This window comes from Trachypithecus francoisi, unplaced genomic scaffold, assembly GCF_009764315.1.
Source record: "Trachypithecus francoisi isolate TF-2019V2 unplaced genomic scaffold, Tfra_2.0 Lachesis_group10, whole genome shotgun sequence".
In the NCBI taxonomy this organism is placed as follows: Eukaryota; Metazoa; Chordata; class Mammalia; order Primates; family Cercopithecidae; genus Trachypithecus; species Trachypithecus francoisi.
The window spans coordinates 122,851,049-122,923,137 of record NW_022681455.1 but is presented as its reverse complement, the minus strand read 5'-3'; the positions used below and the strand labels follow the sequence as shown (position 1 = coordinate 122,923,137).

At 40.6% G+C, this 72,089-nt stretch overlaps 1 protein-coding gene across 2 annotated transcripts; it reads left to right on the top strand.

Moving 5' to 3' along the window:
* Positions 1-49,892: 49,892 nt before the first annotated feature.
* Positions 49,893-70,920, top strand: MPHOSPH6 (M-phase phosphoprotein 6). Of its 2 annotated transcripts, XM_033219142.1 has the most exons (6): positions 49,927-50,030; positions 54,377-54,465; positions 54,918-55,030; positions 67,576-67,666; positions 69,668-69,762; positions 70,209-70,819. In XM_033219142.1, exons 3-6 carry the CDS (start codon positions 54,921-54,923, stop codon positions 70,339-70,341), a joined length of 429 nt encoding a protein of 142 aa, XP_033075033.1. In that variant the 5' UTR covers positions 49,927-50,030; positions 54,377-54,465; positions 54,918-54,920; the 3' UTR covers positions 70,342-70,819. The 2 variants fall into 2 exon arrangements, with proteins under 2 accessions (XP_033075032.1, XP_033075033.1); XM_033219141.1 differs by lacking the exon at positions 54,377-54,465 and having other exon boundaries at positions 49,893-50,030; positions 70,209-70,920.
* Positions 70,921-72,089: the final 1,169 nt, after the last annotated feature.

Below are 72,089 nucleotides of genomic sequence, written 5' to 3'. Positions count from 1 at the left end.
GAATTTGCATTTCTAACAAGTTCCCAGGTGATGCTGATGCTGTTAATCTGGGATCACCCTTTGAGAATCATTGGCACTGTCTCAATGCCTGATGATATTTTCCTCATCACTCTTTTCTGTAGTGTCATCCACACGCCACTGGAGTGTCTGTTCTATGAAAGTAGGGAGTTTGTATGTTTTGTTCACCCTGTATCTCTAGTGCATGATACATAGTAGGTGCTCTTTAATATTTGTTGAATGAAGAATAGAGTAATTAGTAGCTAATCCTTTTCATTATAGATTTTGGATCATCTGCATTTGGTTTAATCTAAATTTGCAAGAACTTTGCATTCCATCTTGTGCATATATGTAACAGCCGTGAGAGACTATTCATTAGACACAATTTTACTTACAAAAATGTAAGCCACACACAGAGTTGACATCTGTTACTGACAGTATATTTTAGGTTGTGAACTTCATTAGTTGGCCTTCTACTTGAGGATGGAGATTCCATCCAATACCATGTTTAGAAAATAGCCTCTTCTTTTTAACAACATGAACTCAGTGGCATTCTCTTTAAATTGGGGGCAACATCCTCTTACACACAACACTGAAAGAGGAAAAGTCTTTCTTTCATACTCTGCATATTCGATATATTCATACAGTCATTCTTTCATACCCTGCAGAGTAACACTTCTCATACATCAGAATTAAATACATCATCATAAGGTTTAACTGATCACTATGAATACATCTCAGTAACAACCAGGTTCCTGTATTGCTAGTAAGATTATACTTCACCTATCGATCCATTTGAGCTTACCTCTAAGGAGCCTTAACAAGTCACATGTTCCTGAAATTACTGAAGAAACCAGTTCACTGTGCAGTGTCTCAGTCAGCCCTCCATTTGCAGATTTTGGAATAGCCACATGTCTGAGTCCACAGATAACTGTGTTTATCTGCTTCTCCTGCTACCTAAACCCTGTCGTAACCATTGCTACCTCTACCTCCTCCCCTTCCTAGGTAGTTCCTCCTGGTGGGCCTCCTGCCCACACCTGGCTCTCTGACCCCACCAGACTCTGAATCTCCTCTTTCCTGGGAGACAGATTTGTTTTCATCTCTTTAATGCTGAGACAGAAACCGTCCCTGCAAAACAAGGGACCAGAATCAAAGTCCAGGCTTGCAACCTACAAATCTAGTACTAAATTCACTCTAAAGCTGGCCACTGAGAGAAGCACCTGGGGAGGAAGGATGGGGCATAGCCTTGCTAATTAAGCCAGATTCAAGGTGTCTGGAGTCTTGTGTAAGATGCTGTAGCTAAATGTCAAAGTCAAGGAGTCAGCTGGTAGAATGACAAACACTCCCTATCAGAATGCTGACAGGCAAGGCAGCAGTGGCTGGGGAGATGCCAGCTCTCTGTGGCTCACCTGTATCACATCCATCCTTCCTGAACACTCGTGACCAGTGACCACATTGAAGAAAGCAGATGGGCTTCCTCCGGCTACACTTGTAAGAGATCCTTAAAAATACTGACACAGATGACAGTGAGGGTCTCAAAGGAGCTCCCAACACAAACCAAGGGCTGAGACCTGAATCAAACACAATATCAATTCAATAAAGCCTATTTGAAGGCTTTGAAGATCCAGTTTTGCTGTGTACCTACATATCACAAAACATTGGCTCAATTCTGAACTGAAAGGCTTTACAATCAATGTTATTTTAAAACACACTGTTTCAGTTTTCAACATAGAAAAAAATGTTTTGGTGCAGGAACCTATAAATGGCCATTAATTCTGGCTTTTGGCCCATAATTCCTTTCCTGTGTGGGACTCATTTGCTCATCTAAGAGAAGCATTTGACTGTTTATCTTTGTCATTTTTTTACAATGATAGCAATCCTATGACGTAGAGCAGATTTCAATTATTTGTTCCCCCATTTTATGGTGAAAACCTCAGATTCAGAAAGATCAAGTGACTTGTACAGATTCCAGCTATAAAGTGGTACAGCCAGGACCCCATTTATCAAGCAGTCCAGCTATTGGCCATCCGCAACATCTCAGACTGGTCTCTCCCGTTGGTTTCTTCAATCAGGCAGTGCTCTCTGACATCTTTATTCCTGGCCAGTGAGCCTGGGGTTGCTGCTTTCACACACAACTCACTGTCAGTGGCTACGACTCTTTTTGTTTACTTTCAGCTGCCAGAAAAGATTCTTCTTCCAACCTCAATGGTGTTGGTAACTTCAGCTTCCACTGAAAATATTTTTTCTACTGAAAAAGCTGTGGTGGTTTCTGTAGGGGAAACAAAACCTTAGATCTTCATTGAATATCCTCTTTGCTGTATGTTCACTCATTTGTGATGAGATGAACTTTCTTTTTCTTCTCCCTAACCCCATCCACCTTATTCTCCTTCTAGGGTATGGCACATACAAAGCTTGGGACCAGAAAGAGAATTTAGTAATAAAACTCAGTGTGGAAGAAAAAGAGACTGAGACTCTATTAGCATCATAACAAACAGAAACTCTGCCACGGGATCAATGTCGGCAATATAAAAGGTCTAGTTGTCAGGATCTAAACCCACCACAACCACCACTCATCCTAGAGTGGAGCTAAATGAAACTGGATGGTTGAGAAGCTGCTGCAGAGGCCAAGAAGAATAAACAGGTCTGAAGCTAAAGACAAAAAAGGGCTACTCCAAAACCTTATTCTACCTATGGGCTCAGTTCAACTTGAGAATAAAGGATCATTTAGGGTATTCTCTTGAACTGCGTGTGCTTGATTCTCAAATGCTAATTGCTTAATAATGGACTGGATCACCATCATCTCCTATAAACAGGGTCGTACATTGGGTCATGCTACAAGTATTGGCTTATCATCAACCAAGAACCAGGCAGTGACATGAATGATAATATATGTTTCTTTCCTTAAGAAACTCACAGCCCCAGGGACTTTTTGAAGATAATGATTGTGATGGTTAAATTTATGTGTCAACATGACTGAGCTAATCCACACCCAGATAATTAGTAAAATATTATTCCCGGGTGTGTCTAGGAGAGATTAGCATTTGAATCAGTAGACGCAACAAAGAAGATCAATCCTCATCAATGTGGGAAGATACTATCCAATCCATTGAGGGCATGAATGAACAAAATGGTAGAGGAAGGGTGAATTCTCTTTCTCTTTTTTTGAACTGGAACATCCATCTTCTCCTGACATTTGACAGTGGAGCTCCTTGGGTCTTCAAACTCCAGGACTTACATCAGCACCAGCCACCCACTTCCCCGCCCTCCAGGTTCTCAGGCCTTTGGACTCGAACTCAATTACCCCACCAGCTACAAATGGCATATCAAGGGTCTTTTGCCTCACCAAGTGAGCCACTTCCCATAACAAATCACTTCTCATATCTCTCTTTACATAATTCTATTGGTTTTATTTCTCTGGAGAACTCTAACTAATACAATGACCATGGACATTTAAACTTTTAAATGAGTTTATTATCATTCTCTCATAAAATTTTCAATGAAGATATTAAGACTTCATCAAGACAATGGATACAGATGTCTGCTGCAGTCAAACTATAAATGAAAAGCAAAAATGAAACGTAGAGCAAAACCTTTGAGAACAATGACCTCTGTCCCCCGAGCACTGAATAACTAATATATACCATATCCAATTTTTCATATACCCAATTTCTCATTTTATAATAATATGAATACCTACAAGGTAAGCACTATTCTACTCTCTACTTCCATGAGATCTATTTTTGTTTTTAGCTCCCACATAGGCATGAGAACATGTGATATTTGTTTTTGTGTGCCTGGCTTATTTCACTTAACATAATGACCTCCAGTTCCATCCATGTTTCTGCAAATGACAAAGTTTCACTCTTTTTACTGCTAAATAATATTCCACTGGGTATACATACTACATATTCTTTATCCATTGATGCACACTTAGGTTGAGTCCATATCTTCACTATTGTGAGTAGTGCTCTAATAAACATGGGAGTGCAGTATATCTTCAATATACTGATTTCCTTTCTTTTGGGTGTATACCCAGCAGTGATATTTTTGGATCACATGGCAGTTCTATTTTTAGTTTTTTGAGGATTTCCATAATATTTTTTATACGGCTGTACGACTTTGCATTCCTCCTAACAGTATACAATAATTCCCCTTTCTCTGCATTCTTTCCAGGATTTGTTTTATTTTATTTTACGTATTGTATTGTATTGTATTGTATTGTATTGTATTGTATTGTATTTTTGAGATGGAGTCTCATTCTGTTGCCCAGGCTGGAGTGCAATGGCATTGTCTTGGCTCACTACAACCTCTGCCTCCCAGGTTCAAGCAATTCTCATGCCTCAGCCTCCTGAGTATCTGGGATTACAGGTGTGTGCCATCACACCCAGCTAATTTTTGTATTTTTAGTAGACATAGGGTTTCGCCATATTGGGCAGGCTGGTCTGGAACTCCTGACCTCAAGTGATCGGCCCGCCTTGGCCTCCCAGAGTGCTGGGATTACAGGCATGAGCCACTGTGCCTGCCCGGATTTGTTATTTTGTATCTTCTTGATAATAATCAATCTACCTGGAGTGAGGTAATATCTCATTGTGGTTTTGATTTGCATTTCCCTGAAGATTAGTGATGTTGAGTTTTTTGTTTGTTTGTTTGTTTTTTTAATATATAACTCTTGGTCATTTGTATGTTTTCTTTTGAGAACTGGCTCTTTAGGTCTTTTGCCCAATAAACAAAATTAGGAATGGGGTCTTTCTAGGAATGGGGTCAGCTGGGGTGTTGCCCAGGCCAGCCTCAAACTCCTGGGCTCAATCCTCTTGCCTCAGCCACCTGAGTAGCTGGGACTATAGGCATGTGCCTCTGTGCCTGGCTCTGTCTGTTTTAACATCAGATTATTTGTTGTTTGTTTTTTTGCTCTTGAGTTGTTTGAGTTCCTTATATATTCTGGTTGTTAATTCCTTGTTGGACACTGCTATAGTTAGGATATTTGACGATCCAAACCTTCTATTGAAATTTGATCCCCGATGATGGAGGTGGAGCCTAACGGGAGGTGTTTGGGTCATGGGGGCAGAGCACACCACACACACACATCACACACTACACACACCACACCACACACACCACACACACCACACAAACACACATCATACACACACACCACACCACACACAATCACATACCCACACACAAACACTACGAACCATAGCACACACCACAAATCACACACACACTACACCATACGCACAGCACACACACCACACCACACATCCCACACACCACATCACACATACCACACACACAAACCACACTCATACATCTCACACACCACACACTGCTTCTTTACAGTTGTCTCAGCCCCACACATCTGGCACAGGTTGTAGAAGTTGGCAACATTTTGACGATCCAAGACACTTCTTTCAAGAATACAAATGAAGGCCATAAACACATCAATTATTTTCAATTGTTTTAAAATTAAAATTTAAAAGATTCTCAGAATGAAACCATTTACCATCAAAAGTTTTATGAAAGATGAATACTTAAGTTGCTTTCTATATTTGGTAATCTGCTGTACTTCTTTCTGAGTTTTTCTTAACAAAGAAAATATACTTATTGTGTGGATGGATGGACGAATGGATGGTACACAGTTAGAATAGAAATTATAAATCATTAAACGCATAACCCCAGCTAGAATTTGCTTTCCATCCCCCCTCCTGTATACCACCACCCTCTGGCCCCTTGGGAATGTGGCTTAGACATAAGAATTTTATCGTTGGGGAACACGTTGGTGGTTGACAAAGAACACAGCATAAAATATTTTAAATTGAGACTCACATATGCACATCTGTACACATCTGAATGCGTGCATACACACACCAGTCCCAGGTACATGGAAACCATACCCATAACCCTCTCATCTACCAATATATAAAAGGAAATTCTGAGATTTGGATTATAGCTTCCACCCTCTCAGTGGAGCCTTATTATATTACTGGATGAGCTGTCAAACAGTCTGATGACGCTGTTTAAAATTCACAATTGGGCATATGTTTCCATTTAATCTGAGAAACAGCAAGGCCCACTCTGGCGGGTGATACGCTGTTTATCTGCTGCTTCCGCCACGGTTGTCAGTGTTTCTGAAATGCCAGTGCTATCGGCAAAGCACTCTGATTAGGACGTCAGTCTGCCTTTGAGCAAAGGGTGCCAACAGCCAGCCTGTGCGGCGAAACAGAAGGGCCCTTAGCTCTGGCGCAGGGTTGGGAAGCTGGTTAGAAAGTACCCCCTCAAAATGGAAGAAATTGCTGCAGAGATCCGTGCTTCCAAAAGGTAGCTTGACCTATCTGGAAATGTGAGCCAGTATCGAGAGATGCCTTTTGTCAGGAGACATATTCAGGCGACCTCACTCTCTCTAAATCCTCGTTTTTCATTGTAAATACGTATTGTTCTATATTCTTAACAGTAAAAGGGCAATAACAGAGAAAATTGTTATTCCTTTTCTTGTTTAAATTTGATTAGATAAATAGCATATAGATATATTCATGTTGTAAAAGGTTCAAACATCCAAAATCACACAATATAAAACATGACTAGGCCCTTTCCCTGTTCTTTGGTGGGTACCGTCCATTGCTGCATGGATTTATACATGGATCTTTACATATATGAACGCATTTTTTTAAAAAAACACAAGAGGAATCTGGCTCTCCTATCAGTTCTGTGACTTGCTTTCTCAACTTTACAGCTACACATCTCAGAGGTCATCCCACATCTGAACACACAGCTCTACCTCTTTCTTTATAATGACTATATAGCATTGCACAGAAAGGTATATGATAATGTATTCACTGCACGCTCAATTATTGATGTGCATGCTGCCTCCAGTTTTTTGCTTTTATAACTAATGCTAACATGAACTTCCTTGTACGCAGATTTTTATAAAACATGTGCTTGAGGGTTTTTGGTTTAAAAGTCTCCTAGAAATGGATTGTTAAGTCAAAAAGTATGTGAACCTTAAAATCTGATTTATATTAACCAAGTGCCTTCCCAACAGGCTTGAACAACTCATGCTTCCACCTACAACATATGAGAATGTGTATTTTACTGCACTGTTGTAAAGATCTGGTATTATCAAGCTTTTTGATTTTTGACATTCTGAGGAATGATTATCTTATTTTTTATGTTACTAATTACAACTTCAGATGAGCTTATCTCCTTTAATATTTTGGACATCGTTTTTCCTTCCTTTGCAAATTACCCAATATTTCTTTTTCTGCACATTTTTTTTAGGTGTTTGCCATTTATAGCAACTAATTCATAGAAGTTTCATATTGGGTATTAATATGTTTTCTGTTACGTATGTTGAAAATATTTATCCCAGTCTCTCCACTCAGAATGACCTTAATTTCAGCACAAACTTTGTTAATTGGTCTTCGATGTGCTTAATTTTTTTTTTTTTTTTTTTTTACTTTAGGTCATCAAAATAACTTTGTCTTTTGGTTATGTAACATGTTAACATTAGGAGAACCTGGGAGAAGGGTACACAAGAACTCTCTGCACTGTCTTTGCAACTTTAATGTAAATCAAAACTTATTCCAAAACAAAAATGATATACACATGTAAATATATGTGTATGTTTATGTCTGCATTTGCTAAGCTGTCATTCCACAATTGCATTTTATGCCACTACTAGCTTTTCATCACTTTGTACGGAATACATATTTGTATGACAGTAACAGTGATTAAATAACTAAGTGGACCTTGTAGTAAATGAATTATTTCTTTGCTGCCATTATGTCTAATTCTCCATAGGTTATTCCATCTGAAGGCTTTTTAGAATCATAAGTAGCTAAGATCATTTTTCACCTCATCATCCCATTTTCCACAATGAGAAATTACTTCTAAATGTGAAGATTACTCTTTCCAAAGATCCCTAGCAAGCGCTCCTATAGGCATTAGTGAAATTTATTAACTATACGTTTTTGAAGCTGCAGCAGCAGTAGAAAGAAAATACTAAAGGACACCCACACAGTCCTACTGGTGACTCCCCAGTATTAGGCTCCTTCCAGACTATACATGAGCCTGTCAAGATGATCTTACTGAACTGACCAACCTGCTACTCTTTATTCCCAAGATATTAATGGGCTTTGGATTCACACCCAAGGTTTTTGGGAAGAGAGAAAATCTTGATCTAGTGTGAAATTTCCCAGGGAATGTCAGTGGATCTAACCAGACTCAGTCCTATTGCATAGCTCTAATAACTTTTCCACGTGCTTTCTAGTTTACGAAGGCTTCCACACTCATTACCCCCATTTAATTCACTACAACCTGAACCACAATCGTCTGCATTCTTCAGATGGGGGAAATGAGGTCCAGTGACAATCACTGTGATTTACCCAAAGTCACCAATACAGTGAACTTCAGAGCCAGAACCCATACCCAATTTTTCTAAACTCAGATGCCAGCAGGAGAGTTCAAGGAACAGCTTAGCAGAACAGACTCCAATCTCTGCTTGACCACTGACAATTTTGCAACTTTGTAAAGTCACCATTCAAAATGTGTTGGACCAGATAATCACTGAGACTCCACAGTACGTTAATACTCCAAATATAATTCCTAATCTATGTCTGTCAACCCTGGTCCTTGTCCTGGCTCTTTGACAGTGTTTCCAAAGTTTGGTAGTTTTTATAGGTCTCTGCCTGATTTTCTCCTAGTGTCCAACAGGACCAAAAAGTTTCATTCAGGTCAAAAAGTTCCAGTCTCACCTAAGAGTTCCTGAATCTTCACAGGAGGAAGTAGAGAAGCAGAGCATTTTCTCTGCTTGGGAATCCCAGAGCTCGGTGGTTAAAAGGTAAAACCACATTCATCCTCCCTCACTGTATAAGTTGCATTTGAAATAGATTAGAAGTTGTTTCAATAATAATCTTTATATTACTGATTTTTTTTTTTTTTTAAGACGGAGTCTCACTCTGTCGCCCAGGCTGGAGTGCAGTGGCCGGATCTCAGCTCACTGCAAGCTCCGCCTCCCGGGTTCCCGCCATTCTCCTGCCTCAGCCTCCCGAGCAGCTGGGACTACAGGCGCCGCCACCTCGCCCGGCTAGTTTTTTGTCGTTTTTAGTAGAGACGGGGTTTCACCGTGTGAGCCAGGATGGTCTCGATCTCCTGACCTCGTGATCCGCCCGTCTCGGCCTCCCAAAGTGCTGGGATTACAGACTTGAGCCACCGCGCCCGGCCTATATTACTGATTTCATAAACTCCAAGTTTCCAAGAAAATATTTGCAGGGTGGGAAGTTCTTGACCTCTTTTCGAAAATAAGCTCAAGAATGTCACACTCTTAGGTCAGATGATGCAGGAAGGGAACCTAAGTACATCCACTTGTGTTGAAAAATAAAAGCTCAAGCAAGTCAAGAGAGATGTCTATCCTTGGCCTATTTGAACATGACAAATTTATTTTTTATAGAGTTAAAAATGTATTTTTCTTGCATTGTTTCCACTGTCTCTAACCAATAATTTATGGAATTTCTTCCATAAAGATTTCTTCCATGGAGATACTATGTCACCTTAGATACAAACTCATGAAAAATTTAGGTAGTAGACAAAAACCAGTTGCAATGTTCTCTCTCTCTCTCCTCTCTCTCTCCCTCTCTCTCTCTGTCTCTCAGAGCTGAAGAGAACTTTTAGTAGCAAGTTTTGAATGCAATATAAAAAAGAAACAAATTGCTTTGTAGTACTTATTTTCTATATCCGTTTGTTTTGTCGCTCTTTTTCTGTTGAACTGAAGAGGCAAGCAGAAATCCAAATGTGCTCAGGATTTTTTTTTTTTTTTTTTTTTGAGACGGAGTCCCGCTCTGCCGCCCAGGCTGGAGTGCAGTGGCCGGGTCTCAGCTCACTGCAAGCTCCGCCTCCCGGGTTCCCGCCATTCTCCTGCCTCAGCCTCCCAAGCAGCTGGGACTACAGGCGCCCGCCACGTCGCCCGGCTAGTTTTTTGTATTTTTTAGTAGAGACGGGGTTTCATCATGTTAGCCAGGATGGTCTCGATCTCCTGACCTCGTGATCCGCCCGTCTCGGCCTCCCAAAGTGCTGGGATTACAGGCTTGAGCCACCGCGCCCGGCCTGTGCTCAGGATTCTGAGTTGATTTTGGATACCACTCCAGGCACTACAATTAGCAATGGATAATTCTTTAATTGTATCCATAAGAAGAAAGGTAATCCAGAACTTGAGGGGAAAATATTTTGAATAATCATTTGGTATGGTACGGTACAATATGGCATGGCATGGTATGGTATGGTATGGTATGGTATGGTATTATGGTATGGTATGGTATCATCACTCCAAGCAAAACTGAATTCAGAGAGATTCGTCTCTTCCTAAAAGAGGTGACAGTGTCCTGTGTCCATAGGGATGAAACATTGATATTATTGTGGCTTAATAATGCTAGGTCTGGAAAGTCAATAGGCTTATAAATGGATATAAAGCTTGCATTTATAAGACACAGATTCCAGGCCTGGGTACAACTTTACTTTCTATATTGTCTTAGGAAAGTAATTCAGGCTGGGCGTGGTAGCTCACACCTGTAATCCTAGCACTTTGGGAGGCCGAGGGGGGCAGATCACTTGAGGCCAGGAGTTCGAGGCCAGCCTGGCCAACAAAATGACACCCCATCTCCATTAAAAATACAACAACAACAAAAAAAACTAGCGGACGTGGTGGTGCATGCCTGTAACCCCAGATACTCAGAAGGCTGACGGAGGAGAATCACTTGAACCTGAGAGGCAGAGGGTGCAGGGAGCCAAGATCAAGATCACGCAACTGCACTCCAGCCTGGGCAACAAAGTGAGATTCTGTCTCCAAAAAAAAAAAAGGAAATAAAGAAAGAAAGGAATTTTAAGAAAGGAATTCAACATCTCTGAGCCTCATTTTCTTCATCCATCAAAGAAAGCAGATGAACACATCCTAATGAATTAATAGGCATTGAACATCAATAGCTGATAACATCACACACAAAGAAATATCTACATCATGAATTATCAAAAAATGAACCTGATTCTGATAAAGTCTCAAGATCTAACTACCAATTTACAGGAAACACAGGGGACAGAGAACCATATTAAACCATACTACAGGGACACAGTCAGTAAAATTCAGACTGTGGTAAACTTTAAGACAGAAAATTCTGGTATCTCCAACAACAATACAGAAAAAAGAGGGTAGGGGACAAAAAGAGAGAAAAAGAGGGAGAAACTATCGATCAAAAGAGACTTAAGGGACATATCAACTGTTAGGTTGTATAAATCTAATTTGGATCTTATCTCAGACAAACAATGGTGGAAAAAACAATTGCACAGCCTCTAGTTTCCACTTAGGGATATAAATACTTGAACAGAGCCTTGCCCTCTCCCTTAGAACAGCAACAAAACAACAAGACAATTGCAAATTCATTACATTTTTCAAACCCATTGGCGAACTGAGGTCTCAAGGCAATCAGTTGGTCCATAATAAAAGGACAGACAGATACCTTCAGGGAGAGAGGAGATGAAACTGCTAGCTTACCTGGGGTAGATGGAACTGGATGGACACTGGGGAAAAGCAGTCAGCTAGAATAGTCAACATAATACTAGCAAATCAAATCCAGTGCTATATAAAAAGAATCATATATCACTGTATTAGTCCCTTCTCACGCTGCTAATGAAGACATACTCAAGCCTGGGTAATTTATAAAGGAAAGAAGTTTAATTGACTCACAGCTCTGCATGGATGGGGAGGCCTCAAGAAACTTACAATCATAGCGGAAGAGGAAGCAATCATATCCTTCTTCACATGGTGGCAGCAAGGAGAAGTGCAGAGTGAAAGAAGGGGGAAAGCCCCTCAAAAAACCATCAGATCTCATGAGAATTCATTCACTATCACAAGAACAGTGGCTTGGGGGTAACAACCCCCATGATTTAATTACCTCCCACCAGGTCCCTCCAAATGACGCATGGGGATTATGGGAAATACAATTCAAGATGAGATTTGGTTAGAGACACAGCCAAACCATACAAACCATATCAATCACAATCAAGTGGGATTTATCCCAGGGATGCTGATTCAGCATTTGAAAGTTAATCAATATAATTCACAACATGAACATAAAAAAAAGAAGAAATATCATATGTAATGGTGAAAGACTGAATGCTATCCTATTAAGCTCAAGCCAAGGATGTCCTCTCTTATCAGTCCTGCTCAACATCATACTGGATGTACCATACTGGATGCATCCCAGTCAATGTAATAAACTGAAAAAAGGAAATAAGAGCCTCACAGATTATTATTATATTATATGTATTAATAAAGAACTCCCCTATTTCCACCTATGTGAAGGGTACCCATGAACTCTTTGTACTATTTTTACAACTTTTCTAAAACTCTAAATTTATTCCAAAATAAAACGTTTTGTTTTTAATTAACAAAATAGAGGTAATGATAACATCTTGAGTCCCTGGCCTCCCCTATTACCACCTAGCTTCTGTCTATCCCAGAAGCTAACCTACTCCATGAGTCTATCATTTGTTAGACCATCTTGGCCACTGTTTAGTTTCCTGTTGCTGCTGTACTGTGTTACCACAAACTTAGTGGCTTAAAACTACGTACGTGTATTGTCTTGTGATTCTGAAGGTAAGAAGTCCAAAATGGGTCTTACTGGGCTAAAATCCAGGTGTCAGCAGAGCCGAGCCTCCCTTTCTGGGGGCACAAGGGGAGAACCTGCTTCCTTGCCTTTTCCACCTTCTAGGGGCTGCCTGCATTCTTTGGCTCATGGCCCTTTCCCCCATCTTCCAAGCCAGCAGTGTAGCATCTTCAAATCTTTCTCTGACTCTGACTTTCTCTTCTGCCTCCCTCTTCTACTTTAAAAAGCACTTATGATTAAACTGGCCCCACAAGGAAAATCCCCATCTAAGGTCAGCTGACAGGCAACCTTAATTCCATCTGCAACCTAACTCTTCTTTGTCATATAGCCTAACACACTCACAGCTTCCCAGGATTAGGATGTGGACAACTTTGGGAACCATTATTCTGCCTATCACAGCTACCCTTTGCCAGGAATGCCTGGAATGTGTGCGTCTACCCAAGCTCTCTGTCAAATCAGGTCCCTAAGTCATAAATTCCAGAAACTTGTTCCTAGGTGGTTGGAAATGTTATGGTAATTGCCTCAGATGTGACTTTCTCAACTCACCCATTCCCAATAAGCTTATTGACTTTATTTATTTCTGTTTTTGTTTGTTTGCTTATTTACTGTATAACCTTTCCGTCTTTGACTGCTATTACCATTGTCTGTCTAAGCCTATAAATTCGAAGGCTGATACAGACAAGTAAAATAAATGTTGCTGATAAGAAAACTCCTCTTAATGTTTATCTTAAAAAAATCTTTGTTGAAACGTAACCATATTTCTTCTTGTCTTCCTTTTGGCAGTAACAGAAAATAACTAGTCAATATTCACCGTATAGAAACCTTTTAAATGTATTCTATCTTTCTAATGCCAAAAATGCCCATCAATATTTCAGCCAACCAGCCAATCCAGGATAAACACAAATCCAGGATAAAACAGCAACTTCAAGATGGCTTTTTTTGTTTGTTTTTGTTTTGTTTTCTTTTTGTTTTGAGACAGAGTCTGACGTGATCTCAGCTCACTGCAACCTCCGCCTCCCAGGTTCAAGTGATTCCCCTGCCTCAGCCTCCAGGTAGCTGAGATTACAGATGCCCACCACCATGCCCAGCTAATTTTTGTACTGTTAGTAGAGACGGGGTTTCGCCACGTTGGCCAGGCTGGTCTTGAACTCCTGACCTCAGGTGATCCACCCACCTTAGCCTCCCAAAGTGCTGGGATTACAGGCATGAGCCACCGTGCCCGGTCTCAAGATGACTTTTGAAATGATGGAGTGACATAGTCAAGCCCTAAGATAAACAGCCATCCACAAAGGTGACCTATGTGATAACTCCAACTTTTCCCCCTTAGCCAACATTCATCCTGGCCTGTTTCCTAAAGTTCTCATAGATCTGACTCAAATCCTTCATGAGTCTCCTACATAAGTTCAACTTGGATCTGCAGCTTTTTCTTCTCCAACTGACAAAATTTCAGTCATCTTTCAAGACTTCCCACACTATGCTTTTCTCTCCCCCAGGAACAATTAGTCAGCCTCTTCTCTGTGCTCCTGTGGGATGCTCTGGGAGTTCATACCTCTAACACAACCTTAACTTATGGTGTTATAATTGTCTATATTACTGTTTTTTTATTTCAAGTCTGGTTATTAGTCTATAAATTCCAAGAAGGCAGCTATTGTGTCTGTTAAATGAGTCCTCCTGGATTTCTTCCTACCTCTCTGGCTACCTGAAAATTCAAGTAATGGAGAATTCAATTTCAATTCAATATTGGAATTCCTCAACACTTTTTCTTTGGTTCTTTCATCTTCTCAGTGTATATTCCTCTCCCTAGTTGATTTCCTTCATTCCATCAGTTTCAACTACTACCTTTATGCAAATCACACCCAAAGTGTATTGCGAGCCCAGAACTCACCAGTGAGATTAAACCCAAGTGTCCATCATCTTTTGAATATCTTAAAGGTACCTCAAATACATCATGTTCAAAACACAACTAAGGAACTTTCTTGCTAGTAATGAGAACTTGGGGTTACCTTCCAATAGGGTTTAGATCTGTGTCCCTGCCTAAATCCCATGTCGAGTTGTAAATCCCCAATGTGGCAGGTGGGGCCAGGTGGGAGGTGATTGGATCATGGGGACAGATTTCTGTACTGGTGCTGTTTTCTTGATAGTAAATGAGTTATCACAAGACCTGGTTGTTTAAAAGTGGGTGGAACCTCCCCTCACCTCTTGCTCCCGCTCTGGCTGTGTAAGACGTCCCTACTTCCCCTTCACCTTGCACCATGATTGTAAGTTTCCTGAGGCCTCCCCAGAAGCAGAAAGTGTTTGCTTCCTGTACAACCTGCAGAACCATGGGTCAATTAAACCTATTTTCTTTAGAAATTACCCAGTCTTAGGAATTTCTTCATAGCCATGTGAGAAAAGACTAATACACCTTCCCAGCATCAATTTCCCTGTTTGTTACAGCAGCAGTATCCTAATTTCCTTTAAGGACTTTATTCCTCCAACTCTTGGCCAAGCCGGTCTCTATGAGGTTCCTCTACTCTCATCTACTACTCTGGCCAGGGTGACTCTTGGACTGTAAGTATATAATCCAATCAAACAAAGCAAGTCACAGTGATGCCTTAGCTGGGGCTCCTAGAAAGAGAGGAGCTTGCCCTTTCTCTGTACTTGGTAGACTGAGTAGAGTATATGATCATCTTGTTTCCATAAGTGGCCAAAAGTACCCAAGGGAAGCAGAGCCAAGAGACTGATTCTTGTCATATTGTTTGACCCCACGCCATAACTAATGCCAATATAACCTTTTTTCCAGTTTAGTCAACTAATTCCCTTTCTGTGCAAGCTAATTCATGTTAGGTTTTCTATCACTTGGATCATAAAGAACTTTAACTGATACCCTCTGCTCTATACCTGATCTTCCAGAGGCTCCAATCCAGTAAACTATGTCATCATCCATCCTTCTAAGGATATCAGGCACTTAGGAGTCATTTCAAATTCCTCCTTCTCCCTTGCCTTCCATATCCAATCAGTCACCAGGTCCTGTCAATTAGATGCCCTAAATATGCTCAGATCTGTCTATTTCTTTCCACCTTTATTGTCCCCACTCCATCCCAACTATCTTAATATTTGCCTAGACTAGTAAAGCCCAGTAATTACTCTACCCTCACCTACTCTTGTTTTCCTTCAATTAATTCTCCACACTACAACCAAAATGATCTCTTCGAAGCACTAAAGTATTAACTTCAGGCCAGGCATTGTGGCTCATGCCTGTAATCCCAGCACTTTGGGAAGCCAAAGTGAGCAGATCACCTAAGGTCAAAAGTTCGAGACCAGCCTGGCCAACACAGTGAAACCCCGTCTCTACTAAAAATACCAAAAAAAAAAAAAAAACTAGCTGGGTGTGGAGGCACACACCTGTAGTCTCAGCTACTCTGGAGGCTGAGGCATGAGAATGGCTTGAACCAAGGTGGTAGAGGTTGCAGGGAGCAGAGATCATGCCACTGCACTCCAGCGTGAGTGACAGAGTGAGACTCTGTCAATTAAGAAAGAAAGAAGGAGAGAGAGAGGAAGGAAGGAAGGAAGGAAGGAAGGAAGGAAGGAAGGGACTTCACCTGTGGAAATATGCAATCATTTTCCATTGCTTTTAAGACAAAAACAACACTCTTTAACATTGTATCTCTGTCTGGCTTCCCCCAAAACAGCAGGTCACAAAAGTGTGCCTGCATAGTTTAATTTGGGACACGACTCTAAGGAGCAGGAGTTCATGGATCAGGGAAAGTCGGTAAAACAGAGAAGGAGGGAATGAATGAATGAGTAAGTTGATCACCACTGTGAGCAACTATGACCAATTCTGTGAGGAATTTCTGTGGGGCCATGGGGAATGTGTCTCCAAAATGTTCACCAGAGACAAAGGGTAAAAGCATTCACCCATTGCCTTTCATCCACCAATGGCTGAGACTTGCTCCATGGACACCAACTCCCTGGTATGTGTGGGTTGCTCACATATGGCTGCCAGGTCTGCAAAGGCCTAGGCCTGGAACCAGAGAAGCTCCAGGCACACCTACGACGAGGTCAGCATAGAGCTGATGGGAGCTGGTGAGGCACTGTTCACTGTAGCCTTGGCTGGAATTAGAGTGGGAGTGATGTGGTATAGCACAGATGCCTGAGGTCATGCATGGTCTGGCCTCTGCCCACCTCTCCAGCTTCCTGTCACCCTCTAACTTCATTCAAACCATGCTAGTCTTATAGCTCCTGGACTCCACACGTTCTCACCCACCACCAGGGCTTTGAAGGTGTTTCCTCTGCCTGGAACACTTTTTCTTTCCCTCTTCTTCTGGTTCCCCCTGCTCATTCATCAGAACTCAGCTTGAGCAACATTTCCTCTGGGAAGCTTTCCCTGATTGTGTCAAATCCACCCATCGGGGTACTCGCAGCTCTGTGTGCTTCTCCTGTGAGATGCATATGAAGGCTGCAATTGCCCACTTGTGTGATCAGGTGAGGGCATCCAAATTCTACTGGACTGTGCGCAACATGAGGAAAACCACAGCATCCCCAGCATTAACATGGTATATCAAAGTTTAAAGAATAAACAGATTTATCTTTTTACTCCTGTTACTGTCTGGAACATCTAGGTGTGCAAATATTTTTAACACAATTAATCAATTAATAAGTGAAGCTAATACTTTAAGAAGCAGATATGTTACTTTCTAAAGAAATGTATTTGATGTTCACTGAATTTCATTCCATTTCTTAAAATTGTTACAATGAAGCCCTTCTCTTGGAAGCCCTAGGACAGACACTATATCAATTTCCCCTTTTTAAAATGTATAATAACTGTAAACAGCAACTGTATTCCACAAGAAAGAATAGTTGAGATAAAGAAAAAAAGAGAAATCATCAATGCAGCTAAGAAAGTTTCATTGTGAATTAAGACAGGGGTGCTATCTAAAGCAAATTAATATAGGTTATTGACCACAGAATAATAAAATGTATTGGTATGGGAAAACAAACTCCTCAGAACCACTCTGAACTCTCCCTGTTAGCCAACACCATCAATTATTATTATTAAGTGCCTGCTCAGCTGCTGTGCAGTGGAAGAGGCAGGGAGGTTTGGTACCTAGGCAACGGGCTAGAAACTCAAAGGGTAGGAGCTGTGATTCTGGCTCCTCCATAAAAGTGATAAGTAGCCTTGAGTAAACTCCCCCTGCCTTGTTTTCTTCATCTGAAAAATAGCATCACCAGTCTGGCTTTCTGCACTGAGGGAAGAAAAACAGAGAATTGTACCCAGCAATTACAGAAAAGTGAGCTTGTGGGGGCTGGGAAATGAAGAACACGTAAGGGAATCAACTTTTCACTCAAATCACCACTTTGTTACTAAAGGTTTGAGCTTGAGTCTTCTGTGCCTCAGTTTATCCACCTGGAATGATTCACAGATAATGGTCATGTCCTGGCTTAAAATACAAGGTAAAGGTATGACTTCATTTCTGCAGGATCTAGGAGAAAACTTGGGTAGAAAAACTTCTCCCCCAAAGTGCCCTTGGAATTTCTCAAATACCCCTTGCCCACCTGCTTTGTCCAAGCTCCAACAATACCTTGTTTGTATCCCTATTAAAAGTCTGTATTGTCTTGTGGCTTATTTGTTTAGACGTGTGACTCACTTGTGAGCTCCAGAAGAGCCAGGCCATGCGTCCATGTCTGAAGCTTTAGCACCAGTTTCTTATCTAGAGTGAGTGCTCAATAAATCTTCTTCGCTGGAAGAATAAATAAAACAATGAATGAATGAATGAACAGGAAAGAATGAACCAACTGACCTCCTAGCACATCAACAGCCCTTTCTCACTTCCTCATGCTGTTCCCACCTTCCTTGAATGATGACACTGTGCTGACTTTGAAGAAAAGAAATAATGAGAACAAGGGCGTCTGGAAAGCCAGGAATGGGGGTGGGGTTTCCAGGTATGGGTGATGGGAAGAGTAGTGAGAAGACAGGAAGCAAAAGCAGAGGTGTGGTGTTTCTTGCAGAGACCACAGAAATCCCACTGAGAGAACAGAAGGACTGGCATGGAGAATAGAAGTGCAGCAGGCAACAAGAGAGAACTGTGAGAGCCTGAGTGGAGTACGGCAGGACCCTGGAGCCTGTAGATGCACTTGGGTCAGGGTGATGGGGGTGGCGGTACTCAACTGAGGACAGAAGAATTCAATTCATCTTTTGTTTCCTCTCCTATTGGTTTTTTACACATAAAGTGAAAAAACCTACTTTGGGGAAAAAATAAGCTAGTGGACGCAAATGTTTACAACAGCACTATTCACAACAGCCAAAAGGCAGAAACAGTACAAATGTCCATCAATGAATGAACGGATAAACAAAATATGGTCTATCTATACAATGGGATATTGTGCAGCCATAAAGAAGGATAAAATACCGATACATGCTATAACATAGATGAACCACAAAAACATCATGCTGCATGAAAGAATCAAGTCACTAAGGGTTATATATTGCATAATTCCATTTACATGAAACCTCCAGAATATGTAAGTTCATGGACACAGAAAGCAGGCCAATGGGTTTCCAGGGGTTTGAAGGACAGGGAGTAGGAGTATGATGGAGCTTAATGGGTATGAGGTTTCCTTTCTGAGTGATGAAAATGTCTCGGAACTAGATACAGATGGTAGTTATACAATATCATGAATGCACTTAATGCCACTGAATTGTACACTTTAAAGTGGTTAACGGTTAATTTTATGTTACGTGAATTTTACCTCAATTAAGAAAAATAAGCTGGGCCAGGTGCGGTGGCTCACACCTGCAATCCCAGCACTTTGGGAGGCCAAGGTGATCGAATTACTTGAGGCCAGGAGTTCAAGAACAGCCTGGCCAACATGGTGAAACCTTATCTCTCCAAAAATAAACAAAAATGAGCCAGGTGTAGTGGAGCATGCCTGTAATCCTGGCTACTCGGGAGGCTGAGGCAGGAGAATCGCTTGAACCTTGGAAAGTGTAAGTCGCAGTGAGCCAAGATTATGCCACTGCACTGCAGCCTGGGCGATGGAACAAGACTCTGTATCAAAAAAAGAAAAGAAAGCTGGTAGAAAATACCTCCACGTTGGATTAACCCACTGTTAGAGGCTTCCTCCACTTTATGGAGAGAGACACTACAGTTAAAGCAGAACCAGGGCCTCTCCCAGCTTATAGCCAAAATGCCACTGACAGTCCCTGCCTGGCTCTGTCGTAGGAAAGCTATCCCTTGTGGCTCCTAGATCTTCCTTAGCTTTCTCCCTCCCTCCCAAAGAATGTAAACTCGGGGGGGTCAGGGACTGGGTCTACCCTGCTCAACTGCCATTTCCCAGCACCTAGCATGGTGTCTGATGTGATGTATGACTACTCTGCCCTCTGATCCATTCTCCACACTGTAATAGGCGATCTGTTCAAAGTGAGAATTTTCATGGCTCCCCTTCCTTCCATTTTCAACCCTAATGGCTTCACTTGCTCTAGAATGAAGACCAATGTTTTGCCCTGAACCATAAGCTAAGCATAATCTGGCTCCTGCCCAGCTCACCTTGAATCTGCCCACCTGTATGACCCAGGCCTGTGAGCTACTTTCAGTGAAGGTCACCACTTTCTCCTGTGATGCGGCCTTTCCATGTGCTACCCTCTGTCTCTCTTCACTTCAGCCTGATTAACTCTTACTCATCCTTCATTTCTGTGCCAAAGACTGTCCCCTCCGCCTGCCAGCATCCATTCTCAAATTCCTTTTAAATAGAACTCCTATGCAACTAGCTAGCACCACTAACAACATCTTCGGGCCTACTTTATAGCTAGGTGTGGTCATGTGACTAAATTCTGGCCAAGCAACAATGATGTGTATAGCTGCCAAGTCACCTCTTGAAAGCCATTTCTTTCTCCCCTCCTTCTGGCTCAAAATGGTATCCACAGAGATAGGACTGGAAGTCAGAAGCTGAAGATGGCAGAGCTGCCCACCAACCTTGAACTGCTCACCTCTGTCATACAAAAGAGAAAGAAACTTACATCTTCGTGAAGCCATGACAAGGTAGCATCTTCGTGAGAGCAGTTTAGCTTGTATCATAACTAATCTATATCTTACCTCAACTGAATCATATTAAAGCCTTTCCCTGCCCAGTGTAATCAGTCTGGTTAGTCTGACTCTTCCTATTATGTGTTCTCAAGTCACCATAGACCTCTTATTTCTATCACTGTGTGTGTGGGCAGCAGGCAGTGGGGGGTGGCAGGGAGAAAGAGAGACAGAGACAGAGAAATTTTTTAACTCCTGCCCCTCTCCTCTAGATTATAAATCCCCCAAAGACAGAGGTCACATCTACCTATTTGACCACGCAAATCCCAGCACACAAGTCCCAGGCCCTGTGTCTGGAACACAGTAGGTGTTCCATTATGCTTAATTCATTAATTATTTAAATAAGACCATCTCTGTAAATAAGAACAAGATGATATACATTCTTAAGTAAAGCATAACTAGTGCTGAAAGGAAAAAATTCCACTGAATAACTTTGGAGAAAGTGGCCTTCCTTCATCTGTGCTCTCGGGTGAAGATAAGTCCTTACTAGGTCATAAATACCCATGAAATGAGATTGCACTTTGACTGATTCCCGTTTATTATTTTTACCATTATTTAGAACCATCCCAAATAATACAGTTAGAGCCCAGCAGCGTTCTTCCCTTCAAATATAACTGTCATTCCTGTAGAGTAAGTTTCAGAAATGTTTATATATTATCAAAATTAAGTTTCAAAATGAGCTACCGTATCTGGGAAAGGGGGATAATGATATTTCACAGAAACTAATTGGAAACTTGTTTTGAAATAAAGTCGTTATTATTTCCATCATGGAGAGATGAAAGCAGAGAGATTTCCTTTTATCTCACCCAGGCTAGTATCTTACATTATTTATTCAAACTAAAATTAAAACCTGAACAAATCCTACTGCGGCATTGCATATCAGTTAGAGATTATTCTTCTGGAAATGAACTTTTTTTTTTCACAAATTTCATTATGCAGTTACAAATGACTATTATTAAAATGTAACATATAAAACTAAATTGTCTTTGCTTTTTCTGGCCATGTGCAAGATTCACTTTCCTATGCAGTCTGATTCTTTTCTTCTGAACTTGGGAGCATGTGGTCTACTGGCCATGGCCCAAGCATCCAGAGAATCACACAAAGCCTGCTCCACTGTCCTGCTGAACTCCCTGCCAACAGGCTTGCTGGGTTCTCCACCAAAGTCCTGTGGACTCCCTCAGTGCCTTTGTATTGCTCCACCCCTTGCATCCCAAGGAACAAATATCAAGAAATGTTCTCCACCTGGTGACTTTGTCAAGACTCAAACTTTTTTCTATAGACTCAGACTCATGCAAAGTCACTACCTGTAAAAAGTGCCTGGAGTGTGGTGTTAACCTACTTTCAGATTTCTGAATCCTTAACTCTGAAGCTCTTTCTCGCCTATCCCCCAGGCCTTCCCATATCCTACTCACTTGGCCTGGAATGTTCTTCCTTGTTCCTTGATTGCCTAACTCCAACTTGTCCTTCAGGTCTCAACTTAGACATAACTTCCTCCAGAAAGACTCCCCTAACCTCACTCCCAGCTACTGGGTCAGGTATGGCCTAGGTGTCGCTATGACACCCTGTACCACTTAGCACTTGCAACTTTTTATTTATTTATTATTATTATTATTAATCTTAGAGATGGTCTCTCACTCTGTTGCCCAGACTAGAATTCAGTGATGTAATCATAGCTCACTGCAGCCTCAAATCCCTGGGCTTAAGCAATCTTCTGGCTTCAGCCTCCCAGGTGGCTGGGACTACAGGCCCTTGCTACCATACCCAGTTAAGTTTTTATCTTTTGTATTTATTTTTTGTGCAGACAATGTCTTGCTATGTTGCCTAGGCTGGTCTCAAATTCCTGGCCTCAGGTGATCTTCCTGCCTCGGCCTCCTAAGGCACTGAGATTACAAGTGTGAGCCACTGCACCTGGCCTCCAACTTTTTAATTTGCTCTTCCTCCTTCTGAATTGTAAGCCCCAGGAGGGTGGGAGTTAGGTTGTCTTGTCCCCCTGCCCCCATTCTATCTTCAATACCCAGTACAGTGATGGGCACATAGCAATTAACCAATACATGTTTCATTCATTTTTAATTTAGATTCAACTCTGATATCTGGCCCCTGGAAAAACCAATCCCTAATCTGCATCCCAAAGAATACTGTCTTCAGGCTTTCCTGGCATTAACTTGGTGGCTCACCAACAGAGCTCTCTCTGGTGCTACATCTTGACGACTAATGTCTTCTCTGCTCATTTCCTTCTACCCTTGGAAGGTCCTGCCTAGTGTATCCAGGGTCTTCTCTTCTGGTCAATTTGTTTGAATTATGTTCATTAACTAGTTATTAAATCTAGGCCTATATTTTGGGTTCTTTGCATCGCCATCCCATCTCCTGTACATCCAGGCCACCTTTTATCTTTCCACCATCCAGTCTACTCTAGTTCTGTCTGGCTCAACAAGGATTTAAGCTTGGTTTGTACTCATTAACAGGAGACAAAAGATGTCTGTAGCTACTGGATAGTTGTTGAACAGACAAAACTTTAATAAATTTCCTATCTTCCTTTCTTTGCATCTATATGACCTCTGCTCTTGATCCTGCTCAAACTTTCTCTTTTCCCCAAGAGAATGAGATTCCTCTATCTTCCAACTAAAAAAAAAGCCTCACACTCTATCCCCAGAAAGAAAGTCACTTTCCAATCAGCTCTGTTTATTTTTGGCCTCTGCCTACATGTTGCCAACAACTCCTTTTTCATCACAACTTCCTAGATTTATGTTTTGTTTGTTTGTCTGTTTGCTTAACCATGATGAAAGGTGGAAAAAAGGGCAAGTTTTCCCAGAGGGAAGTCAATCAGATCATTTTCTCACAGGTTGCCTAAAGACTGTCAGATCAATTAAACAATTCATCTCTCAGATGTATTCAGCTGAAGAATTTGTCCCTGGGTATTTGTGCTAGAACATATTAAAACCAAGTCAAGTCAAAACATCGTATTATTTAACAGGAAATTCTTCTGACATATACGGTAAAAAGGAATTGAAAGCATTGTTTCCAAATCAACCCCCAAGACATAAATTTGGCCAAAAGTTAGTCCAGCATATTGCAATGAACTCCTCTCATGATTTCACACTTTGCTTTACATTCTTTCCAATAGGAACTCTACGTGTTTTGGGTAAACACATCAAGAGCCAACGTGAAACAGAAGTTGGGATCATTATGATTAACCTGAGCATGTTGGAAACCAAGGATCGGCTGAATATTATTATACACAACCCATAAATTGGAGTGAATGGTAGAACTAGAACAAGCATGAACTATACATTGCAAAATAGGCAGCAAAGTCTGGACAAAGAACAGACACCAACAATTTCCAAATAACCAGTAGCTGACTGATGGTTAGTATCTATGACACTAAAAGTCCATATTTTCCACTCCAGAGCATGGCCTCAGTGATACTCGATTTTGATTGACTTATAGGGATAAATTGTTCAACTGATCCAGACTGTCTTGGTTCACATCTTGGTTACATGTAAAGAAAGGAGCTAATGACTATTGCTTACCTTCACTCTTCTTTTTTGCATCATTTGAGGTATGAGGAGATCAATAAATAATAGCTCTCTCTTCCCTTCTCAAGTTAAGAACCTATCGAGAAATAAGACACAAAAGACAGACACAGAGAGATCAAAATGTCAGCTTTATTATTATAACTGATAAGACCAAGAGAATTTCTCTGGAGAACTGAGAACAAATGGACTTGCTAACACTCCTTAATTAGTCAGATTTACCCACAAGTCCAAGGCATCGCTGCAATACTGTAGGACTCTCCCTACACAGGCTGTGGCTGCTTCTGTAAGTTTCTAACATATATCAGTGTCTTGGAAATAGGAGAGCTCCGAGAAAGAGAGAAATTTCTGAGTTAAGTAAATTTACTTCCTTCTTCAATCAAAGAAGGCCAGGAGGGCCGGGCACGGTGACTCACGCCTGTAATCCCAAGACTTTGGGAAGCCAAGGTGGGCAGATCACCTGAGGTCAGGAGTTCAAGACAAGCCTGGCCAACATGGCGAAACCCTGTTTCTACTAAAAATACAAAATTAGCCAGGCATGGTGGCCCGTGACTGTAGTCCCAGCTGGTGTGTGCCTGTACTCCCAGCTACTGGAGAAGGTGAGTCAGGAGAACGGCTTGAACCCAGGAGGCAGAGGTTGCATTGAGCTGAGATTGCGCCACTGCACTCCAGCCTGGGTGACAGAGCAAAATTCCGTCTCAAACAAACAAACAAACAACACCAAAAAAAAAAAAAAAAGAAGGCCAGGAATGTGACGATGGCTGTTACAACAAAGGCAATTCATTATGAAAACATAAGTACACAGGCACTCCATATAGCAACCAATTAAATTCTATCAAATGTCCCACCAACAGCTTTCATATGGTCCAAAGGTCGATACGCTGAGAATTCCCCTAGTGATTCCAAGTTTACCTTTTAATACAGATATGAAACAATATTTTAGGATTCCCATGAGGTTTTATAGATTTGTTTGGTCTTGTGTGGGATAAAGATGAGTTTTTCCTTCAGCATTTGAACTAAGCCAGAACGCTTGAAAGTGGGTACATTGCTTATTTGGGTTCTTTGATTAAGAAGACAATTCTTTCATCTATGCCTTCCAGAGCCCCTTCAGACAAGCTCAGAACTGTCTATGGCTTCTACTAGTTAGAGCAAGAATATTACAAAGTCTCTGTTCCATTTCAAACCAGACTTGGCTGAGAGCCTTTGTAAAAGGCATCCATTCACTTTGCTCCTGCCATGAGTACATTAAACGTAATTTCATATTTCTTTGATGATTTATGCTCTTTGAGAGCCTCACATCATCATCATTTATTTCAATGCTCACTGTTTGGGCCTAAATACGCAGAGATAGAATATACAAAGAATTGGATTAAGTGTATCCTAACCGTAAGACAAACTGTGGCTGGCCAGGAAGATCTCTGAAACACATATATGAAAGATGATGGAAATACATTTAAAAATGATGATGGTGGTGGTGATTAGCACTTACTATGTGCCAGACACTCTTCTAAGCCCTTTATGTACATTCAATCATTTACTCTTAAATCTTTTTTTTTTTTTTTTTTTTTTTGGGAGTCAGAGTCTCCTTCTGTCACCCAGGCTGGAGTGCAGTGGCACGATCACAGCTCACTACAACCTCTGCCTCCCAGGTTCAAGCGATTCTCATGTCTCAGCCTCCCGAGTAGCTGGGACTACAGGCATGCACCACTAAACCTGGCTAATTTTTGTATTTTTACTAGACACTGCATTTCGCCATGTTGGCCAGGCTGGCCTCCAACTACTGACCTCAGGTGATCCACCCGCCTCAGCCTCCCAGAGTGCTGGGATTATAGGTGTGAGCAATTGCGCCTGGCCTCAAGTCCTTAAGATCTTATTACCTCTATTTTATAGATAATGCCAACTCAGGTTCATAGAAGTGAACTAAGTTGCCCGTGGTCTCCCTGCTATAGGAAGTGAAACCACCAGGATTTGACCCTGAGTGGTATGATTCTAGAGCCTTCACGTAAAACCACACACTGAAGCAAGGGAAAATATGCATAGGAGTACTGAACTGAATGAACAAGATGAAAGAATCCATCCCTCAATAAGTTGAAGTGAAATATGCTTAAGCCTTCATCCACAAACATACGCATGCACACACACACCTCCCTCTTATCAGCTACAATCAAAGTAAAAAGATAAACCTAAAAAACAGACTCACTGCTTGCGGCAGATGATATAACATTAACAAATAACAAAGAGAAAGTCATATATCTCCACTCCTGTTGTAGTTCCATCTCCTTTATCAGGGATAATGATCTTTAAACTCAGGACAGTTGAATAAATGTAGTTTAGAAGGAACTGAAGTATGAGATAGGTAAGGTGATAGCAGGAGACCATCTTGTTGTTTTAAATGAGTTTATGTCTCCAGGCCTAAACAAATTACATCCTGGAGTATGAAGAGATTTTGCAGATGAAATCTAAGAGTCACTGTCAGTAATCTTTACAGGGTCATAGAGAATTGAAAAGGTGCTGGGACAAGGTACTAGAGACATGGACTAGAGACATGTAGAGCTAGGAAATTAGTATTCTAATTTTTCAAAATGAGGTAGAGGAAAGTGTATTCTGTGTCCTACAGATCTGCAAGCTTGATTTTGAAACAGGGTATGACTAGATGGTGTGTCAGCCCTTAAAAAGGAAGTGGTGATCACTAGAAACCAGGATGGATTCACCAAAGAGAAATAACAGATTCTACATGCCTTCTGGTGTGTGTAGCTTTAAGGACTGGTGAGAGTGAGGATGTCATGTGTACAATAAGGGGTGGGAGAGCAACCTTGATGGGGCTCCTATCACCCCATAGGCCACAAGGGTTGATTCATTTGATCTGGCTGGGTGATGGGTCCCCTTCTTTGCTTTATGTTCCATAAAGTTGCACACTTGCTCAAGCAGAAATACCAGAGACAGAAGGGCCTTCATATGGGCAAGGGAATACAAATCCTGTGCCTCCCCAGAATCCCCAGACAAGCTCAGATCCATGTGTGGTTTAGACTAGTTAGGGTAAAGATATTTACAAAGTCTCTTATTATTCTTGGAGATCTGATGGATAAGACAGTGCTTTTAAGAGAACAAATGCCTGGTTGACCATTCATACCAAAAAAGCTTACATTTATGAATCAATGTCCTTCTTATTAGAACACTTTTCCTTCAGAGAGTTGTACAGCTCATGGCCTCCCTCCATTAGGAGTCTACCCGAGTTTCACCTCTGTAAAGAGGTCTTTAACCATATGATATAAGATAGCATTTGCCCTCTAAATACACTGAATACCTTGTTTTCTTTTTATGTATAGTTCATGTCATTATCTGATATCATATTATATATTCTAGCTCTTGTCACTATTTGACATTGTATTATATACAATATTATATACATTATGTATGTATGTACATATACACAAAATTTCTCTCTCTCCTCCTCTTGCAGAGCCAAAAAATTCTACGTGAATTATGTCCCTATGTTATGCAGTAGCTCTGGCCTTTTGAATGTCAACTCCATGAGGCCAGGGGCTTTGCTGTCTTTTTTACCACTGAGTTCCTAGTCACTAGAAGAGTACTAAAACATAGATGTGTTCAATACATATTTATTGCTCAATAACATTTGTCAATTAGTGAATGTCAATTTGGAGAATGGTCTCTAGTGGCTATAATGTTCAGTCCTTGGCCTTATCCAAAATATTAACTCTGACAGAAAAGAAGAAAGATAACAAGAAAATTGATTCTGATTCCCAGTCAAGAAAACATTTATCTTTATTATTGTTATTACTATCATCACCATTACCTACTATGTGATAGGCACTGTATTCTGCTCTTACACTATTAGAGATGCTCACAACACAACTAAGAGGTAGAAATTACCATCTTCACTTTGAGATGAGCAAAACTGGGCTCAGGGAGTTTAAATAACTGGCTAACATCAGACAGCAGTTACATGATGAAGCTGGGATTAAAATCCGAGATCTGTCTCGCTAAAAAGTGTGTCCTTTTTACAAGATGATGATAACACTTATAAAAACATGGGAAACCTACTTTAATTTGTAGCTGACTGGAAAAACTAGTATGTTAGATGAAAAAAATCAAGATTTAATGAGAGTTTGAGATTTGAATGGCAGGTCAGAATTCAAATATATATATATATATATATATATATATATATATATATATGGTATGAAGATGAAGTTCCATATACCAATTCTAAGCATCACATGCACAGATTGGGGGGAAGGGGGGAAAAGAGGGTGAGGATAATCATTTACTTGAAATAGACCAAGAGGCATCAACTGACCACAAGCTTTGTCTAAACCAATAGAAATATGTGGCTGTAAAATAAACTAAAACAATCTTAAACTGTATTATCTGGAATTTTTTTAAGGGAAAGGGGTTCCAGTTTTATTCTGCAAAAGCTAGACCAGGAAAATGAAAGTTAAAGTAGAGTGTTAAGACCCCTGCAATGGTGAAAATCTCATTATGAATGAAATGATTAAAGGGCTTGGTAAACCTTGGCCTGGGAGAGAGAAGACTCAGAGATATGAAGATATCTATCTTCCTATCTGAAAAACTGTCAAAAAAAAAAAAAAAAGAAAACATTCTCTGTTGTTCCTGATGAGTGAGACTATAGGAAAGAGGTTTGATTAAAAATACAAAGCTTACTAACAATTAGATGCCTTTCCCGCTGTGAGCGAGTTTCCAATCTATTAGGGGAGATATTCAAGCAGAGGCTGTGTCACAACCTGGCCTGGAAACTCTAATATCTACCCAAAGGGGTAGAAGATTAGGTTGATTTTAGGGTGTTATTTTTTCAGTTCTATCTCCATCTACATGTGGTGACCTTATTTTATGAACCCCAATCCAAGACCTATGATCCCATAAAAGACTTTTGTGTTGCTTCCAGATTTGAAAGACAGTCTAGCAGGTACAACCACCAAAATATCGTCATTTCTAGGAGATATCAGTGATGAAATAATGAGGAAAATATATGAAATTGGAACTTTTCTGGAAAAAGGAAGAAGTTAAATTACTCTACAGCAGGCATCTACTTCTCTTTGAATAGTCATGTTTCAACCAAGAAGGCAGAAACTTTGGATAAAAGTTCTTTTTTTTTTTTTTTTTTCTTGCACAGCAAGTTTTCTGGAACTAAGACCTCTTCCTCCAAAGACTGAGTGCCAAAATATAATTACAAATATAATTATAATCTAGTTCATTTGCATTAAGAAAGTCAAGAAGTCATTGGAAAAGCTTCTTGGAGCATCATCAAGATTTCCAGGCCCTACCACAAGAGCCATGCCAGACCTTCCTTCATGACATTGCTTCCACCTTTGTGCACACGGCAGATGTTCTAGTCTGCAGCTCATCAAGATGCCAAACTATCCTTGTTCCTCCACCCTGGACCAGAGTGACTCCCCATCAACTCCTCATTTTGGTTCTTGTACTAAGAGGTGAGGGGCCAAAGATTCCCCATTGGCCAAATCTGGACTCTACCAGTAAGGAACTATTCAGACTGATGAAGATATTGTAATTTTGGATATCATGCATTGGGCCGGTATCAGCTGTTCCCTACTAGACACAGTGTTCTTTTCAATAAACTACTTTGTTTCACACTGACAGTCATTTTTCACCCTGCAGAATTTCAAAGCCAAGAATCCTGTATTACAATGTAAACAAACAAAATTAGACTCAAAATGGCCTTTTCTGATTTTGATATATTAATCAACTCTTCAGGAAAGCTTCTAAACATTTTCAATTACATCAAAACAGGCTGGCAACATTTTCCAACTTCAAAAAAAAATCAGGCTTAGTTAAAGGTTTGTTTTCTATTCCATTGGTACTCTATATTACATATTCGCAACTGTTTCTGTTTTCGTACAGATTGATTAATAGCATCAGTTCTAAAATCCCAGCATGTTCACACACACGCAAAAAAGTATTTCCATCTATAATCTTCATTAACCAAGGGAAATCTATCCATTTTGGTGTGTTTGCTGCTTCTTTCAGCTGCAGTCTTGAGTCTTTGCAAATGTCTGAGGTTATGAGCCTCACAGTTGCCATTAAATGCTAATTGTAGGGCAGGTGTGCACTCTAGAAATGGAGGCCAAAAAGAATGAATCAAATGAGCCAAAGAGAAAGAGAAGTCTTGACACCCAAAAGACGCAGTCCCCTCTATGTTTTACACCTTACTTGACTGGGCAGGAAAACTGGCATTTGAACTAACAATGAAAATATGCTGAACAACAAAACAAGAAGCAGGTATGATCCATAAGGGATGTGAAAAAAGAAAGTGTATACCGGACAATTATGTGCTTAATAGATTAGATGACGACAGCAGCTAAAGTGCTTCAATTACATCTATTGTCACCTTCTTTAAGAAGTGGAAATCGTAGGAATAATGCTACCAAGACAACTGAAATGTTTTCACATCCTTCCCTAAATGTATTCCTTAAGAAAAAAAGCTTACGACTGCTCCTGCTGCTACTTGCTAAAGTTTTTCGTAACCTTTAAAGAACTGTCTTATCTACTAGTTAAAACCGGTTAGTTATCAGGATTTACTGAATCGCTGCAGTTTGCAGCATGTGTTAAGTGCAAGAATACAAAAAGGATTAGAATACAAATCTGTTTCCTCAAAAGGGGTTACAATCTGTAGTACAAGCTGGATTTGGAAAAATGCTTGCAAAACATGTAAAAATACTCAAGTGTGAAAAATAATGTGATCTATTATATAATTACATGGGGTGGTATGTGCCACTACATTGGGAATTTCACCTCCTTTATTAAAATGAAATGCGGAATTTTCAGCACTTGAAGGAGTTTCTCCAAGAGGATACAGGGGCTGGTTATTTTAGCACAGCTCCATTCTGTGGAATTTCTCTCTCTCTTTCTCTTTCACTCTTAGACACACACACGCACACACACACACACCCCACTTTTCTTGGTACTCCTTAACATAAATGAGATAGACTAAAATTTTCATAATTATTTTATTATTTCACTTTGTGCCAGATGCGTAAAAGCAGTCAAGCTTATAGAGTCCAGCACAATAGCTACATAAACCCCCTGACTCCTAAGATTCTTATACAATAAGAATCTTCCCATTCTTATTCCCCCAAAGGAGTTAGTGATTTAAGACTAATCTGAGACTGCTGGCACTAGGGCCTGTTCTACGATATTCCAGAATTAGGAATATACCTCTCATCTTCAACAGAAACTGTACTTTAATTCTTAATATCATGATGGGGAAGAAATTTCAGGTTGTCAGAAGATAGAGACTCATAAAAGGACCTCACATGTTTCTTATTTCCTGTCAAATGCAATGCAAAACAAACTCTCAGTATTATTCTACTGCTTCCAGTATTTTTGCCTAAAGATGGGAATTTCTAATCATGTAAACCCGGTATTGCTCAGTTAGGGAGTGAAGCGAAGATTGGAAAAAGTTTCATCCCTACTGTTAGTTTCTATGAGGACTGAGTTAGAAGGGGTTTCCCAGTATGTAAACCAAGAGTCCCGAGAAAGTTTTACATTTCTATCGGCAGAAATTGAAAACCCACAGTGACACTGACCCCCAGTCACACCTTTGTTCTGCCTTATATTGGACAAGAAGGAATGAGTTTCTCACCAATCTCTCTCCAGACATACCTACTAAAAAGTGCTAGCAGGCAGAGGTATTCTAAATAAACAGGGCTTCAAGCATAAGCAGATACATCTTAAGCTTTATTAGATATTTCCTATTTTCTTCATCAGTGTAGATATACAGCAGGCTGTCTATCAGAAAAAGGCTTAGGAGTTTGGTTCTTTGATTAAGAAAAATAATCATGGTCTATTAGTCTATTTATTACCAAGAGAAGAAGAATTTGCTATGTAGCAAAGTCAAGGATTGAGGCCCCACCTGGAGACCTTCCTAAGGGTTTCTCTTAACAAGCCCCATCTGTTCAGTTCACTTCCAATTTGCTTGGCCTAAAGTGCTGATAGGAGGACTGACAGAAATACCTGACTTCACAGTGCCACCTTTAAATGAAACCCCATTCCCTACATTCATGGTTTGGTCCTTAGTGGGTTGGAAGATAAATCTCTTGATGAAATCACATTTAAAGAAGAGTTACTCACATAGTAAAAGGAGATACTATTCTGTCAGTAACTGTATTAGTCCTTTCTCATATTGCTGTTATGAAATACCTGAAACTAAATAATTTACAAAGAAAAGAAGTTTCATTGACTCACAGTTAAACAGGCTATACAAGAAGCATGGCTGGGGAGGCCTCAGTAAACTTACAATCATGGCAAAGATAAAGGGGAAGCAAATACATCTTACATGGCTGGAGCAGAAGCAAGAGAGAGAGGAGCGAGGTGCTACACACTTTTAAATGATCAAATCTCGTGATAACTCACTCACTATCACGAGAACAACACCAAAGGGGAAATCTGCCCCACGATCCAATCACCTCCCACCAGGCCCCACTTCCAACACTGGGAATTACAATTTGACATAAGATTTGGGCAGGGACACAGACCCAAACAATATCAGTAACTATACATAGAACAGACATGTAAAAGAATGGTAGCCAAAATGCAGTGACTTATTCAGGAATGAAAGGGAGGATGATTTTCTAAAGGTGGTAAGACCTCCCTACAGACTTGATCATTATCAAATTGCCCTTATTTTTAAAAGGCTCCCATAAACTGTAACTCTGGTGATTTACATGAATCAATTAACATCTATGTGTAGTAATCATCCAGCAGAAAAATATGTTACGTATATGTCAATTTTTTTTGTGTGTTTCATTTAACACAACACCAATCTCAATTCACATATGTTAACTCTTCTTTATTTCTTTTTTTTTTTTTTTTTGAGATGGAGTCCCCTCTGTCGCCCAGGATGGAGTGCAGTGGTGCAATCTCCACTCACTGCAAGCTCCGCCTCCCAGGTTCACGCCATTCTCCTGCCTCAGCCTCCTGAGTAGCTGGGACTACAGGCGCCCGCCACCACGCCTGGCTAATTTTTTTGTATTTTTAGTAGAGACGGGGTTTCACCATGTTAGCCAGGATGGTCTCAATCTCCTGACCTCGTGATCCGCCTGCCTTGGCCTCCCAAAGTGCTGTGATTACAGGCTTGAGCCGCCGCACCCAGCCCTGTTCACTCTTCTTAATCCACAGCTGCTATTGCATGATTCTGTGCTCATCAACTTAAAAAAAAGAAACAATTTAATTTTAAGAAATCTAAATTAAGCATTTATGTTAGAAAAACAGTATGTCAGCTCAAAGGAGATGGTTGTGCTAATGTAACAAAAGGTTTACCTCATTCCTTCTGCTCACTGAGGTAACCCCCATTCAAGTTGATATCCTTAAGTGAGCTGTGCTAAAAAATGATTGTATCCAAGGAGCTTAGTAGGGGCAAAGGAAACTGCAACACAAAGGGAATCTTATGAGATTAATTTTATTATTTAATATTTATAAGATTGTACCTAAAATGCTAACTCAAGAATAAAGAAATGTCACCAGTTAACATAAGTTTAAATACTTACAAATATTGAAATAGTGGGAATTGTCAAGTGCAAACACAAAAGACAAGGGCGATGCTAAGCCTGATCCTATGAGCAATTTTCAGACATTAGCTCATTCCGACAACTATGATCAAAGAACACAAAGAAACCAGAATTATAACGAAGTGATTTTACATGGTTTTGGTTAGTGTGTTTTCTGTTGGAAATAAAAGAAGGCAAACCAGAATTGGCTTAAATAATGACTTTTATCATATCACAAAGCAGGAAGTCCAGAGCTAGAGTGGCTCCATGGTGAGTTCACTTGGTAACTCACTGATGTCAAAAGGAAAGTTCTTTACAACTTTCTACTCTTCTAACCTAAGCATGTTGGCTTGCCCTCTGAGCCTGGTTCTCTTCAAGATCCTTAAGGTGGCTTCTGCAATTCCAAGTATTATATAAGGGTGGCAATCATCAGAGGCAGAAACGTTTGCTTCTAAGTGTAAATTTTACACAGAAGCACCCTACACCTAAGCCAAAGACTCTCCCTCAATACTTATTGGACAAATTTATATCACAAACCAAAGTCTAAATCAATCACTAGAAGGATAATCATTAGAATTAGAATGTCTGATTTAGACTATTCAAGATTCACCTCCTCTCAAGGCTGATGGAAATCCCCTAAAACACACGACTGCCCAATATTTGAGAAAATTTAGAGTTCTACCAGTAACAAATAAGGCTGGTGAGAATGACAAGGGGGTAGGCAGCCTGAAGTATCAACCATATACATCAAACAGAAATGGAATAGAGCTTAACTTACTATGCTATGGCTCAATTCAGAGTTGACACAGTTTAACAGGTGGACAGTATCATATATCTAAGATTAGCCATTGTTGTTATAGCAATATATCTTCACAGAGAGCTGGAAAGACATGAATCTCTCTTTAAAAGGCAGTAAGTGATTATAATTGAAGCACAAATCATTGCTAAATCCATATCATCTACATGGACCCACAATAGATATTTCCTCTTTTATTGAAAAATCAAGGGTTCCTTTTACTGGAAATTTGAGTTCCAGTGAGTTTCCAGTAACAGTTTCACATTACAGACGTGCATTTGTAATAAGTTTAAATTGGTTAATTGGGCTCAGTTTATCTAATGAGCTACTAAAGTGGTCAATTGTTATGCAAATTAGGGAACATGGCTGTATTAAAAAGTAATGTATTGTATAACATATTACCTGAATATATTCAGATATACATTGTTTCATTTTTCATTTCATTCTAAATTTTCATTTATCACATCACCATCTCCCACATAGAAAAAATGGCTACAATGATACTAACTGAGCGCACTGTTCTAAAATATTTACTCAATTCTCATGAGAAATAATACTATTGAAATATTTTACTCTGTTTAAGGGATGTCGGGAAACACAATGTGGTGTAACAATAAAGCAATCAACTGAGAGGCAGGAAACAGAATTCTAATTCTGATAGCATTTATTGAGCACTCACTGTGTACCAGGCACTGTGCTAAGTGTCTAACCCGGACTTGTTTCTTTAATTCTCCCGATAACTCTGTAAACCAGGTACTATGATTATCCCATTTTCAGACTGAAGCACAAAACTGGTGCACAGAGTCACTTGCGCAGGCTTACACAGTTAGTAAGTGGTAGGGGCAATCTTCAAACCCAACCACATGACTTCAGAGCCAAAGCAATTAATCGTGGTGCAATACCACCTCTCTAGTTCTGGAATTGGCACTAGCTGCTTAAATTGGTGGGGGGTGAGGGGCCGGTTACAGTTTTCTAATGAATTAAGAATTTGAGATATTGAAGAACATTTCCAGCCCTAATACTAAAAATGTCATGAAAGCCATGACCTTATAGACATTCTCTTCAGCCATATGGTTTATACTAAGATTACATTTATCACACAACTGAACACCCATCTCTGGACTTTCTAAGTAACAACAACTGCAAGGTAATTCGGAAGAAGGAAGAACTAAAAAGCCAACCATGGCATATAAGTCACAGAAAAATTACATCCCCTTGGAGGAATAATGTTACAGTTTATGAGACCTAAATTCATAAGGTATCCCAGACACTCGCGTGAGACCTGCCTAGAAGGTAGGCTACAGAACTGAATTTCCTACACTATGGCTCCTGAATTAACCAAATATTTTTCAAAGTACACTACAATGCTTCATGACAATAAACAATGGAAAATTCTTGCCTCTCAGAGCAAAAATGCTTTCACCTCTCTGAGTCTCCTAAAGAGTTAGAATTAAGGTATTTTTAAAAATCTCACCAAACATAATTATGAGTATTCATAGGATTTCTCAAAATATCCTCTTTGGATATACCCAAACAGAGGCATAGAGATCAATACATTTGCAGAAGAATATTAATTTTTTTTCTCCCAACACTGTGAACTAACTACTCACTAGAAGGGACTACCATTCAGCTATCTGCTATCTGAAGAGTTAAATTTGTAATCTAAATGACTAAAGTCTCTAATCTTACGTTAAGGATACAAGCAGGATTGCGCAGCATCTTCCTGCAGTCTATGAAGAAGTTCATCCTTGATGTACTTTCTCACTATGTGTAAAGAGGGTCATTGAGTGGTCTAAGTTCTGGAAATTGTCCTGGTCAGAGGTGTTTTCTCAACCCAGTCCCTGTGGCCCCTGGTGGAATGGCCATGGCACAGAAGTGCAAAGGATAGAAACATTTTCTTCTGAAACAATTACTGGAATATAAATCAGCAAACTTTTTGTTAAGGATCAACTTTCTTTTGGGTGTACAGTAATATCTCAATTATCTCCAATAGATAAGGGAAATAATAGTGTGAATGTACAAATAACTCATGTCTCATAGTATGTGTTTGTGTGTACGTGGGCATACCATTTTATGGATTTTGTCTGGCAATCCCATTCTTCCTTTATTACATAATAAAGTTAATTTGTTATTCCTGAACAAAAGATGACCAAAAGGTTCCAAAGCATTGTGGATGCTAAGGTCAAGTTGTGCTACAGTATGCAAGGGCTAATCCATAACAACTTGCTTAAAAAGATAGTAGCAGCTTGTTTACATCTGTAATGTGAAATGTATTCCAAATAAAAGTGCTGTGCACTTCTATTCCCACATCCTTGCTATATCTTTGTCCTAGGTTTATGGAATACATAAATTAAAAAGAACTTTATGACATTTTCCACCAAGGAAAAACTTGAGGCAGCTGAAGAACAATACAAAAAGCCATTGATGACAAGAACCATCTGCTTGTCATGTAAATGTTTCCTAAATCAGAAAAGGCATGAAGTTCCTTTTGTGTTGTTTCTCCCTTTTACCTTTGAGGCCAATCAGATTCCATGGACAAGGGATAAAATGAGAGGAATTACTACTCTGTCTTGTCTGAGCCATTGAGTTCATAATAAAATAAGGATAATATGTCAATTCAGCAACAAAAGAGGCAAACAAGTATGAACCGAAATAACAAAATTCATTTGGTAATATTGAGACTTCAGAATCAAGGGAAGTAGAATGATCAATGAAGTGAGTGGAGCAGTGGCAACAGAGTCCCACCAGCTCAGGACCAAGCCTGGGTCAAACTCTTCCAAACCTCTGGCAAGTAATTTCACTGCTCTAGATCATGTTTCTTTTCTTTTCTTTTTTTATTTTAGATACAGGGTCTTATTCTGTCACCGCAGGCTGGAGTGCAGTCACTCAATCATAGCTCACTGCAGCCTCAAACTCCTGGGCTCAAATAATCCTCCCATTTCAACCTCCAAGCAGCTGGGACTACAGGCATGCACCACCACACCAGCTATTTTTTATATATTTATCCTTTGTAGTGATGAGTTCTCGCTGTGTTTCCAGGGCTGGTCTTGAACTCCTGGCCTCAAGCAATCCTCCCATCTTAGCCTTCCAAGCCAAGCACTGGGATTTCAGTAGATCATGTTTCTTAATCTGTGAAATGGAAATAATAACAATACCTACTTCAAAGGATTGTGGTGAGAAACAAATCATCGGCTTGAAAGCACTTATCCCAGTGCCTGGCACATGGCCAGTAATCAATACATGCCAGCTGCTACTCCTATTAACCCAGGAGTAAGATCATCCAACTGAGGGACAGTATTTGGATAGCACACCCTGCCCTGAGAATGTCTCTCATTTCATATTTTAACAAAATATATGCAAGTTCTTCCTTTCATAAACTCTCCTTTGAAAATTTAATCCGCAAAGTAATATACATTTTCAGTCAGGCGCAGTGGCTCATGCTTGTAATCCCGGAGGCTGAGGTCAGCGGATCACTTGAGGGCCAGGACTTCGAGACCAGCCTGGCCAACATGGCAAAACCCCATCTCTACTAAAAATACGCCAGGTGTGATGGTGCGGGCCTATAATCCCAGCTACTTAGAGGCTGAGGCACAAGAATTGCTTGAACCTGGGAGGTGGAGGTCGCAGTGAGTGAAATACAATAACCAGCTTCTATGGTTTCATTACTGCATTTGAATTTTTATAGCTGTGAGCCAAGATTGCGCCATTGCACTCCAGCCTGGGCAACAGAGTGAGACTCTGTCTCAAAAAAAAAAAAAAATAGTAATATATATTTCAAAAAAGATTTTGTTAATGCAGGTTTTATAGTGAGAGTCTCTTTCCTACTCACAATATCAATTGTAATCATGACTTTAAATACCACTGTTCTTGATTTGGGATATATGCTTCCAATCTTTCACATGTTTAAACAAACATAGATATCATTTTTATAATTTTTTTTTTTTTTTTTGAGACAGAATCTCAGTCTGTCACCCAGGCTGGAGTGCAGTGGCGCCATCTCCACTCACTGCAAACTCCACCTCCCGGGTTCACGCCATTCTCCTGCCTCAGCCTCCCAAGTAGCTGGGACTACAGGCACCCGCCACCACACCGGGCTAATTTTTTGTATTTTTAGTAGAGACGGGGTTTCACCGTGTTAGCCAGGATGGTCTCAATCTCCTGACCTTGTGATCTGCCTGCCTCTGCCTCCCAAAGTGCTGTGATTACAGGCGTGAGCCACCGCACCTGGCCTCATTTTTATAATTTTTTTAAATAGAAATTAAACCATGTTATAGAAGTTATTGTTACTTCCTCTTTCACTTACGTATCCTGCATATCTTTCATAATTGTTAGTAGGTGTAGATTTGTGCTGTTGACATAAATCTAATATTAAATTGTAAATGATAAGGAGATAAATGATAAGATAAATGATGAAAATAAAAAGATCATTAAAAAGTGTTCTTTTAGGCCGGGCTCGGTGGCTCAAGCCTGTAATCCCAGCACTTTGGGAGGCCGAGACAGGCGGATCACGAGGTCAGGAGATCGAGACCATCCTGGCTAACACGGTGAAACCCCGTCTCTACTAAAAATACAAAAAACTAGCCGGGCGGGGCGGCGGGCGCCTGTGGTCCCCGCTACTCGGGAGGCTGAGGCAGGAGAATGGCGGGAACCCGGGGGGCGGAGCTTGCAGTGAGCTGAGATCCGGCCACTGCACTCCAGCCTGGGCGACAGAGCGAGACTCCGCCTCAAAAAAAAAAAAAAAAAAGTGTTCTTTCATTGTTACTTAGCTTTTAAGTGTGACGATGGCATTGGGATTAAGTTTTGTTTCAAGTCCTTACCTTTTAGAGATATCTACTGGAATATTCACAGAAAAATTACATGATGCCTACGATTAGCTTCAAATTGAAAGAGAGATGGAAAGAGGAAAACTGGGAAACATAAATAAAACAAGATTGGTCATAAATTGATAATTAAGCTGGTTGATGACCATGTAGGGATGAAAGTATTCTCCTCTTTGTACTTTTGAATATTTTTGAAATTTTTTATAGCAAAAAGTTTAACATTTTCCCCCCTTAAAACTGAGCTAATAAATGCCGAATAGCCATATCTTTAAATTACAGCAATTAATTCCTCCAGACTGGTTAGATAATAATTTAATCAACAAGACTAATCATTCCTAACACACATCCCCTAAGCAGCACAAACCCAATACAACTTAGCTTTCTTATAGTTTGAATGATGCTATAAAAATTCAAATGCAGTAACGAAACCATAGAAGCTGGTTATTGTATGTCACCAATGTTAAGGGAGCTATTTATCGACAAGTGCAAATTATAAACTATTATAATTTTTTTTAGAGTTAATGAAGTGTTTTCCTTTTTCTCTTACATTGAAATTATTGCAGCTGGATGAAAAAACAAAAACAGTTGTTTAAACTAGCTACAGTCAAGAAATCAAAAAGATCACGTGGAGTGTTCTATTCACCCAGCTAGGAGGACACATACCACCTGGAGTGTGCTCACCAAAATTTTGCCATGCTGAAGCCGAAAGAAGTTCTTTAGTATGCCACTGGAGCAGAATAATATTTTGAGTTTCGTGTTTTACTCTAGGCATACCTCAACACTTCCAGGAAGGTGGCCAGGCCCTTCGTATGTCTTGTCTCTGGGGCAGGAGAGGAGGTTTATAGGACATAGAGGGGCAACTGCTTGAATCCTATAGTTCCTCTTGGCTTTTGTAAAAGTCTATACACACTAAAGAGGTATGTCCCTGAAGCCCAGAGGCAGACAGCAGAGATAGTACTTTCTAGGGCAGCAAAAGGGAAGAATTAGTTTTTTCAGTATTGGGAAGAGGTCAGAGTTCAGAAGATCCAGTGAGACAAAGAATCTTACAAGGCAAAGAGTGTCTGTATTGTGCACCCAGCGATGTTGGATGCTAGACTTCTAGTCCTCTCAAAGATTTCTGACACTGAACGTGGACTGAAAGCAAGGGAGAAGCAGAATCTAAAAAGATCAAGATAAATGGAAAACGGATATCTCTGCATTATCAGTGAGATAATGACATGATAATGCATGATCAATGACAAGGAGATCATCACCTATGATTCGGCATCATTTAAGATCCTGAACTCTTGGACTACGGTTTGGGGCAGGACATCACTAATAAATATTTCAACTTAATTTCTGCCAGCCCATAAGTATAAAGAGATGTTAGATTTAAGTTTAAGTGGATTTAAAGAAAATAAAAATGTCCAATAGTACAGCTCTTAGTTTGTGGTAGTTACTTCATACAGGCTACTCCATTAAAAATCCACCATGCCAACGAAAGAGACTATAGAAGCAACCTACCTCCATTCTGGAATAACCATCCTTTACATCTGCACAGCTTTGTGTTGGTAAGGTGATTTCACACACGTTGTCTCCTCTGATCCTCACAGAGTTCCGAGGGTTCAGCGGCTCTTGAGCTGTTGAGAGTAGATGGGCAGAAGTGAAATGGCTCATTGGAAGACAGGACTTTCTCAACTGGTCACTAGTCATTTCTCTTGCTTGCTCGCTCTCTCACTCTCATTCTTGCTAGAAACAAGAGGAACCATTTATTCAACATTTCATTTAAAAACGTCTGTGCAAAATTATCACTTGTAAGATGGATTTTATGGAGCCTATTGTCAAGGATGAATTCACTTCCTCAGGGGTCGCAATTTAGGCTGCCAGCCAATGGTGGTAGTTAGGTCTTGGCCAAATGTTACTCAGCTGAGACATATTAACATAACAAAACAATTGTTTGCAGGTATATTTATGAAGGAAAAACAATTATAGCACTTTGTAATGCCTTCTTACTATAAGAAACAGATATCTTTCTTAAAACAATTCAACAGAAAAAAAAAAAGTTCATTTAAAGAGCATTCTTTTAGTGCAAATTTTTGAAGCCAGAAGATTTAATGGAAGTTGCCTCTAAGGAATGGGAGTTGGGGAAATGAAGTAGGTGAGACTTTCATTTTTCTAATTTGTACGTTTCTTTTTGTATATATATATATCATAGTTTGGAAACTAATCTTTTTTAATCAAATGAATCTAATATCTAATTGGATTCTTTTCCTCTTTATCACATCATTGCTAACAAAATGTCTGCAAACATAAGCATTCTTTAATAACTTACAGGGTTTTAAAAAGAGAACTTTGATTCCCAACTATTCACTTCTGTCACTAAAACCTCTGCCCTTGTTTGTCCACACTCTTTAGGCCAGGAATTTCTAACTACAGTAAGAACACCAGTGGGATAAAGGAGTCTTCAAAATCAGCATCAGGATTAAGAATTCACTTTCCATCAGCCTACGCCATCTGGTGAGTACGCAAGGTTTAATGTACCTGCCCTTGATTTTTCAGGCATATTCTCAGCATACAAGTAGTAATCTAGGAGAGCAGTTTTTTGTTTGTATTTTAAAGTTGTAACAGGAAAAAAATTCTCCGAAAGACAAAATGCATTTTTATGTCAGCAAAACTTACTACAGGCTTTCATGGCTAGAAATCCTAGAACCAAGAATCAAATTCAAGTCTTTCTATTTCTAAAGATTATGTTCTTTCCACTCCACTGTGCAACTTCCCGTAGAGATCATTTTCATAAATTTAGTTTTCTTTAAAACAGTAAATTGGATTTGCAGAATTTCTTTCAGCCCCTGCTGCTGTGTGAAACAGAGAAGATGTGTCACTGTTATGGTCAGGAGTGCCTGGGTACCACCGGAAATGTGCCAGGATGATTTGCGTCTAGGTATATGTGATGGCATCCTTCTCCAAAAGCTGTGAGCACCTGCATAGCTTGAATTCAGCTTATGTAGAGCTTTCCAGCAGCCACAGAACAAACACGCCTTCCCAGCACAACTAATATAAGAAGAATTTAAACAAACAAAAAAAAAAACTTACTACAAATGATAAGTAAAATAAAAAAACTTAAAGACATGTGACTGTCCTTATAAGAAAGATATTGGCTTTCTGTTTTTTCATGGTGGGAGGCATATTCTTAGAGTAGTAGAGGGATATAGGAAGGTGAGAGCCAGAGCCCTTGACTCGGTCCACAGGCTCAGCAGCCTTCTTTTTGGCTGGCATCAGCTTCATAACCTGCTGTCTCCTTTTCTAGAAGTGAGGTTCCCTTGCAGGTAAAGAGAAGACTGGCCTCTGCAGTCCTGTGATTTAAGACCTTTCTTTTGTTCCCTCTCATTAGTAAACACAACAATTACCCCTTTCCTTGGGAAAGTAACAACTCTATGTCTGCTGTGGCCTGGTTTCCAGTTTCTAACATGTTCCCCTTACACTTCATTTCCACGTGTTTCCTCTTTCTGAGAACCTCTTCCGTCCCTCCCAAATGTCTTCCAGGTTTAGACCTTGTGGCTTCATTTGCATGAATTGATTATGCTTTTTAAATTGTTTCTCTTCATAATCCCCATAGCAACTGGCTTCTTTAGAAATGTCCTCGCAGTCCAAAGATCTCATATCTTTTAACTGAAAATAACATTTTGAATAGAATTAGTACAGGAAAATAAGCTGTTTTATTACCCTGTCCTTGAACTTTCATTTCTTTTTCTTTTGTAAAATTAAAAATTAAAAAAAAAAACTTGTCAACTCAGCTGGATGGAATTTGTTGGGTATTGTGGGGTTTATAAGTTATTAAAGGATGTATATAAATTTTTAAATGCTGTCTGACCCATTTTACAGAGCAGGCAGCTTTTTACTTATTCATTCAATAAGTGTTTTTTTAGTGTCTTAAGAACTGTGTTTAAAGCTGTGAAACATTTAAGGTAAGTATGAAACCCAGAATTGTCCTCCTGCACCTGAAATCGTTTTAGATAATAAAACGTAGTGTGTAATTAAACACTGGAACTATAAAACAGCCCTATCATCATTTTCAGTTGATGTAAGAAGAAGGTGAAATTTGAATTGGGCCCTGAGGAGTAGGATTTGAAAAGCTGAAAGAACACCAAAAACATTATTCTAGGCATCATTCCAGAAGAGAAGGCAGTGTGAAATTTATATGAAGGATAAATATGGAATGTTTGGAGGGACAGTGAGTAGATCAACTTGGCTAGAGGAGAGTACGTTGAGACATATAAGACGGATAAAAAGCTAGACGATAAGGCTAGAAGGCAGGTGTAGAAGGTCTTACCCATCAAGTCTCGACCTGGGTTTGGATTTTATCTCAAAGGTGATAGGATTAACTAGATAAAATGGAAGATTAATCTACAGGAAATTACGAAGTATAATCTAAAAGAATGTTTAAAATGACTTGAGGGTCAGGCTTTCTCCTTGTCTTCTGTTTTGTTTCTCCTTCCTCCATTTCCCTACTCCACTTTCAACCAGTGATCTTAAGAATCACGCAATGCTATTGTGCAATTTTTAAATGGTGTCATTCTCCTGCTTAAAACAGTTCAATAGCCTTGCAGAGACTTTCAGATAAAATCTACCAATTTAACACATGGCCTTTAAGATCTGGCCCTAACTTGTCTCTCCAGACTTGTCACCTAAACAACAGGCATCACTTTAACCCTTTTCTATTGGACTGAAATATCCTTCACTCCTCCATGCCCCTTTCCTTTTTTTTTGTCTGACAAATGTGTAACTCATCTTGACGTTTTGGCTTAGATGTCACTTTCCCAAGGATGGATCTCAGAGCACTTTAAATCTAGGTTATGCTGCCTGCCACATATTCCATCTCTATGACAGTACTTAGGATCCCTGTGATTGCCTTGGGCATATCCATAGCGGTGGGGTGGTTTCCCCAGTACCTAACAAAGCACCAGAAACATAAGAGATGCCTTAAAAATTTTGTTAAACTAAATAATAGAAAATGAAGAAGGCAGCAAAAATAGGAGTGTATGGCAATCAGACAGTCATAAAATATTAAGATTTAGGCATAAATTCTGGGATAGGCTTGCAGCAACGGAAAAGAAGGGATGGATGGAGGCACAGTAGAAAAAGAAAGCTAGGTGGAATGCTAACAAACTTCAATTCTGACTGAGCTGACATAATTTGGTATACGTAATTAAAAGGTCCATCCAACCCTATAGTTTCCAAACTCTGGCTGATCATCAGAATCATCCAGAGAATCAGGAATGTTTTTTGGTTTTGATGTGTTTTGATTTTTCATGATTATTCTCATAACAACTTACTGATGTTTAGGAGTTACCTAGACGTCATATAAGGCCATTTCCAGCACTAATGTTCTGATGGAACCAAGACATCCATGAAAAGGTAATAAGCAACTAAATGTAAGAGCAGGAGGAATGCCTTATACTACTACATTTTTAGGCTGGTTAACCTGGAGTCACAATTTGCATGTAACAGGTAGCCAAAAATACATACATACATATATATATATATATATTTGATAAACAAATCAGGGAAGCAGAAAGAGGGAGCACATTTTGCGAGATGGATTTGATGTTGGACAAGAGTTTCCCAACTGACACTCTACCATTTGTGTGTCCTTCCAGCTGTCTCAACAGAACTCTCATCCTGCTTTAAGTCCTTGGCTGGTATAGTGACTATCTCTGAGGAACAGCACCCAATTTCTCTTTAAAGAATTAGCCTCCCCCATTGTGTACAGTCTTCTTGAAATTGTAAATTGTCATATGTGACTAGTGAGCACTTGAAATCTGGCAAGTGCAACTGAAGAACTGAGTATTTTAGTTAAATTAAATTTTATTTAATTATTATAATTTTTTTGAGACAGAGTCTTGCTCTATTGCACAGGCTGGAGTGTCGTGGTGCAATCCTGGCTCACTGCAACCTCTGCCTCCCGGCTTCAAGCAAGCAGGTCCTGCCCTCCCTTAGCTGAGATCTAACAAAAACTCTCTCCTTGATTTTAAAAACTTGAGTAAAGTGTCCAAAGAGCAGAGAAATCAATTGGTGCTCACCATTCTTGCTGTGTCATTAAGTTCCTTGGAATGCCCTGGTTTCTGTTCTTTTAACTTAGCCTTGTTATCAAGCCTTCTCAACATCTATGAACTACCCAGTATCCTTCCAAATCAGCACTTTGTTTAACAAGTCATTTCAATATCTGTTACCTACAAACAAACAAATGAACAAAAACTAATACTTAATATACCACCTTCATTGTCTCATTGTATAAAACGGTTCCTTCCTGTGCTCACCCCAGATTCTTCTCTAGTTTCTGCACTAGGAAAGTATGCATAGCCATTGCAGTATTTAAAAAGAAAGAAAGAAAAAGAAAAAAATGCAAGCCACACATGTAATTTTATATTTTCTAGCAGCCACATTTTAAAAAGTACACAGAAACGGACGAAATTAGTTTTAAGGCTAAATTTTATTTAAACAAATATATCTTTATTATTAACATATAATATGAAAAAAATTGAGTGTTTTTTTTTTAGTATAAGTCTTTTGAAGTGTGGTATGTATTTTACACTTACAGCACATCTCACTGCAGGTGCTAAATTTTGAAAGGTTCAAGTGATATATGTTCCTTCCGAAACAATATAGCCACATAGACAGAAAAATAACTCACACTGTTACTTTTAACATTTAAATTGCTGGGCATGGTGGTTCATGCCTATAATCTCAGCACGTTGGGAGCCCAAGGCAGGCAGATTGCTTAAGGCCAGGTGTTCAAGACCAGCCTGGCCAACACAGCGAAACTCCATCTCTGCTAAAAATTCAAAAATTAGCCAGGTGTGGTTGTGGGCGCCTGTAATCCCAGCTACTCAGTAGGCTGAGGCATGAGAATTGCTTGAACCCAGGAGGCAGAGGGTGTAGTGAGCCAAGATCATACCACTACATTCCAGCATGGGCAACAGAGCAAGACTCTGTCTCAAAAAAATAATAATATTATTAAATAAAAATTTAATTTAAATTAACTAAAATATTCAGTTCCTCAGTTGCACTAGCCACATTTCAAGTGCTCACTAGTCACATACAACAAGCATCTATGTACTAGGCACCACAGCCTTAGATCTGCTACAGGAGTGACCAGTCACAGGGAACCTTTTCTTGATGGATCCAGTAGTTTGCAGGAATTGGAGGCTTTCATACTTCCAACAAATTCCATTATGACAGGACTCAAAACTGTGTGAAGACCTATTTGAAATATTTCTTCCCCCAAAATGATGTTTCTTTGCCTGGGTAACTATAACAGGTTAACACACTATTGATTGTGAGATCTATCCTGTGCTCTGCAATTCAGGTACATAGAAAGATCAAGGAATTATCTTGTCAGGTAGTTTTCAAAATTAAAATTACATAATTACTCTTAAATCACTTATCATTTATAACATGTTGAGGGGTGGGAAGAGACTTGGAGGATTCATTTTAATTATAAGGATTTTCACCATCAAATAGAAAAATAGAATTTTGAGTGGCAGGTTGAAGATGTTGAACTTTATCTCTCAGACAATAACAGATATTGTAAACTTTAGAGTGAAAGAATAACATAATAATGTCAGTGTTTCAGGAAAACAAATCAGAACCCAGACTGGTACAACAGGGGTCCATAGAGAAGGTGTGGCGCTTCTAGCATCCTTAGATGATAGATATATGCTCTTATTTCTGCCAGGAATGCTGTTTTCCTCTTCTGAAGCTGATAAGACTTGTGTTCATCCTAGTTCTGTTGCCCCTTAGTTTTCCAAGTGCAGATGACAGACTGAGTCACTTCTCCCTTCACCTCTACTCTCACAGCAGTTGTTTGAAAATCCTGCACAAAAGTCAAATTTATAGAGACAGAAAGTAGTCGCGAGGGGCTGAGGAATTATTATTTAATGGGAACAGAGTTTTCGTTTTGTGATATGAAAAGTCCTATGGATGGATGGTGGTAAAAGCAGCACAACAGTGTGAATGATTGGTGGGCCTTTCCCCTGATTAGCTCCTTTCCACGTTTAGGAGAGTCCTCTTTTCCAGGCCAGAATGGTTTAGGTACCCTTGCTGTACCCTTTCATGACCCTCATACTTTCCTTACCGGGCTCTCATCACAACTGTCATCTACAGCTAATTGTGTGGTATATTAGTCTGCCAGGGTTACTGTAAGAAAACACTACGGATTGGGTGCCTTATACAGACTGGGTGTGATTTTCTCACACTGCTGGAGACTAGAAGTCTAAGATCAAGGTGTTGGCAGGTTTGGTTTCTCCTGAGGCAATTATTTTTTATTTATTTATTTATTTATTTATTTATTTATTGGCTTTCAGATAGTCTTTCCTTTATGCAAACACAATCTTGCTGTCTGTGTCCAAATTTCCTCTTCTTATGAGGACATCAGTCAGACTGGATTAGGGCTCACCCTAAGGGTCTTGTTTTTTGTTTTGTTTTGTTTTGTTTGAGACGGAGTCTCGCTCTGTTGCCCAGGCTGGAGTGCAGTGGCGCGATCTCCGCTCACTGCAAGCTCCGCTGCCTCCCGGGTTAATGCCATTCTCCCGCCTCAGCCTCCCTAGAAGCTGGGACTACAGGCGCCCGCCACCATGCCTGGCTAATTTTTTTGTATTTTCAGTAAAGACGGGGTTTCACCGTGTTCGCCAGGATGGTCTCGATCTCCTGACCTCTGCCTCGGCCTCCCAAAGTGCTGGGATTACAGGCATGAGCCACCGCGCCCGGCCAGGGCCTTGTTTTAATCACCTCTTTAAAGGCTCTGCCTCCAAATACACTCACATTCTGAGGCACTGGGAGTTGGAACTTCAACATATGAATTTTGGGGGATGCAATGAGGCTTGTGATTAACCTCTACTGTTTCCACTTGTTAAACTTGTAACTTTATAACAACAGGGACTTTGTCTTGTTCATATGTCAGGACCTTTACCGTTGCTGCTGTCTTTGGAGCACACTACCTCCAACTCTTCATACAACAGGTTTTTCTCAACTCTCAAGCCTTAGCACCACCATCTGACAAGGGCCGTTCCAGACCACCTTGTCTAAAGTAACCCTAAACTTTACTCTAGGGGTCACAACACTGTTTCCTCTATTTCACGGCAGTCACCACTTACTTATGTCCAGGATATCAGCTTCAGGAAAGATGAGGATAGGTGTTTTTACACGCTATTATACCCCGGCATCTCACACACAGTCACAAGTGAATGAGATTCTGTAGCCACTTAGTACATTACAATGATTTTATTTATTCCTGGGAAAACCTAAAGGGCTTTTAACATCCAAATTGGTGTTTGAATTTCAGCTCTAACATGGATTAGCTGTGTGAATTCCAGCACTTCCCTTACCCGCTCTGTGTCTCAGAATCCCTAACAACACGATGACAACACCTTCTTTCCGGTTCTTAATGGAGATTAAGTGAACTAATTACCTATAAGGTGACCAGGTCAAGAATCTGACATAGAACCCATGCTATCAGCTGAGATGCTATTAACTCGAGGGCGTTCAAAAGCATCGGAACTGGGAATGATTTTTGAAAACGTGTTTAATTGGTACCCAGAGCATTAAACACTAGGGTATGAATGCTACCCTATTTTCAGTGGTTTTTAAAATTCTTTTTTGTTTTGTTTTTTGAAACAAAGGCTCGTTCTGCAGCCCAGGCTGGTGTCCAGTGGCGGGATCTCAGCTCACTGCAGCCTCGACCTCCCGGGTTCCAGTGATTCTCCAGCCTCAGCCTCCCAAGTAGTGGACACCACAGGTCCGTGCCACCACACCCACCTTTTTTTTTTTTTTTTTTGGTAGAGATGGGGTGTCGCCATGTTGCCCAGGCTGGTCTTTTCAATTCTTTAGATCAAAACCAGGCCTTCTTCTCATTCACGTGTCTTTGGCACCCATCTCTGCCTCCATCCCTTGCAGTTTCTTGAGATTCTTCTGTTTAGCAGAGATCACTCGGCCAGACACGCACCGGCAGCAGCCCGAGGATGAAGCCAGCCCGCCTGGGGTGGCCCCCGCCACGCTCCCCGGGACTCAGGGCTGCTGTAAGGAAAGCAGCAACTCGAGGGGTCCTGGTGAAGAGCAAACGACCTGGCCCCTGCAAAGGGACCCAGAACACAGGAAGCCCGCCATCCACGTTATGAAAACAATACACGTGGGTAACAAGACCCAGGCGGGTGGCAGGCGTGACGCAAACCTCTGAGGCTGGCGAGGACTACTGAGTCTTAGGGAGTCTCTGAGGAAGGGAGTCCCTGAGGGAGGATGGGCCCCCGAGGGGGCCAGGCCGACGTCCCGTGAAGGCGGCCCACGGCTCGGGAAAGCCAGGCTCTGGGTCCTCCTCTGACTTTAGCCTTTCTGGGATCTGCCGCGCTCATCCCCGCGCCACCGCCCCGCGCGCTTACCCCTGCCTCTCAGTCAGTAGAGCGCCCGCTGAGGGGCCGCGCCCGCGCGCGACACGCAGGGTCGGGGAGGCGGGGCGGGGCGGCGCGCGTTACGAGAGCGACGCAGCTACGCACGCGGCTCTGCGCATGTGCGGTGAGGCTCGCGGCCGGAGTGCGGCGCTGGGCGGGAGCCACCATGGCGGCCGAGCGGAAGACAAAGTTGTCCAAGAATCTGCTGCGCATGAAGGTGCGGGGACACTGAGAGAGCCATGCCGGGCGGTAGGGGTACCCGGTCCTTCCGACCTGGCCAGGGCCGAGGCGGCGGGCGAACGAGGGACACCAGAGGGGCCTCAGTGGGCTTCCAGCTCTCGTGCTCATTCATTCACCTAGCGCCTGCTCTGCACTGTTGACTGGGAACCAGGTTACGAATTAGGCCGACTCTCAGGAGGCCCACGGGCGGATGGGAGCTCGCATACACAGAAGCAAGCAGTCAGGGTACAGCTTACCAAGTGCAGTGAGGGTAGAAGCGCCGGAGCCCTGGGAACTCACCGAGCTTCTCGCGGGGTAATGGTCCCTTTAGGTTCCTGGGAGGGTTGTAGGCACAGCGTCCTAAACTAGGAGAAACTTGAGTTCAAAAGTCCGAGAGGCAAGAAAGAAAAAGAAAACCATGGAGATTTCCAAGAATTAGAGGTAATTCAGTATGTCTGGAAGGCAAGTACTAAGAAATGGGGTTGCAGAGTAGGCAGTGGTCACGAGGTGCAGGGAATTTGAGGCCAGATTAAGGATATTTTCCTTTATTTTGTGAGCAATGGAAAGCTATTGACACGGGGAACAGTATAAAAAAATAGCAACTATTTATAGTACTAGACAATGTTTTAAGTGGTTTGCGTATATTAACCTGTGCAATTCACGTAATGACACTTTGAGGTGACAACAGGCAATAACTCTCTTTTTACAGTTAAGGCAACTGAAACAGAAATAAGTAACTTACTCAAAGTCACACAGCTAATAAGTAGCGTAGACAGGACGGGAACTCAGGCTGTCTTGCTCCAGAACCCTGGCTCTGTGTTACTTACTCTGTGATGCCTGTCACTGAGCAGTGCTTATAGAGGGTAGCAAACTGTTACATGTCATATTTAAAGAGGTCGAATTTCCAAAAAGAAGGAAAGAAGCATTCATAATGTTTTGAAAGATTGGAGAGAGAGGCCATTCGCAGTGGTTCATGCCTGTAATCCCAGCACTTTGAGAGGCTGAGGTAGACAAATCGCTTAAGCCCAGGTATTTTGAGACCAGCCTGTGCAACATGGTGAAACCTCATCTCTACAAAAAATACAAAATATTCGTCGGGACTTGTGACACGCACCTGTAGTCCCAGCTATTTGGGAGGCTGAAGTGGGAGGATCACTTGAGCCTGGGAGATCGAGGCTGCAGAGAGCTGAGATGGTGCCACTGCACTCCAGCGTGGGTGACAGAGGGAGACCCTGTGTCAAAAAAAAAAAGAGAGTAAACATTACATGGGCAAGATTTGAATGGAGTTGAGCTAGGATGGAATTAGGAATGAATGGGTGAATGTGGATGCAGGACAAATTACATCATAACTTAGAGTTTGTCAAGCACTTTCATGCATATTAGGAAAATTTGAATCTTTACTGAACAGAATTGGCTTTTGATTTTATGACTTGTGATAACATTAATTTCAGAGAAGTGGAGTGAACTGGCCAAGCAGATATTGAAAAGATTTTAGCAGTTGTTTTAGCTCTTGGGATAAGCCAGATGATGTACTGGGTGACTCAGGTTCAAACTAAATATCTGAGTTGCAACTAAGCTCAGGGCTTCCACTGATTCTACATTATGGTGAGTTGTATAATTATTCATTACATATTATAATAATAGAAACAAAGTGCACAATAAATGTAATGCACTTGAATCATCCCTAAACCGTCTACCCCTCCCCTCTCCACCACCCATGGAAAAATTGTCTTCCAGGAAACCCATCCCTGGGGATCACTTTTTAGGGCAAGTATAAGAGGGTTGAGGATTTCATCCTGACTCACTTGAATGCCTCTGACTTGGTCAGCCATTGCAGGATGATCCCAACGGGAAGCAGAAAAAGAAGGATGTGGATGGAAGGTCTTCCAGTATGGAATGGTTGTAGAAAGGGTGCTTATTTGTGATTTTAGTACTGTTAGACTTTTAGAACAGGGCTTGGCAAACTTTCTGTAAAGGACCATATAATAAATATTTTGGGCTTATGAGCCAGACAGTCTCTGTTACAACTACTCAGCTCTGCCAGTGTTGTTCAGGACAGAATGACCATGGCTGTATCGACAACAACAGACATCTAGCCTGAGGACCATACTGTGCTGTTGCCTGCTGTGAGTCCTCACTGGTTTTGGAGTGTGTTCTGAAATGCCCTAGAGGAGGAGAATCGAACTTCTACCTAAGTCTGGAAGTGCTTGATTCATATTCACAGGGAGTTCTGTCCTTTCTGTTTGTACAGAACATATGTATATGGCTGTTTTGTATACCAAAGGAATAGGTACATGACTAAATAGGAGAAATAAGGGCAGTTGGGCAGTGTTGATGAGTTTTACCACGAGGCATATTAGTGATGAAATGAGGTATATGCATTTTTAAAAAAAACCATCCCAGAAAGAGAGTCTGGAAGAATAAGACAGGTCTAGGTTCATTTACATTCTGAGAACCTTCACTGAGTGAGCGCTTGTGTACCAAGGGTGCTGCCTAAGTACCAGTGATACAAGATGAACAAGAGTCATGGTCTCTTCAGAATCATAGTCTTGGGAGACACTAAAGCAGCACGATGGTGAACAATAATCCAGTGTTTATCAGGCTGTCTTGGGAAGGTGCTTCTTTATAGGAGCAGGCCTGGGAAGAGCCAAGCCAAATGCTAGCCAGGGAAGTCTTACCAAAGGACACATGCTGTGGGCCTAAAAGAGTAAACATTTTGCCAGACAGAAAATGGAAACATGTTGTTAAGTCGCAAAGGCAAAAGGACCAGGAAGTATAGTGTGCACATTCCAGTAACTGCAGTTCTTTCCTGGGATGAGGATATAGGCACAGGTAAAATGGATGAGGACTGCAAAACACTAGTCTGCAAACTTGTTCTCTTTTACTTTTTATTTAAAATAGTGATAGATTCACAGGAAGTTGCAAAACGTATACAGGGATATCCCATGCATCCTTCATGCCACCTCCCCCAGCGGCAACATTTTATAACACTAGAATACAATAAAGAGCCAGGACATTGACAGCGAGCTTACTCAGATTTCACCATTTTACATGCACTCACTTTGCGTGGACAGTTGCTGGGTCATATGGTAAGTGTATGTTTAGTTTGCTAAGAAACTGCCACACTGTTTTCCACAGTCCCTGTACCATTTACTTTCCCACCAACAATGTTTGAGTGATCAGTTTCTTCACATTCTCATCAGTGCTTGATGTTATCACAGTCATGTGTTACTTAAAACAGGGATACATTCTGAAACATGCATTGTTAGGTGATTTCATCATTGTGAGAGCATCATAGAGTTCACCTACACAAACCTGGATGGGGTAGCCTACCACACACCTAGGCTATATGGTACAGCCTGATGTTCGTAGGCTACAAACCTGTACAGCATGCTACTGTACTAAATACTGTAGGCAGTTGTAACAGTGGTATCTGTGTATCTAAACATATCTAGATACAGAAAAGTTACAGTAAAAGTGCAGTATTGTAATCTTATGGGACCATCATCATATATGGGTTCCATTGTTGACCAAACATCATTTTGCAGCACATGACTATTTTATTCATGAACACTCTTAAGGTTTTTTTCATTTAACTTAGTAGTCATTGTTAAAGCCCTTATGCCTAAAGAGGCTTATGTTTGGAAGAGCTGGAATAGAAGGAAAAGAATACGGGACCTGGGCCGGGCGCAGTGGCTCACACCTGTAATCCCAGCACTTTGGGAGGCCGAGGCAGGTGGATCACAAGGTCAGGAGTTCGAGACCAGCCTGGCCAATATGGTGAAACCCCCGTCTCTACTAAAAATATAAAAATTAGCTGGGCATTGTGGCAGGCGCGTAATCCCCGCTACTCGGGAAGCTGAGGCAGGAGAATCACTTGAACCTAGGAGGTGGAGGTTGCAGTGAGCCGAGATCATGCCACTACACTCCAGCCTGGGCGACAGAGCAAGACTCTGTCTCGAAAAAAAAGAAATATGGGACCTGAATAAGGGAAAGAAATGGGGATACACAGAAACCAGTGGAACCTGAAACCTAACTGCTAGGAGACTCCTGGGTGTTTTCACATTTTATTTTCTCCAGTGTTGATATTTTATCATTTTGCTGTGTTTAGCCTCTTAAGTTTGTTCACTTATTCCCTGAAGAAATACAGGTATTCATGCTAGTGAGAGACTGACAGCAGCATTGTTACTTACTGCCATATTTTGAGTCAAGTTTCTGCAGATTTGATAATAAGAGCAGCTGAAGAGTTTAGCAGCATTTCAGAGGAAAAGTAAAAATGAAGAGCAGACTTATAGATGTACCTTTGCTTCTGTCTACATTTATCGGGCTCTTACTGTGCTTCAGTCATCCTGTTGGGACAGATGAAGGAGATGACCCTGACACCCAGTCCTTAAGGTCTCCAGAAGAGATAGATGCTCGAAAGTTAAGATGTGGTGAGTCTATTGGAGGGCCATGGAAGCATTTAGGAGAGAGGCACTGATTTTACTGGCACTCACAGCAGTGTAGTAGCTTTACCTATGTCAGATGGGCGAGGAGTTGGCCAGGTGAAAGAGGATAAGAAGAGCATTTCAACCCCAGATCAGCAGATGCCAAAGCCAGTGGGCTCTGTGGGTGAGCACAAGACCTTCGAATGTGATGTCTTAGCCCTTAAGATTTTTGGAGGAAACATACATTGTGCATTTTCTCATGCCCTGACACAATCCCTGATCATTTAGTGTAAAGTTGGAAGGATAGAGCTAAACCATTTGATCACTTGCCCCAACCCTCAATCTTGAGATGGGTTCCATAGATAAATGAGGGACAGCACGTAGAAGAAAATTATTTGGGGTTTCCTCAGTTCTAAAATGGGAAACGTTTCTGACATTGATTTTGTTTGTTTTTACAGTTTATGCAAAGGGGACTGGACTCAGAAACCAAGAAACAACTAGAAGAAGAAGAAAAGAAAATCATTAGTGAAGAGCACTGGTACTTGGATTTGCCAGAGCTTAAAGAAAAAGAGTAGGTTTATTCAAATTTATACTGATGATGGTTGGGGCGTTCAGAAGAAAACTCCTGGTAATTTTAACTCATCATTGCAGTGACATAAAGCCCATGAAATAGTTTCTGTTCAGTTTATTGAGTTAGCGGCATAACTAAAAAATATTAAACCTATAAAAGTTGTACTTGGATTTACACATTTTTACTACTCCCCCTCCCAGCCACTGTTTATCACATTGTCCTTTTTTACGTTGAATAAAGGAACCTAGCCCACATATCTCTGATAGTAACGGCAGACCTTTTAGGGAAGCTGTAATGTTCTCTCTGTCACCGTAAGTTCTAAAGATTAGGTGTGTACTTCAGACCTCTCCAGTTCTGTTTCAATTACAGAGTTCATTAGGTTGAGCATTTTAAGGCAGGTCAGGAGTTTTTGTTTCTTTGTTAAAATTGTTACTACTTGTAATACCGTCCCTTTTAACTAACATTTACTGAATCTATAGTGTGTACCAGGAACTGGGCTAAACACTTTACATCCTTAGTTATTGAATCTTCATAGCAAACTTAGGAGCTGCCTCCTATCATTCTGTCCACTTTGTAGTTGAGGAACCGAGCTTAAGGGAGGGGAACTTGCCCAGGTTCACCCAGTTGCTAGTCAGTGCTGAAGCTGAGGTAGACGTTTTCTGGCCCCAGGCTTGGCTGGTGCCGGATCAACAATTTTGAATGAAGGAGTGATGGATTTATTTTATCCATTAATTTAGCTGAATCCTTCTGGAAGCTATTTTTCATTTTTCCCTGATACTTTCCTCACCTTTAGGAAGCTCTGTGGTATGGTCGTTTTACTTAAACTTTGGTCAAATGACTGAAGATGCTGCTTACTATCGTGAGGCACATTTATGTCTTTCCATCCTGTACCTGATGTTTGGGCTTTGATTTGGAGTGTTATATTCCCTTGTTCATTTGGCTGAGCTCTGGACCTTGTTTGAAGGTTAGATACCCTTCTCTAAAGGTATGTCCCACCAGGAGGGATGGGGGGAAGGTACTTTTTTTCTCTACTTCTTGGAGGAAGCAAGATGTTGGTGAGGAGGGAGAAGATAATGCCAGACACAGGGTCACAGGGAGGAAGGGACCTTTGCTGCTGAGGAGCTATAATTTAATTTTATGTGTTAACTCAGCTTGCCAAAGTGTTCCTTCCAGTTGTTTATTAAAAGAGCAGGACTGTTTCTATCTTGTTTCCAGTATTTTTCCCCCCAATACAGCATATTGTTCCCAGAAAATGACCGTTACATTTCTTTCTGGGACGGTAAATAATAATTGTTTGCCATTACTCAGCATCCTGTTTGTGTATAGGTGTGTATATCAGCTCAGGATGTTGGCAGAAAAAGATGACACTCTCAGACTGAGGAGAGACTATCAAGGTGTGGGTGGGGCAGAGGGGAGCCCCTCGGGACAGTGCAGTACCTCCTAGCATGTATAGTGGGAGTGATTACCACCTGAGCTTGCAGAGTCAAGGGGTGGGTGGGGAATGGCTGCTACCGAATCTGGAGATAAGCTGTGTAGAGAGAGCACCTTACAGGAGCTGCTACCTCCATTCACGGGTACAGCCAGCCCAAGGTCATCCTAGCAAGGGAGCCAGGTACCTGGCAGCAAAGGAGCCCTTCCGTGCATTACATTCAAGTCAGCCTCCCAGGCCAGAGAACAGGGCTGAAGATGGGAAGTAAGTCTGGAGGGGTAAATGGATGACATATCCTTGATATATGTGTTGTATTGTAGTTGTTGTTGTTTTTAACACTCTGAATAGGGAGATCATGGAATGGATTGGTTGATTAAGCACATGGGCTCTGAAGTCAGGCAGACCTGGGTTTGATGCCCAGCTCCGCCACTTGTTTACTTGTCACCTTGAGTGAGTTACTTAACCTGTTTTGTGTCATTTGTATATTGGGTATGATGATAGATAGTGCCTGTCCAGTGCATTCCGAGAAGTAGATGAGGTAATATATGTAAAACAGTCACCATAGCGCCAGGCATAAAGCACAGTGATTGTCGCCATTGTGTGTATTTCCTTATACCTCAATATATGAAGTACGCCCATTCCTTTCTACTCTCTTATGTTTGTGCATCCTTTTTTTTTGCTAGTGTTATCTGAACTATTCTGTGAAGTTGGAGATTGCATGTGTCTATGCTCTGAAAGTCTCGAGTTTCCCATTTTTAATGTCAGCCGTATCAGTTTGTAATTCAATGAAGATAATTAGGGCTATTCAGTGTTAACACTGCCTCACAGAGGACACCTTTAGCCGGTGGCTAGACTGTGTAGGGGAATGATGATCTAGCTGCCGTGCCTCAGCTTGGAACAACTGAAGGACTTTCCTGACTCCAGAGCTCTGTGTGGCTGAGGCCTTAGTGTAGCCACATTGCACATCATCTTCTCCTTCTGCCCAATCCTCCTGTCTGTTTTCCTAAAAGGGCATCTGCTGAACAACACTGCCTGCTAAGTTTTCTGCATATAACTCTGTCTCAGAGTCTGTTTCCAGGGAACCCGATATATTGTGAATTCCTAGGAGTGAAATTTACGAGATCAAAGATTTTGCTATGTATTGCCATATTGTTTTTCCCCCAAGGATATGGTCCAGTAAGAGTGTGCAAGTATAGGCGGTTTAATTACTCCTTTGCTGTAGCAAGTTGTTTAAGAAGTATTTTTGACTATTGTGCATCTTATGCTTGTATTTTGTGGTGTATTTGAATTCAGAAGCTATAGGGACCTGAAAGTAACAAGTTAGCCTGCCACACTTCAACTGATGCTGGTGGAAGATAGGAGCCTTCTGGGTCTGAGATGTAGGGGAGGGACAATATCCTTTCCTTCCAACCATTTGCAGTTCATTAGTTGGGGTCCCCGTAACAAAAGACAGATTAACAAGAGAAAGGTGTACACTTTTATTTCACAAAAGTTTTCGGTGACACAGGAGCCTTCATAAGAAAATGAAGACTGAAGAATTGGTTGAACCTGAGTGTTTTTGTGTTAGGTTTGATGAAGAGTGGAAAGTTGTGAAGAAATATGATAAGACCAAGGGATATGAGTGAAGAGTAATAAACCAGGAGACGCTTAGCAAGTCTTTTGTTCAGATTCCCCTCTGTGTCCCTTATTCTGAGATAAGGATGTTGCTTTCCTCTGAGTGTAGGGAGGGCACCTCTCATGTGAGTTTTATGACCTGCTTCAGGGGACGGTCAGAAAATCCTACCTGCACGTCATTTTTCAGATTCCTTCAGCATAAAATTTTCAGTATGCCAAGATGCCATATTTTGGGGGTAGTGTGTCCTGAACACCATGAGAGACAAAGGACTTACTGCATAGCAAGCAGCACAAGCATCAAGTTTGCATCATTTCTCTTTTGTCCCCAAGTCCTATGAGGGATGGCATGAAGTGGCCCAGGTGGATGCTGTGCATCCAGTGGATTTGCATCATAGCTGAGATCTCCTGAGCCTAGAAAACTGGAACCTTGGGTCATGGACCACAAGCAGACTTGTCTTCGGCCCCAAGAGAGGCATCTGCATTATGCTGGACAGTAAGCAAATCTGCCCTTTGCTTTAGAGGAAGACTGTTTTTCAAGGCTGCTTGCTATGCAGATATCCTTGCAAAGATAGTCCAGAACAAACAGGCAGTTAGTGCCTCACTCAAAAAATGTGCAGGAATGTGAGACCCAGTGAGAAGGGTTTTCTAACTGGAGTTTTGCCATGCTATTTGTGGCTTTAAGCAAGTCCAGCTTTTTCTGAGCAGTAGTTTCTCATCTGCGAAATTTATGAAATAGATAATTTTGTGTGTTTTAGCCCTAGAATGATAGAACCTCATTAATGAAAATTGGATAATTAAAATACAAAAATGGTTAAGTTTTGAAATATTTCACTTGCTTGCCAACTCTATAATTCATTTTTCTAATTCTTAAAACCATGCATGTAGATACAAAACACCTGTGCTCCTTTTTATATTAAAGTTCCGGTGTCAGTGCAAAGCCGTGGGAAAGACCTCTGAGGCACCAGCAGTCCTGCTCTGAATCCAGTCCTGGCCTCTGGAGGTTGCCTTTCTCTGGGCCCCTCATTTATCTTAAGTGAAAGCTTTGATGTGTGGTGTTTTCCTGAGAGAGGTGATTTACTTTGGAATTGAGGAGGTCTCATCAGCTGCTCACTCTATAAGGAATACGATTGAGCAATTGAGAAGGTATGCCAAGTTCATAGAAAAAGCTGAGCAGCAAGTTCTGTGCCCAAATTTAGATTCCCTCCGGGAGAGGCATGTCTCAAGTAAGTGAGGTGCTGGCTAGACTAGAGGGCCAGTGAGAGAGGAACCAAAATCACAGTGGTTCTCAAAGTTTTGGAACTCAGAAGCTATTTGCATTTATAAAAATTATTTAGAACTCCTAGGCCGGGCACGGTTTCTCACACCTGTAATCCCAGCACTTTGGGAGGCCGAGGCAGGCAGATCACAAGGTCAGGAGATTGAGATCATCCTGGCTAACATGGTGAAACCCAGTGTCTACTAGAAATACAAAAAAAAATTAGCCAGGCTTGATGGCACGTGCCTGTAGTCCCAGCTTCTGAGGAGGCTGAGGCAGGAGAATCCCTTGCATCCGAGAGGCAGAGGTTGCAGTGAGCCGAGATCACGCCACTGCACTCCAGCCTGGGCAAGAGAACGAGATTCCATCTCAAAAAAAAAAGTTACTTAGAACTCCTAGAGAGTGTTTTGTGTAGTTTATATTTGTCAATATTTACTATATAAGAAATTTTTAAAATTATTTAAATATTCATTTAAAAAACAAACTCATTACCTAACACATTTTTAATGAAAAATAACTTTTTTAAGACAAAATATGTAACGAGAAGAGTGGCACTGTTTTCTATTTTTGCAAATCTCTTTAACATTCTGGCATAATAGAAGACAGCTGGACTCTAAACGCCTGCAGCCAGCCTGTTAAAGCATGTTGTTTTGGTTGAAGTATATAAAGAAAAGCCACCCTCACACAGGTGATACGGTTGAAAAGAGAGGAGTATTTCAGTGGCCTTTTCAGATGATTTTTTGGTACAACTCCAAAACTCAATCAGTAGTAGTTTCTTCAGAGTAAATTGCAATGTGGAATCTGAAAACACCAGTGAGCTTTTCATGTCTTGGTCTGTCTTGTATTCTAAATCTTTTACCCATATATGATTTCTTAACATCATGCATCTGTCCTTTGGAAAATGCGTTGTATAGATTTTCCCAATGTTAACTCATCTTGTTATACAGTATCAAAAATCACATTCATTAGTATCACTGTCGATTTCATCAGAAAAGTCTTTTAAGTGTTGGGAAGCTATCAAGCCCAAGATGACAGATAAAAGCTGTTTGGAATTCTAACTTTTGCTTGAAAGCTTGAATTTTGTTATTGGCAATAAATAGTGTCAGTTGTTCCCCTTGAAGTGTCAGGTTCACTTTTTTTTTTTTTTGAGATGGAGTCTCGCTCTGTCGCCCAGGCTGGAGTGCAGTGGCCGGATCTCAGCTCACTGCAAGCTCCGCCTCCTGGGTTCACGCCATTCTCCTGCCTCAGCCTCCCGAGTAGCTGGGACTACAGGCACCCGCCACCTCGCCTGGCTAGTTTTTTGTATTTTTTAGTAGAGACGGGGTTTCACCGTATTAGCCAGGATGGTCTCAATCTCCTGACCTCGTGATCCGCCTGTCTCGGCCTCCCAAAGTGCTGGGATTACAGGCTTGAGCCACCGCGCCCGGCCCACTTTATTTTCAAGAAAATGTCTGCCAAAGAACCCAAACCCACAAAACCATAGTTATGGTGTCACATTGAAAAAAGGTGTCTAATTCATCTCTCAGTTCAGTCACACAAGTGCTGTTAGATTATTTGACTATGAAGAAGTATCTTATATATATAGTTTCAATTTTGTATGCCAGATATTTTTTAAAGTAATTGAGGGCTAAGATTAATAAAAATAAATTTGTGCTGTATCATCAAGAACATCCTAATGTGAAACTGGCATTTTTCTTTGAACTGTGAGGACCTGCCAGTGAAGAATGTAACTACCAGGATAGTCTGGTATCACTGCTGCTTTCACTCATGCTAAGATTTCATTTCACCCAGAGTTGCTTTTGCACAGTCTGCAAATGTCAACACAGTAAAAGAGGACATCTTAGTGTTATCATGCAAGTAATTCTGACGTCCTGCTACTCTGCATTGTCTCCATTCCGGCTGCAGGGGCTTTATGCAGGGGTTTCTCAGGCCGATTAGATTCCCTTCTCAGGGCCCCCACTTACGATGGGGTCCTCAGGTGTTCTTCACCTGGGCATCCTCATATCTTGCTTCCTCACTGCCTCCTGGTCCTTGCTCAGATGTCACCCCACCCAAGAGGACTACCCAGACCACTCTCTTAAAAGACAACGCCTCTCCTCTAGTCTGCCCTCACTATCTCCCCTTAAACCGCTGTGTGCGGGTGTGGGGGTGTGGGTGGTTGTTACATTCAGTGGAATGTACTTAAGTCTGTATGTGTTTTGATAGTGCGTGCATCTTTGTAAACCATACTACTATCAAGGAAACATTGCCGTCACCACATGAAGATCTTCATCCCTCTTTGTAGTCAGTCTCACCCCTGCTCTGACGCAAGCACTGTTCTGATTTCTTAAACCATAGATTAATTTTGTCTGTTCTTGAACTTCATAAAAAAGGAATCATGCAGTATGTGCTTAACTGTGTCAGCGAAGTGTTTTGGATGTTCATCCTTGTTTTGGAACATCAGTAATTTGTTTCTGTTGCTAAGTGGTATTTCATTTTACAGATACACCATGGTATATCTATTCATTGTTTTATTGACTGTCATTAATAGAGAAGTGTTACAACACTTTCACTAAGGAAGTATGAGAGTTCAGCATTTGGAGTTAGATATCTTTAATTTTATTCTAGTGGCATCTCATTGTGGTTTTTAGTTAGCATTTTTCTGATGACTAATAATGTTAAAGAACTCACGGTTGGATTGTTTGCAGTTTTCTGGGTTTTTGTTCTTCCTTTTGTTTTTTTTTTGTTTTTGAGATAGCGTCTTGCTCTGTTGCCCAAGCTACAGTGCACTGGCACAACCTCAGCTCACTGCATCCTGCCTCGGCCTCCCAAGTAGCTGGGATTACAGGCACGCACCACCATGCCCAGCTAATTTTATTTTTAATAGAGACCATGTTGGCCAGGCTGGTCTTGAACTCCTAGTCTCAGGTTCAGGCCACCCAGAGTGCCAGGATTACAGGTATGAGCCACCACACCCAGCCTGGTTTTTTACGCTTATGGATAAAGCTGGTATGAACACTCATATTCTAGGTTTTTTTTTGTTATGTTTTCATTTCGTTTGTAACTGTGGAATTGTACTTTAACAGAAGTTTTCAGACCAGTTTCCAAAGTGTTCTATGATTTTACACTTTCACTAAGGAAGTATGAGAGTTTGGAGTTATGTATCTTTTTACTTTTAACTATTTTAGTGGCATCTTATTATGGTTTTTAATTTGCATTTTCCTGATGACTGATAATGTTAAAGAACTTCTTTTTGGGCCATTTCCATACGTGAAGTGCCTTTTCAAATATTTTGGCCATTTTAAAAATTGAGAAAGTTTTGTTTCTGTTTTTTTTTTTTAATATTTTATATCACATATTTGTTCATCCCACTATCCATCCATCAGTTTATTGTATTTTTGATGCAGTAAGAGTAAGTTGCAGACATCAGTACATTTCTTTCTAAATATTACAGCATGCACATCATTAACTCAAGCTCAGTGTTTCTAGGGTTTTTTTGAGACAAAACGTACATACATCTGTGCATGTAGGAGTTATTTATGTTCTGAATACAAGTTCTTTGCCACATATATATATATAGTGAATATTTTCTTCTAGCCTGTTAATGTTGTCTTTTGATGAGTTTTTATTAATTTTCTTTTATTAATTTTTTTCTTTTATGGTTTATTCCTTATGAGTCTTGTCTAATGAATCCTTGGCTATGCCAAGGTGGTAAGATATTTTCTGTTTTCTTCTAGAAGTTTTATAGTTTTAGTGCTGACATTTTTATCCATGGTTTGCCTCTAACTTTTTTTGTACAGCATGAGGTAGAAATCAAAGGACATGTTTTTCATAGATAACCTGTGGTCCTATTAACTTTTTTTTTTTTTTTTTTTTTTGAGACACAGTCTCACTCTGTCACCCAGGCTGGAGTGCAGTGGCACAATCTTGGCTCACCACAATCTCTGCCTCCTGGGTTCAAGCGATTATCCTGCCCCAGCCTCCTGAGTAGCTGGGATTACAGGCACCTCCCACCACACCTGACTAATTTTTGTACTTTTATTAAAGACAGGGTTTCTCCGCGTTGGCCAGGCTGGTCTTGAACTCGTGACCTCAAGTGATCTGCCTGCCTTGGCCTCCCAAAGTGCTGGGATTACAGGCATGAGCCACCGTGCCTATTAACATTTATTGAAAAAATTTTCTTTACTTATTGCATTGTTTATCTCTAAGTACTTCATAGTTTTATTAATCATAAATAGAGTTTTTTCAAACTTGTTTGTTGTGTGTATGTGTGGGGTGGAGGGGTGTGTAGAAATTGAAGTTTGTATGTTGACTTTGTATTCTGTAATGCTAAATTGACTCACTGACAAGTAGTTTTTTGTGGATTCCTTAAAATCATTTACATGCATAATTATGTCATCTGCAGAAAAAGAGAGTATACGTTTTATCTCCTCTTGTTGATTTATTTCATGGCTAATGACCCAGTACAGTATTGAATAGAAACGACAAGAGTAGTCCTTGAATTGTTTCTGATCGTAGTTGGGAAGGCCTTTACTTTTTCTCTATTACACATGAAGTGCTGTTTTCATGAATGCCCCTTGTCAGTGGTCAGAGATACTCCTTTATTTTCCTAATTTGCTGAGGGTATTCATTATAAATGATGTTGAATTTTGTCAAATAATTTTTTATGAGAAGATCATTATTTTTATTTTGCTAATGTGTTGAAAACTGTATTGACTTTTGAATATCAGAACAGCCTTCTATTCTGACATTCTACTTGGTCTTCATATGTAACATTTAAAATTTTTAAATTCAGTTTGCTGACATTGATGATTTTCACATCTGTATTTATAAAAGATATTAGACTGTAGAGTTCTTGTAATGTCTTTGGTTTTGGCCATAAAATGAGTTGGAAAGTGTTCCTACCTCCTCTTCTCAGTTCTTGGTTTGTGTAAAATTGAAATTATTTCTTCCTTTAATGCTTGGTGAAATTCACCAGTGAAGCCATCTGGATCTGAAGCTTTCTCTATGAAAAGATTTTTAGTAATGAATTCCATTTATTTAATAAATACAGGACCAATCCAATTTTTCACTTCAGATTTTTTTTCAGTAATATATTTTTTAAAATTTTTTCCCTTATTTACATAAATTCTATCTGGTGTTTTTTTTGCAGTCTCTATTTCTTAATTCAGGCTTTCTGTTTGTTTCTTCATTGCATTCATGTTTTCACTTAAATCCTTGAATAAATTTACAATAACTGTTTTAAAGTCCATTTCTACTGATTTCATATTTCTTCAATTGTTTTTCTTCTTTCTATGAGAGGGTTACATTTTCTTGCTTCCTTGCATGTCTAGGAATTTTTTATGGTGTGCTGTACATTTATATGCATTACATTGCTGACTACCTGGATTCTGTTATTTTTCTTAATAGAGTGTTGAATTTTGTTTCATTAGGCAGTTAACTTACATGCCAGTCAGCTTGTTTTTGTTAAGGTGTGTTTTGTAGCTTTTACCCTAGAGCTAAACTGTCTCTACTCCTAAGGCGTGGCCTTTCTACTAAATATCACAGAGTGTTTAGCTTGTTCTCTCCTCTCTGGCCAGGCAGAACTCAGACATTTCCTTGCTCTGTGCAAGCTCTGTTATTTCTTCAACATACAATTGCAGGGTAAATTTTTTTGCCCCAGGTATGGTAGGCTGGAAAATGGTCCCCCAAATAATATCTAGGTTTTCATCTCTGGAACCTGTGAATGTTACCTTATATGGCAAAATTTACCTTGCTGGTATATGAGTAAGTTACAGATCTTTAGATGAAAGACTATCCTGGATTCTCTGGATGGGCCATAAATATGATCACCTTTCCTTATAACGAGGAGGTGAGGGAGGTTTGACGCACGGAAGGCCTTGTAACCGTGAAAGCTTCTGGAGGGATCCCAGGCCTACCAACACCTGAACTTTGTATGGAACTGTAGGAGCATACATTTCTGTTGTTCTAAGCCACGAATTTTGTTAGCTTAAGTTTGTTACAGCAGCCACAGGAAGCTAATGCAGCAGGTATTCTCCCAGAAATCATCTCTCCAGCAGTTATTTTTTCCCCAAGTCTGAAGACTCATCCTGCACATGTGCAGCTTAATGGTCAACCAGAGATTCAAGGGAACCCAATATGCAGGTCCTGAATTCCATGCTGTAGCTCTCCCTTTCTGTGGTATCCTCACCCAGATATTCCAGCCACCGCCATAACCCCAAACTTCAGTTTGTGTCTTTGTTTTTTTCAACTAAAGCCCCAGTGAAACAGTTTGTCTCTTAAGCTCAGCAAGACAGGGCTTTGTGTGAGTTCCCACTCCCTGCTCCACATTCTGGAAATTGCCTCCAGGCAGAAAGCTCCGGATTCATGGGGCTCACTTCATTTGATTTTCTTCACCCAGGCATCACAGTTGTATGGTTGGACTTGATTATCTAAACATAGTCATTTTATATTTTGTCCTGTTTTATATAGTTATGGTGCGGGAAAGCTAGTTCCATACCAATTACTCCCCTACAGCTCGGGATGGAATAACCTGCTTTATTTTCGTCCATTTGTGATATAAATGTTTCATTCATTATTTGGCCCCTCTTTCTATAGACTGTAACCTCCATGAGAGCAGAGGCTCTTTTTTTTCTTTTTTTTTTTTTTTTTTGGAGACGAGTGTCTCACACTGTCACCCAGGCTGGAGTGCAGTGGCACAATCTCGGCTCACTGCAACCTCCACTTCCGGGATGCAAGCAGTTCTCCTGCCTCAGCCACCTGAGTAACTGGGACTCCAGGCATCCGCCACTATGCCCAGCTGAGGCTCTTTTATTGGTGGCTGTTTCCGCAGTTTAATTTAATACACACAGTTTGGTTTAATAAGTGTTTGTCGAATGAGGGAATCTTTATGAGAATCAGAGCCTACTCCAGCAAACAAGCCTTAAAAGCTGCATGTTTGCTTTCCTGCCATGCTTTAGGGTTTATGGCCAGGCTGGAGGTAGATATGTCACTTAGATTTAGGGTCATGAAGTGCTGACTCAGCAGAGAAATTCTGCAGGAGACAGTAACGTTCTGGTCCAGGGGAACGCAGCCTGCCCCAGTGCCATCAGTGGTGTCATGCTCAGCCCTGTCAGCAGCAGCAATGGTTTTCCTAGGGTCATTCTCTAGCATGATTTTGGTTTCGGTGCGACCACCTAGCGGCCGTTACTTCTGCTCATCTTCCAGTTCTGCCCCTCCAGCCTTCCCGGTGATTCTGAGATGCCCAGTACAGCTGGCCCCTTGTATCGCAGATTTTGGTATCCACAAGGGGAACTGGAACCAGTCCCCCTTGGAAACGAAGAGCCTACAGTGTGTGTTCTTACAGTAAATTCCTTCTCTGCTGAAGTCATCCAGGGTCAGCCTTTGGTGTTTATAGCTAAGAGCTCTGACTGATAACACTGTTAAAGCTGCCCAAGCCTCTGATTTCCCAGTACTTCTCCTGGATTTGTCATAAGAATTTGGCGGGGGCCAAAATCTCAGAAGTCACCACTAAAGAACTTATCCATGTAATCAAAACACCACCTGTTCCCCAAAAACTATTGAAATTTTTTGAAAAAAATCTGTGTGTAAGTGCACTGCGCAGCTCAGACCTGTGTTCAAGAATCAACGTAAATGCAAGTATAAAAAAGACTGGAAGGAAATACTCAAATATACTAACAGTCCTTTTTAACCTCTTGGTAAGGAATTTCCAGGCAGTTTATAAACTCATACTTTATTCTGCTTTCCAAATTATGTTCCTTAAAATGTGCTACTTTGATAATTAGAAAATGGAATTTTTGAAATCCCTGAGAAGAAAATACAAAATATGCCAGAAACTTTAGTAAAATGATTTGGAGTAGTGTGTCATTGTATACTATATGTGTATTTTTACATAGATATTATTTCCTTTCTGAAAAAGAATTTTAAAAAATTTTTGGTGAGGGGATGTAAACACAAAAGAAACTTTGCTTCAACTTTGGCAAATTCAAGTTTATTGTAGATACTTTAGATCTTTATATTATGTAGGTATTTATGCAAATTAAATGTGTTGTTTAAGAGAGGTTGTGCCTCCAGCCTGCTGCTCTTGTCTCCTAATGTCTTTGCTGACCAAATTAATCATATTTTATTTTTAACCCTAAGTTAGAAATCTTACTGTATTTTTACTTCATTCTACTGAGAACCATAGGTTGATTTTTTTCATTCAAAGTTTTGGCTTTTGTTTGCTGTGCTTTATATACGGAGAAATGCTAATTCTGTTTTCCCATTTAGGAGTTTCATAATAGAAGAGCAGAGTTTCTTACTGTGTGAAGATCTTCTCTATGGAAGAATGTCATTCAGAGGATTTAATCCTGAGGTTGAGGTATTAAATAGAATTGCTTCAAATTTAAAATTTTTCCACTTGAATTTTTTTCTGCTAATAATTGGGCTTAGGTGTTTCTCTACCAAGTACCATTTCTACTCATTATATAGAAAATAACAAGTCTTGAAATATCACCATAGCTATTTAAAGAAATTGCAGGCATTGCAGTCTAGTTTTGTGGTAGAAATTATCTACTAGATAATTTCATATAGGGGTATACAGCCCTTGACAGTGCCACGGTAAATACTTGAATTTCAAGTTGAGTCTTTTACAGGAACGTCAAGATTTTATTCATGTGATGCTATTATGAAAAGTTATTTTCTGGCACCTATAAATGTATTTTTTCTAATGGAAAAATGTTACTTTAGAATTGTGTAGTTTGGCTTTTTAATGGACAGTTTTAATCCGAGCTTGTAAATAGATTTTTAAATTAATCCTTTTTGCCTTATAACTGAGCTATTCATTTGAATTTTCCTGCTCCAGGATAGAGAAGCAGACCTTTGTTTAACAAATATTCATTAGAACTCTGGCTCATATGTTAAAAGCCATCCTATCAGGTACTTGATGAACCAAATGGACACTTGAGATATAAATCTTTAGTTTTGTAAATATTACTCGAAGTCAGGGTTTCTCACCCTTGGCAGTGTTGACATTTGGGGCCAGATAATTCTTTGTGGTGGTGGCTTTCCTAAGAGGATGATGAACCACATCCCTGTCCTCTGTTCTCTACCAACTAAATATCGGCACACACACCCCCCACCATCCAACCCAGTTTGACAACCAAAAATGTTTCCAGGCATTGCCACAGGTTCCCTGGTGGGAAGAATCGTCCGCAGTTAAGAACCACTTCTCCAGGAGCCACAGTTAACTAAGCCAGTTGGCAGAATTTATTGAAAGATTCTAGATTAGTTTTCCTCTTCTGCTTTTTTGGCAGAGTGGGAGGAGGCATGTGTGATAATTAAGGTGTTATATTAGAAGTGTTTGTTTTTAATATATACTGGTCTCACTTTGACCTGCTTTAATTAAGCTTCAGATTGAGAAGGAGAGGGGCTGCAGAGTGGGGTAAAAGGGGAAGAAAAAGGCAGGGATTATGAAGGTGTGGTGTTCAAAGAGCAGGGTTTGGATAGGCGAGCATTCCACAGTACGTCTGCTGCACTGGGAAAGGAGAGGTGCCACTGCCCGCAGAAATTGATGGGGGGCAGGGACGGGTGTTAGCAAATGGCCCTAATTACTGGATTCTGTAACACCGAATCCACTCCCCCTAGGAAAAGGTTTTGAACTATTGTCACTCTTTTAAGCCCCAGAAAAACTAGTTGAGACTGATTTCTCATCTTGTATTCCTTCTCCTCTTGCTATAAAGAAGAGACTACACATTTAAAAAAAAAAAAGGTCAGAGGATAATTATCACAAAAAGGTTTATGTGAAAGAGTTGAAGGAGAGACCTGTGGTGCATGGATGTTACATGGGATGCATTATCCGCCCTAAAGTTTAGGAGGGTGGGGCTGAGGTGCAGATTCCCTCCATTATACAGGGCCAGCCTTCCACTTCTCCTGCCACCTCCACCCACCACCACCACCACCACCAAGAGATGCATTTAAAATTATTATTGACTACTAGTGCTTCTTCCATTTGGCTTAAAGATGGAGTGGGGGAAGTTCAGAGAAAATCTGAAAGTTTATTATTTCTTCCCCCACTCACTGGAATGTGTCAGCAGTATGCCTGCTTTAAATATCAGTAACTAGTACTAAGATTTATGATCTTAAATACCCTTTAAATTCACACTAACTATAATCCAGTGAGGCTTGGCCTTACTATTTTTTTGACTCAGAGCTGACTTCTGTTAGACCATTGTGATATAAAGTATTACAGAGAGTCCCTTACCAATTTTAACTAGTTCTCTAGATGATTTGAATTCAGTTTCTCTGCCTTCAAAGAAGTTTGGCATCAGTTCCTTTCACAAGCGTTTTCTAGCCTGAAGGTCAGCACTGGTGTATTTTTCAGAAATTGATGCTTCAGATGAATGCTAAGCACAAAGCAGAAGAAGTTGAAGATGAAACAGTGGAGCTTGATGTGTCAGATGAAGAGATGGCTAGAAGGTAACCGTCCTGCGCAGCAGCTTTCTAATCTGGACCAAGCATTCATTGGCTCTCCCAGGAATGCTCCTCTTACCCCACAGTCCACGGCAGCGTTCAAGGGAGTCCCCCCTGTAGGAAGATGACTGTGATCAGCCTTCTCTTAATGGCCTGCAGGGGCCGCAGACCTGTCTCAGGCTGCCAGCAGAGAGCCCATTTCCAGAGCTACTGGAAATGTGTATTTTTAAATGTACATCTCAATTTATTTAGGGTAATGCAGACACCAAAATGGCAAGGAATTCAATCACTCTCAGAGAAGTTCATAAATTGTTAAATCAGATAGTTTCTTTTCATCATAGTTTTCTTTTTCTTAATCTTTTTTATTGCATATTTGGTCTGATATTGTTGACAAGGTTTGATTCCTACCTTTTTATTTGAAATTAAACGTGTGCTGTCTATCCTCTTGACAGATATGAGACCTTGGTGGGGACAATTGGGAAAAAGTTTGCCAGAAAGAGAGACCATGCCAGTTACGAAGAAGATGAAAATGGAGACATAAAACCGATTAAAGCAAAGAAGATGTTCTTAAAGCCCCAGGATTAAGATGGATGCCTTAAGCGATGGACCATGGGTGCTTGGTGGAAGTCAGCAGCGTATCTGGAGTTCATCCCGAAAGCGATAGCGTCTCTATAGTTATTAATACTGTAACGTTTACTTTGTAAAGAGATGTATCATTTTGGAAACATGCTGTTTAAAAAAACAGATGTGTGATGGATGTTGTACATCCTTTGCTTCATGGTATTCATTCATGAATTTTTAGCCCCTGATCTACAAATGTATACATTTTTACAGGGCTGCTTCCTAAAGTTTTTTTTGACCTCGGGTTTATCGTCATATAGTTCTCCAGTCACTGACCTTGAATTGACTCATATAAATTACTGCCAGTGTTTAAATTGCCCTTACGTTTATATTTAAATTATTATGTCAAGCCAATTCACACACACAGTTTGGAATCAAATATTCTAAGAATTTATTATATAAACTTATCAAGAATAAATATGCCTCTCCATCCTTAAGTGTTTACATGCTCCCAGGCCATTGTCAGTTTATGGTATTATGTTGTGTTATTTAAAGCATTGAATTAATAGAAAAAATTGCTCTGTAATAAAAACCTGCTTTCACATACTTTTTATATTTTCTTGTACTTTCAAATAACAATTTTAGTCTAATTCAGTAATATAACTTTTTTTCCAAATAGTAACTTTAAAAAACAGCCATTGGTCAGAATATAGTGATGTATGAGGTTGAACCATAAGAAATTGCCTTTTACAGGTCAAAAACAACCATTCGTTTCTTACGGTAAAGCCCAATAGAATTTACCACTGACCAGTGGCACCATCTCCTAGTCTGAACTCTATTCTAAATGCTAAGTATAGAAAGAAGCACAGAATTAAGTGTGTGTATGTGTGTCTGTCTGTCTGGAGATAAGTATCTAGGACTTCTGAGAACTACTGATTTAATTTTGCTCCCAGGAAATGAATGAGGTACATGTCTCCTCTCTCCTCAAATCTCTGTGAGATTTTATTGCTCTGTGACCTCGGTTCTCTGGTGAGTTATGAGAAAAGATAGGAATTTGAAGTTAATCTGGCTTTTTTTTTTTTTTTTCTTTGTAAATATGAGAATGATGCACCTCCCAACTCTGGGAGGTAATGAGAAGTTCTTCCCCTTGCCTTGCTACCACCACAATCCATGGACTTACTACATGTCTTATGTACCTGTCTGCACAGTACAACTTCTAATTGACGAACTCATTTCACCATAAAAGAAGTCGGGTAATGGGGGCTTATGCCTCTCGAATGCACTGGTCTTACTTAGCATATCCCCCATCACCCAGGAACAGGGGGCATAATAGGACAATGGAATGGGCTGCTGAAGACTCGGTTATGGCACTAGGTGGAATACAACCCCATCTGACAAATGTAACATGCTTTGAGTGACCACTCCATGGGACTGTTCTTGGTCAGAATGCAGAGTCTGGAATCAAGCAGAGGTAGATGGAGTGGTCCCACTCATGGGTGTTTTGTTTCCTGCTTCTAGCAACTCCTCGGAGACATCACCAGCACCAACCACCCTGTACTCATTCAGACATCTGTCCAGCGCCTTGGCCACAGGGCTCCCCCACCCAACCCAGAGACACTGATACTAACAGAATAACAACTTACTGTCAGAGGTCTGAGTTTTGGCTCCTTGGGGCCCCTCCAAAGTTTCAAAAATTGAACAGTTTCCCTCTCTTCCCTAGGAGTGGCAGCTTCCTGCATGATACCTCAGTGTTTTCTTTTGCCTCGTTTAGT

Excerpts from the sequence above, each read along its gene's own strand:
- MPHOSPH6 (XM_033219141.1), top strand. The coding sequence starts at position 49,980 with ATGGCGGCCGAGCGGAAGACAAAGTTGTCCAAGAATCTGCTGCGCATG. Across the intron at positions 50,031-54,917 it reads AGAATCTGCTGCGCATGAAG|TTTATGCAAAGGGGACTGGA; the intron begins GTGCGGGGACAC and ends TTGTTTTTACAG. Across the intron at positions 69,763-70,208 it reads GATGAAGAGATGGCTAGAAG|ATATGAGACCTTGGTGGGGA; the intron begins GTAACCGTCCTG and ends TCCTCTTGACAG.